Raw genomic sequence first — 66,397 nt, forward strand, 5'->3', positions numbered from 1 at the left:
TTTTTCAGTTCCATCTTCACGTTCCATCTTCACGTCTTCCTCTTCCTGTTGCCTTCAGACCCCTTCTTACTTGTTTATGTGTCAGTCTTCCCTCATGTCTGACGCTAAATCCTCCCCTCGGTGCCTATCAGCTCCTGCGCTGAAATGATGATAACTGCCTCCATTCAGAAAAAACACGCATAATTCCTGTCAGACTAAAATCCTTGCATTAAAGAGATTTCTATTACACAACATGTTACGCATGAGTCACACAACCTGCGCCACACAACCATGCTCATGTGTTACCGAGCATGCACGTAATTGATGCAGTCAAAATGTGTTTGGCGTGTGTTGTGAACGTGCATCCTTTAGTTCCAGTCAGCGAGTCCTGCTGTCCACTACATATGTTTGCGATGTTTCTCTGCCTCCATTACATGAATGTGCAAACCAGCTTTCATACAATGACAACCATCTGTCAATAGGCACACAAACACTCACAGGCACGCACGCCCGAAACGCTCTGAGCTCCACCTCCTAACAATATTCCAAGCTGTCTATAAAGTCAGCAGAAAAATCAATGGAGTTCTGACAGAGACAAAGGGCCTGGGAGGAGGAGCAGCTGAACTTTTTTTTTTTCTGTTTTGTTTCCACACTTTCCTCTCCGGCAGATGTCACAGTAAAAGTTGATGAGCTCCTCGTCCCACGCGTCTGTCGAGATGAGATAGGTGGGGCGCCGGCTGAGGTTAAAGCGATGTGAAACCACACCTGAGACTTGAGGACTCCACTGTCGATTTCGTTCAGTGGCTCCCCTCGCGTTGTCGTGCTGCGCGAGATTACGCTTTGATTCGGAAAGGCTTGACAGTTCAAAAGCCCTGGCAGATAACGACCGGGTGATGGCTTCCGCTGAGTCCTCGTACAGAAAACAGCTCCCTGTACTGTAGAGAGTGTGGTTGTAAACAAGTGCTGCAGACAGACAGTGGAGGATGTTTGCCCACAGCGGGGACAGACCTCAGAGCAGACTCACCCCACACTAAAATAAAGGAACAGATGTTATCAATTATCAAGGGCCTTGGAGTCATTCACTGCGCTCATCACTCGTTCTCTTTGTTTAATTACAATCCTGTCCAGTCTGCATCATCCAGTTAAGGGAATAGATCAGTGTCATACCTGCGAACACACGAGTCTCAATCAAACGGGTCATTCTCAGATTCCGTGTGGGACATGCGTCGTGGTAAATGACCTCCCAACCCAGAGGCGGAGGTGAGTTTGCACAAACAACCCTGCCTGACGTGCCTCCCTCGTCACTGTATACGGCAATAATAATACGGCAGCTTAGTGAGTGATCTTAAACTTCAAACTATGACGCTCTACCCAGCCCTCATGTGTCAGTTTTGCAGGGGAAGAGATCCGCGGTCAAGTCAGCAATAATACATTATATGCAATGCCCTGCCAGACTTTCAAAATGAGTATGACATACAACAGTCTGGTAAAGACAAGGCCCCAAAACCTTGGGTTTTGGAAAAGTTCATACTTTGGGTTAGAATAACTACATTCAGGCTTATGTAACAAAAGTTACATAAGTAACAAAAGTTACATAAGTGATGTAATTTACGTACATTAGGTTACTTATGTTGTAAAAAAAAAAAAAAAAGCTGAGCTCTTGGTCACAAAGAGGACATGAACTCTGGTTTCTGACATGAAAGTCCTGTGAGCAACCCACCAAAACCCAAAAGTGGATTAAGCTTGTACGACTTAAATTTGACAGTGTACTTCACTCGGTAATTCTGAGGTTATTGGTTTCTTGACTTTTTTAAAGTAAAGTCAACTTTTGAAATTTCCAGTGTAGGGTTGGGTTTGTTAAGGGGAGACCAGAACTAATATAAGGAAAACTTCCCTCGATTTTTACACCCTTATGTTAGCAGGTGTGCATTAGTAAGAGTTAGATGAGAAGATGTACATAACATGACATTACTGCCAGCAGACAATCAGCCTAGCTGTGTCCAAAGATAACAAAATATGCCTTCAGCATCTCTGAAGTTCACTGATTAATACGTTATATATCCTTTGTTCAATTCATACAAAAACCAAAGTGAAAATGATAAGTTGATGTCTTACTGCGGGTGATGTGTGGGACTCCTTCCTGGATGCGGTGCTGTGACTCCCTGCAGAACTGTCCAATACGCTGCCATTCTAGTTCCCTTGTTCTTTTGGCTGGAGCATCAATGGTGCAGGTATGTAGATTGTTTAACTTCAGAGAGGGCCTGGCTAGCTGGCCAGTCTGTATGCTAAGCTAAGAAGTTGCTGGGGGATAGCCTCACATTTAATGTACAAACGTGAGATCTTCCTCTCATACTCCTCGCATAAAGTGCATTTAAAAAAAAAAATTGTTCAACTATTCCTTTAGCAATTTGTCTGACTATGTTTTTATGCCTTCCGTTGTCATTGGCTTGTTTGTGCCCCGCAGCATCTCCGTCTGTTTCTCTTTTCTGCCTGCCTGTGCTTGTTCCCCTGACATGAGCAACCAGATTCAATGATAAATGTGTCAAGGTTTATTCTGTCTGTCTGTTCCCTCCTTTTTCATTTTCTGCTCTGCAGCAGAGGAGACTGGCAGTTATGTAAAAAGATCAGCTATATAAAGAGTCCTCGAGCAAGATAGTGACTCCTTGTTCAGCTCCAGACAGCACTGCTGTACTGGAGCACTCTAGCTGACCCCTGACCTTTGGCCTTTTCTGCAAGGAATGACTTCTCTACAGAAATCAAAGCTTTGGTCGGACTTGTTTGGCCAGCGGTGTTTGTCGGAGGAGGAGGAACAGACGGATCATGAGAGGCAACAATGTCTAATGACACAACAGAAACGAGATGTGATAATAATAATGATAATGGACTGATGACGCAGCTGATAATGACACCCCTGGGAAACAGCCTCACATCAGTGTGATTCTCAAATCGTCATCAGGTTGGAGTTGTGAACGTGACGCAAATCGCGGCTGACACACTGAATAATGGAGAGAGAAGGCTGAAGGGAAGAGAGTGAGTGACGGCGGCGGTGCGGGATGAGATGGATAAACAGGGATGCAGACAAAGATGGACGGATGGATGAAGGGGCTGGAGGATGGAGGGATGGAGGAAGTTGATATTGGAGGAGAGGGCTGTCACTGAGACTCTGTTAATGATGTACAGATGGCCTCTGAGTCTCCCCTCCCCACACCAGTAATCTAATGAGGAGACGTGGATTACCGTTAACTCAGATTAATTTTTAACATGGTGGAGGAGACGGTGATGACAGCCATGATTATTATCATTACCATAATCATTCCCACTTTGTCTGCCACTCTGCGTGCCTGCGCGCGTGTGTGTGTGTGCGGCTTATTTGGGTGCATGTGCGTCGTCACGTGGCTCTGAAAATACTGTAAACACGCTCACGAGAGGTTTATTAAGAACCTTGTTCATTTGCATGGAGTCTAGACATGACATCACGTCATCAGCCTTTTGTTTTTCATAAACAATATGTATTGACCCTCAGTCAGGCCGGGGCCACAATCCGACATGTAAGACCAGCAGAAAACGCCACGAAACATAAAAGGCCTTTTGTCTTAGGATGAGCGAACGAGGAGGGGAAGCAGGAATCAGAAAATGAATTCCTCTCAAAAGGATGTAATGAAGAGTTTCATGAAGTTAAGAGTGCATGGATAATGGGACGAGGGGAGGGAGGGAGGAAACCGGAAAGAGCCGAATGTGAGGATGAAATGAAAAAATTAGGTGAAGGTTTGGGTAAACTCATTTTTAGGTGAGAATAATACTGATTTGTTTATGGGATTTTTTTTTTTAGGCGATTTTAATTACAGCAGTTTTGGTGATCTTTCATCGGCAGGTTGTGCATTCATGATGCAGAAGCATTATTATATCATATTATTGGGAGATTTATTCTTTATCTGATACCTGTTTGCAGGTCAGGCAGCAGCAAACTGATTTGTTCATATTACAGCAGCATTTGAGGGAGAAAAATGTAAGTGTGGGGGTTGGGAAAAGTTTGCGTGGGTGTGTGTGTGTGTGTGTGTGTGTGTGTGTGTGTGTGCTTGTAGTTGGGGGTTAGGCAGAGTCAGACAGTGTCTAATCCTCACATCCCTCTCTCTTACAACAACAATAACACAGGATGAGACAAGATAAAACAATCTCAGTCATTGTTGCCTCAGACAATGAATTAAACTGTTGGGTTTTTTTTTTTTTTCAATCAAGCTCAGATCACACTGAGCATGCTCAGTGGCAGCCCATTTACTGGCAGTAAGATACATATTTACTGTAATATGATTCAAAGGATAAATTCACCCAGAATTTAAAATCAGTCATTATCTGCGCACTGTTGATGGAAAGTCAGATGATTTGTCGTAGTTCAAAAAACATTTCTGGAGCCTCACATCAAAACAGTGTTGCAGCATTCCCCTAAACATCTGACGGAGTGTGGGAGTTGTTTTAAAACATAAAAATTTAATAATAATAATAATAATAATAATAATAATAATAATAATAATAAATGAAAAAAAAAAAACTTGCATAAAGCTCATCTAGCATTATCACCTCCTGAGGCCCAGATATCTGAAAAGTTTTGAAAAGCTGTTATTTATGCGTTTTTTGTTTTTTTTTAAAGATAGAATCTTCACTGTAGATGCTAAAATAAAAGCGTTAGCAACGCACCCGATCTGAAGTGGGTGCACAGGCCCGAGCACATGTCAGTGGGGGAGGGGGGCAAATAACGTGTTTTCAAACTCACTTGGGATCTCTGGGCTTCTGGAGACAGGACGAGCTGTTTAGAGCCATTTTATGTCATTTTATTTTAGGAGAATGCAACACTGTTTGGCTGTGGAGCTGTTTTGTGGGCTATGAAGCTTCACCCGACTTTCCTTCAACATTAGGATGAGAACATAATGACTTTTCATTAATGAGTTTTCATTTCAGAGGGGAGCTGTTAAAATACATGTGATGAAAGATCAGCCTTACCTTCTGTTTCTGAAAGAATATCTGGTGTTAGCTATTTTTTATTATTCACTTTTAAATGTCCAAGTTTGCGAAAAAGGTCCACGACTCGGCATTCACCGTCACCACCACACCTTTTCATCCGTCTTCATCTCCAGGCATAGGCACAGTATCATTGACACATTTAAGTGTTGTTAAACATTGTTAGTGTTACTGACATGTCATCGTTATGGACACACACACACATTCATGATCATATACTGCTTCCCCGCCTGCTGATTCGGGGTCTTGGGAATCGGGGGAAGGCATTGGGTGGTGAGATGCAGAGCTGTCACTTTACTTGTCTGTCTGCCCGTGCTGAGGCGAGGGCGTGTGTGAGTGAGTGATTGTGAGGGGTTTCTCTTAATAAGCAGGTCCCTAAAAGCGCGCCGATTACCCCAATTAAACTGTGTTCCCATCACCGTCTCTGGGACCCGGGGCCCCGAGAGCCTGTGAGCCTGTCTGAAAGAGTCAACTAAAGGCCGGGCTGACACACCCTGTCAACTACACGGCACACACCCACACTCAGTCACACACATAGACGCACAAGTATACACACCCTGGAGAAAATCTCTACCTTAATAGATTTCACACAAAGTTACACACTACCATCCAACTGTACAATAACACCACTAAACACGACAGCTTTATTCCGAAATAATTTCACTTCATTCTTGAGACTTCCTGCATGAAAAGTGGACATATGAAGTGGCTTCGGACTTTTACGCCTAAAATCATGTTACATCCTTACACTGATAATAAAAATAGAGCACTGTCTTGGTAATATAAATGTTTGCAGATGCGTAAAATTATTATTATGTATTTTTTTTAGTTACACTCTAAAGTGCACTTTTTAGTTTTAGAGAGGAACTTTCAATCAGAAGAGACAGATCTTCACTGACTGATTTTTTTATGCTTAAACAAACTAAATAAACAAACTCTCTTTGTTTTCTTTTGTATGAATAGACAGAATAAACAAACTGAACTTAAAGGACAACACAACTTCATGTGTGTTTTACGTTATTTACATTTGGCGGACCCTGCCACCTTTCTAGCTTCAAACAGTGTTCCGAGGACTTTCTTTTCCTCTGAGAACAGCTCGTCTGTTTAGGTGTGGAAGAAATAAATATTTCTGAGTTCAAATTTCTTTCTTAGGTTTCTTCCAAAACTACACAGCGCCCCTTTAAAGCATGCAGCTGAGGCTGTTCTGTTACATCTCAATGTACTGCAAACAAACATTTGGAAAGACTCAGCCCGGCAAGCATATATAAGATCCCCTGTAAAAGTTCAATGATGAAATGACAACTTTGAGATGTGATTTGGAATCAGAAAAATAATTCTAAATAACTTTGAAAAGTGTTTTAAGAAGATGGGAGGAGGAGGGAGGACAGGTAAATATGGTTTCTAAGACACTTGATACAATATGTGATAAAGACCAAGGACCCCTCAGCTGATAGAGACACGGCACAGGGAGCCCTTACTATACACGGATTGTATATGTATTATACTCTGTCTGCATATTAAACTGCAGGGCGGCCCATAATGCCATCTATAAACAAGTCATCAGCAGTTGTGGCATGGCTAATATCTAGTTTGGTTGCCTCACCCTCTGCAGTTTCTCCAGTGCTCTCTGGGGCGGAGGGTGTGTCAGAGTCTCTGCTCAGTAAGTTACACGATGATCCACTGTGGCTCAGAATAATGTCTGTTCACTTAATATAATAATACTGATAACTGACCTATATGTGTCAATAATACATTAGTAGCTGACGGTGGGTAGACTTTCATCAATGTTGGTTAATAAATGAAAACATTTATGAATTAATCTTTACTATTAATGTTGGCTAAATGATTTCTGATGTTGTGTCTTTTTGGAAACCACTTGATTTTCTTTCTTGTTTTTTTAATCGAACAATAATTTGGCACCCCCCACAACAAAAAAACAAACAAAAAACGCATAATCTCTTTCACACTTTTGTTTCCCTTGCTCTCTTTTAGTCATGAAATCTTGTCTTTTTTTGCACTGGTTTTTGTTGCATCTAAGTAGAGAATAAGCCCCGCCAGCTGTGAATCTTATCATCTTAACATCTATTAACATTAATTCAAACTCTGGTTTGAGTTTGGTTAAATGTGGGCTATATTTGGATAGAAACCCGACTGCTGTGTGTGAGTTACATCACAGCCGTCACCTGAACGCAGCCCATCCACAACAACGCTGCATCACAGCTCGTGTTTGGCATCAGATGGAAATCTAAAATGAAAACTACAAAGTTTATCTGACACTACTGCCGGCAACACTTGCAGACATTTTGACTGCTTGTCTTGTTGTTAGACTTTCTCCCTCTTCTTCTTCACACAGATGCACATATTGCTCTCTTTCACACACACACACACACACACACACACACACATGCACGCACACAGAGGCAGCAGTGGTGTCATCTCTGAGTGCTGTGGTCCCATGCTGTCGTCTGGCTGTCACAACCCCAGTGCTGGCCCTGCTGCTCCGGAGGAAAGCCTACATTGGGCAGATCCTATTTGGACAGATTAAAAAATCCATGTCCAGCTGTCTACATCAGTCAACACACTGCCCCTCCGATGGTCCCACCTCTCACATCCACCAGGGCCTCTCTCTTTTCTCTCTCTCTCTCTCTCTCTTTCTCTCTCCCACATCCATCTCTTTTTATCTGGATGCATTACCTCCTCTGTCTCCGCTCTGCTTATTCTCCCTCTCATCTTTATTTTTGCTGCTGTTCCCCTGTTAAGACTATGATTTAGTGCTTGAAGCACAGGAGCTGCTGTCACAGGGGTTTTAGCAGTTGAATTAGATTAAGCGGAGCACAACAAATGCTGGTGGGGATGAGTTGGCTTTTCTCGGCAGCGTGGAACTGTAAGCCTTTTTTCCCTCAAAGACTGCGGAGATGCACAAGCGGTGTGGCTTTCAAGGTACAGGGTGAGATAGAGGGGCTAAACTGTTCCCCTTTTGTCTCACACATGACACATCAACACTTACATGAATGATTTGACAAGATTAGCTTAACCGTGAAGCAAGAGGAAAATGAGATGTATAGCACTGTGCTGTACATTCGAATGCAACGAAACAAAACAATATGTACAGTACGGCTTTGCGCCGACATGAAGATGCAGTTGGAGGTAGCAACAGGAAGTATAGATTCAGCTTTTTTGGTATTTTAAACTCTAGGTGGAAACCTTATCGGATTGGGCATGGCGGCTCAGCTGTCTGCGTGCATAGTTTCTGCACATGTGTATTCACATGTTGTACAGCTCTGAGCGCTGAAGCGTGCATGATTTCATATCTGTACATGTAGTGTGCATTTTGAATGTGATTTGTGTGTGTGTGTGTGTGTTAGTGAGAGATAGAGAGAGAGAGAGAGAGAGAGACCCCCATTAGTCGCTCTGGCCCGAGGCTGAATCCCTGATGATGTCAAACAGTGTAGTAATGGTCCTGTATCTCCCCCTCTGTCCTCTGGTCCGCTCATCCTCTCCTCCCTTCCTCCATGGATCTCCACCCTTCCTCTCCTCTTCGCTCCATCACCTCGTCACTTCGTGTTTTCTCCACATCAACACACCCATTGTATATGCACACACACTCATTTTTGGAAACTGCCAGGTAATTGGGAATTGTGAGATTGTCTCATATTCCCATAAAAAAACTAAGCCTGCACTCTTATTTCATCATTTAAACAACAGTGTTGTGAGACCACACAGGCTTTTAGCATGTAATTGAAGTACATGGCCAGATTTTGAAAGGTGGCTCTGAAAACACAGGAGGCAGCATATCACAGGAGTAACCAACAACTTCTGCTCTTTGAAAACTATACTTGGCTGTAGCTAGCTGCCGTTAGCTCATGGCTTGATTGACCCAGGAGCCCGTGGTCCTGGATTTTGTTTGGAGAGCTGGAATATTTTGACAGCTTACTTGGTGAAGTCAGGAGTTATTTTGACCAAACCAGAGATGATTGAGAAAAGACAAAACCTGAGACTGTTTTGGAGAGTTTTATTTCATTTAAATCGAGTTTGAACAATGAGTCCAGGAGGCAGTTACACTTGTCTTAGTTCGGTAGAAGAGAGGAATTGAGTTGAGTTCAGAGGGTGTATGGTTATATTTTTTTGTTTACTAAGTAAATAGAAGTAAGTTTGTTTTATTTCTTGACATTTTGTGAGTTTATTTTGTTTCATTCATTACGCTAATAGCTGGCATTTATATGTCAAGTGAAACAACGGGGGCTTTGGAGATATCGCCTCTTGTGGTACAGAGTGGTATTTCGACACAGGAAGGCTAGCTGTTTAGCATGCTAACTTCAGTAGACATCTCTGCAACACAGCAGTCAGATGTCTTTCACATAATATCATTGCTGTTGTTTTGTTTCTTCACTCTCTCTTAAATATGTTAGGCTAAAATTGTGGACATAACTTACAAATTGCTCCTTTGACCCAAAAATGTAATATTTACTGAAATGTTTTTAGCCCAAGTCCAACCTGAAGTTGCATATTTATAATTGCTAACCCGACCACAGAGACCTTCTAGGGCAGAACTGACACTACAGGCGTAAGAATAGTGTCAAAGATTGTGGCTTAGTGTCACTGACCAATCTGTAATTTTCTAGTCATTTACAAATAAATGTCATGAAAGAAACTATGTATTTGGTGCTAATTTTAATGAAATAATTTATTGGAATGGTTCACTTCCAATTGAAGAATTCCACTCTGGACCTGAGACAAAAATTTGAAAATTGCTCATAATTTCTCTTATAACTATTTCTGTCTTTTCATAATGCTGTGCTTGGGCTATGGTTAGGATTAGACACAGAAACCACTTGGTCAGGGTTAGGACACCACAAACACCGTTGGAAGTATCCCGAGGTCTCCTATGAAACGCCTGCTTCTGTCGCCACAAACACGACTGGAGATGGCTCAACTTCCAATCCATATATCTGGTTTTAGTTACCATATACATGGCTGGAAAGGTCCCCAGCTCTCCCTAAAATATCCAGTGTATCAGGCTTACAAATTCTGTAACACAGACTTGGACTGCGGTTGCCTGTTTGATAGTCTCCTTGTTTGTAACTCAGTAACTTCTTTTATGTGACTTTTATGTAATCATTTCAAATATTTTTCTCAGATTGCATAGCTTTTTTTCCTGCGAAACTTCCTTTTATTGTCAGGAAATTATCCATTACATCAAACAGAGGTCAGCACTCTTCTGCAACGACACTGTACGGCAGTACGAATGAACACTGTACGCTGACTTACAGCTCCTCGTCTCAGTCCATTGTCACACAGGATCTCAGAAACTTTTGTTAGTGATACCAGCATGACAAATTTGACATTTCCCATTAATTCAAAGCCTCAGTTTCATACCACAGATAGTCTGATACAGGATTAAGAGAAATATGAGTCTGTCTTGTGTGACTGCACTCTAAGAAACAATGGAGTTTGTCCTCTGCCAAAGTTTGCGAAAGAATGATTTTCCCAAGAGATACTGAACACAATATAGGCCTGGAATGTGATAGGATCCAGTCTGCCAACAAGAACTCCTCAGTGGATGGTTAAAAACAGTTTTTTTTCCTTTTTACTTGTTATTACTGAGCAAAGAAATGGATGATCCTAGATGGATTGATTGACGGACGGAGGGACGGAGGGTTGTAGGGACGGATGGACGGATAAAATGACCTAAAAAGGCTCCATCACCAGGAGGCATGGAGTCAGCCAGCCAGAGGACAGCCATATAGAGCCAGAACCCTTTAAACACCATCACAATGCGCTGTTAACTCCCCCGTCAACAACTAGTCCCGACGGGTTGTCCGCATGTGAGGGCAGTGAGATGGACGAGTGGAGGGAAGGCGTCGGAAAATAGATGACAGAAAACGAAAGAGAAGAAGTGGGGTGTGTGCGCAAGAACGAGGCTTCTCCTGTCTTGGCCCTAATGGTCCAAATGAGGCTGGGGTAGAGGAAGGGTGAGGATGGGGGTGTGTGGTGGGACTGGCAGTGAGGGGGATAGAGTGGGGATAGGCTGAAGGGGTCTAAGCCTGGAGACTGAGGCAGAGCAGAGCTAAGTGACTCAGGCTCAACACCATATGAGCTGGCAGCTTGTCACATCCCAGCCCATCACTGGGGGACTGGATAGCAGAGACTGTTTCACCGCAGAGCAGCTCCCATCACTGCAAATGCTTCTCCACACATGTGTTTAAGATCATTTCAATGTTTGTTTGTTTGTTTTATGTAGAAATGTATAGGGTTAAAGTGTAACATGTGAATTTGCTCCAAGTCATCTTAACAGTGTTGACCTTGAGGGGAACGGAGAGCTAGAGAGTCCAACATGGTGGAATCCACTGTAGCTTATTAGCTGTGGTGCACCATCCGTGTTGGATATTAAAGTGCAGTGCACTCGTGGTGTGAATAAATTGTAAAATTACTGCACCCTAATTGACCCAGCTAATGTGTCTGCCAGATTTCAATTAGCAACCTAGCTAGCATTCAATTTCCTCAGTAACTCTTAATCAAATGAAAATGACGTCAGTTACCATTCTTGACCAAAATACATGTAGTAGCAACCTATTGTGACTTGACAAGTGTCAGCATGTTCCCAGCTTGCTAGCACCAGGCCTCTAGCAGCATTTATGCTAACACTGTCCCCATTTTTAGAATATTCTATTCCACCATATAGGAGCCAAGCTGACACCGTTTTTGAGGAACCTTTCCTTACAGCTTATGGTCACTGTTGCAGGCTACCCGACACTGAAAAGCAGCTGCAGTTGATTTTAATCGTATTTACCCACATGTGTTGATCTAACCCAAGACAACTAATGAGGACATCTAATCGTGATTTTAAAATATGTTTTATAAAGAAGTGAAATGCATACCTTAAGTGCCCCGATGCAATCCTAAATGATAGCTTTTCCATAAAGTAACACGTCTTTTGCAACACACACACACAGACACTTGCCCACCTACACCTCTCAATTACCCACCACCTAAAAATTGCATAGAGTGCAATATCAGATTTTATTATACTGTTACAACTGTCTCGATCTTCGTATCGCATTAGATTTTTCTATTAGTGTGCTACTGAGAAAAGCTACATCAGCCTCTGAGTGGTAATTAGAAATATAATATATGAGTGTCAACAGCATGGATTTCTCTGATCTCCGTGGTGGACGGGATGAAAAACAAAGTCAAGCGTTGTCAAGGATAAAGGCGCAAGAAGGGGGAAAAAAAAACTGCTGTAATTGTTGGATGCGGATGAATGATTTTAATTCTTTATGAATATAAAAAGCAGCAAATTAATGACCCATGATGCCCAAACAAGAGGAAAATAGGCTGGCTATTAGATGATATACTAATTGATTACTTAAGTTGTGGTCTTAAAATAACCCTGTGAATGTGAGCGCCAGGAAAATGACCTTGTGTTTTCAACTGTCAAAAAAAAAAAGTCTTTATACATCCAGATACTGCAGACTCACAGATTCCGTCCCAAAAGTACAGTGCGGTGATAAAGATTTCCTCTCAGCGCGTCTCACATCTCATTTAAGATCCTGCATGGGAAATTCTGTGTCTCTCTTTGCCTCCTTCTCTCGTTTTCTAAGTGAATCACACACTGTTTACGCCGCCGTCTTCAACACGCACTTCTTTGTCTCTCATTGGAATATTCATGCCAATTAAAAGCCTGCGCCTAAAAATAGACAACTATGATTATGTTGGCAGGGAGCAGAGATCCTGTATGAAAATTAGTTGTGTATTATTAATGAAATGAGTACAGAACATACAATTTATTCTTACGTTAAGTTATTCAGCGGGGTCGGGCTTGTGGTTATTGCTCAGAAGCTGTTTAGGCGAACTCATGGCATCTCAGTGGAAACTAATTGAAAATTCTACCCAGGCTCTCATCAAAATGGGAAAAATGACTGTTTCTAAATTAAGTGCAGGGGATTATGTGCTTGATTTTTTTTTTTTCTTTTTTAAATTAACTGTATTCAAATACCGGTAATTCCCCAAAAGAAAATTCTCCAAAACATGATTATGAGACAGCCTGAAATAACAGCGCAGATAAATGGTCATGTGCTGGATGTATTTAGCAGATTCAGTGTGTTTGTCAGAAATGTTTTAACTTTTAAAACACGATGCAGGCAAATAAAGAGCCTTCAAGGAGCATTTGTGACATGAAACACATCTAACTCAAGATAAAACAAGACAAACGTCAGCCCACACACCCAGATATAATGTTAGCAGCTAATGTTCCTGCAAAACACAGAAACGTGGTTGACATTTGTACCAAACGTGGCATGTCTTCCTCACAGTATATGCTTTTTAGCTGACTGTCATATTCGGCGGCGGAGGGAAGACGGTGTCGTTATTACAAGCCCCACGCTGCCAATCGAGCGACCGCAGTTCAAGCCTGTGAGGACATCTAAAGCCGTATTTGTGGCGATCAAAGTCGCTATTGGTCACAGGAAGATGGACCACCTCCAGCCGTTAATGTGCTGACAATCATTTTAGAGGCAACCAAGTGCAGCTATTTTTTACAGAAGGTCGGATCATCTCCAGCTTTTGTTGCGGCAACCAGAGTAGGTTTTTATTTCACAGGGAGTCAGGGCATCTCCAGCCATTTTTATGGGCACAAAACCAGGTGTTTTTTTTAAGGAGACCTGGCGATATTTGCAGATGTTTTTGTGACAACCAAACCGTCTTCTTTCATAGGAAGTGGGACAATCTTCAGCCTTTTGGTGGTGACCAAAGCCAATCATGAAAAGTTGGACCAAAGCAGGTATCCTTTGCCAAAACAGTATTAATGCTTTGAGATAAATACCTAAAAAATTGTCTAGCTACATCATGAAAGAATTTTGAGAATCTGTGGTTTTGCAGAAGTATAAATAGTTGACATTTATTCTGGCGATTGGGTTGACGAATGCACAGAAACAAAACACAGTGAATAAACTTTAATGATTCAGCTCAGTTGGTTTCCTGCCAACTTTACCTCCCCGACTTCTTCCACTTAGATCTTTAAATCTGCAAACAGGATGACTGGGTACACCTCACTGCCAGTTCCCACAGTGGCCATCAGGTCATGTGATCTACACACAGGTGTGTGTTGTCACCAGGTAAAGATATCTGCCGGCCTGCAATGGAAGAAAATACACCAGCGCTCGCCTCTCCTGGGGCTAGAGTTACAGCCCGGTCGTTGTGTCTTAGCTAACAGCAAACTGAACCCTCACTGCTCCTCTGTCCGTCCTGCATTAAGGCTGCCTCTCTTTCCTGTACGTCCTCCTTAGATCCTGGTCAGCCATGTCTCTGGTTTCTTTCCCTGCTGCAGTCACAAACTTTTACTTGAGTAAGGTTTTGAAAGCAACTGTTCCACAGATTTTTCACATGTAAGTTTCATCAGCCAAATGTACTCAAAGTTTGAAAAGTTGAAGTTTTGCAGAAAAATGTTTGCTGATGTTTTTGGGGTAATGATACTTCTGTATTTCGCTGCTGTAGATTTCGGGACATACGACCGTTATCATTCTTCTTTTCAGATTGTGTGGCCCATCTGTACCACCCACTGCACATTTGAAGAACACACCTTGATAAACCCTGTAAATTCTCATCTGGTCTATTCATCTGACATATGTGCTGGTGAGTGTATCTGTAGCTGACTTAATAATGACGTTTTGCAGCATCATGAGAAATGACCCGCTGCTGGTTCTCTAAAATCACTGGACATCTCACTGCAATTACCTTCTCTTTGTCCGGCCTTTCTATTTTTGCTTGTGTGTTTGAATGTCAGTAGGCTTATTATCAATATGCTTTGACCACTATGATGCTGTTTATACTGTAGTTATATGACCAGAATACCACAATCATGGATCCATGGTTGTTTCAGTGTTGTACCACGATGCAGTATTTTCCATAAAGAACATATTTTATAAATAAAGTCTGGCCACATGTGTGGTGTTAAAATGCTGATGTTAGAGATATATATCTGTAAAAAATAAAAGCTCTTAACAACTTAGCAACTTCAAGGAGCCATTATCACTGTCACTCATACTCAGGACATTGATTTAAGATTGTTTTGTCAAAGATCTTTACAGTTTGGTTTCCTTTCAACATCACAAAAATATCTAAAGTTCGGTAAGCTTGAGGTAAGAAAAACTTACATGAGAAGGTAGTTTACTTTGGTGTAATGTATTGCTATAGGTGTGGAATAATTAGCCAGAATGAAGCAGTTGTGGAGGATGAATTTTGAAGCTGCTTGTGTTTATTATTCTTGATATGAGGCTGATTGAAGATTAAAGCTTGCATTTTGGCTATTGAAGCATATTTATGTTGGATTAAAACATTCAATAAATGAACTAAAATTATCGACAGAATTGAGGAAATTAGGATGTTATATTAAATACGTCTATGTGCAATCCTGTTGAAAGAAAAGTTTGGAGGCTGTGTAAAACATGAAAAAAACAGAACGCGATAATCTGTTTCCTTTTTCTTTTTTGTACATATACGCAATTAGAAGTTATATTTAACGTTTTATCTCATCAACGTCAATTTATTTATTTATTTTTTTAAACATATGCGTCTTCTGAATTTGATGACGGCAACTTGTTTCAAACGAGTTGGACAGGAGCAACAACAAAATGTGGGAAGGTTGTGGGAAGCTCCAAAAAACACCTGTTTGGAACATTCCACAGAAAAACAGGTTCAATGGTAACAGGCGATAGCATCGTGACTGAACATGAAGAAGCATCCTCAAAAGGCTTAGTCGTTCACAAGCATGGCAAGCGTTCTACCCACCTTTTTTTTTAAATCAAGGTTGTGTTCTGTTGCAGAATAGCTAGCTTTGGGCTGTCCTGTCGCTTAATAGCACTTTGTACCTCAAGAGGTGATAGTGAGTCCCTGTAGTGTCCATGTACCCTGAGTCCAACTTGAACGAATGAAAAAGTAGTGCTGCCCTGAGGATGCATCAAGGACGGCCCGTTAAAACCTGGATATAGTGGAAGCGGAGCCCTGTTCATTCCTAGGACAGCTGCTCAGTGGCGCATGAAGCCAAAAAAAAAGCTCGACCTCATGGCTATAGAACTACCCAGAACTTCTGTGTTGTGGGGCACATGGAATGAAAAATGTATCTTGCGTTTTATAGCTGCTTCTTTCACAATGTTAGCTTAAGGGAAGGAGTCTTTTTGGGCCCCAGTGCATCACGTGATGTTGTGATCACACGGTTCGGCCCCTGTGAAAGTTGGCTTCAAGACTGGCGCTCTTCCGGAGGGATTGGGTTTTATTGATGCTGAACTGCATTGTTTCTTCAAGACTGGCTATGTATAAAGGTAGCTAATTGTACAAAGTTACTGACAGTTATAATATGTTTGCTATGTTAGCTGTGCACTAAACACTTTCTGGTGATCTGGTCTATGCTGCTCCCGATTAGTTTGGAGTGTAGAGTTCTTACATACAGCACCTTTAATAGGTTTGTACATGAGTTGTCGGGTATCAGGAAATAATCATTTTACTCTCAAAATTAGCTTCAATTCTGAATTGTTCAGGTTGTTATATATCATCCTTTCTTTCTTTTTTTTCACATCAGATAGCAGAACATTTTCTTGGATACAGTTTTCACTCAAAGACAAATGACAACGAAATTTAAAATCTTTGTGTTTTTTTTCCCAATAAAAAGTGTCCTGCAGCATGATCACAAGCAAGAACAGCCTGTGATGAAGTTAGTTTAGAAAACAGGGGAAGGAAAACAAAGACAGAGGACAAAGCGGTGGGAAGAACGAGAAGAGAAGAGCTTAGGTGAGAGAAGGAGGGAGAGAGAGAGAGAGAGAGGTGTCCATGTCTCTCATTCTGCAAATAAACAAAAAGTAAACACCGGTGGAGGAAACACCGTGTCACCCGATGCTGCTCACCGCTCCTCCACCTGCCCACTCAGGTTTCCCAGAAGGCCATTCTGCCAGCCACAGGACAAAAGCGGCGCAAAAAGCCAACACCTCTTTCCTCCCGGGGCACTCGGAGACAATAGAGGGAAAAAAGCGATACAACACCTTTGTTTGCTGAGATTAAAACATGTTGCATTCCCTCCCTCTCTCTCTCCCCAGAGGTAACTCTACCGGCCGAGAGATGCAACTGTGAGTGAACTCTCTCTCTCCTTTCTTATAGCTCATAAACTCTGCCTTATTATTTCCGTGTTTCCTATTGTTTGGGTGGCATTGTTGCGCATCTGGTGACGTTGTGATTAGCAGATCAGCCTTGGCACACGGTGAATGAGCGAGCCGATCCTTTAGTGGGGCCTCCTGTCTGATACGGGTATAAAGTTGGTGGTGTGACTAGACTTGCTCTCCGGCCTGATTGTTAATGAAACTGAATAGCTGTTGAAATAAAAGATTACCTATCCTTAGCCTTCTATGTGGGGAATCTGACTCTGATGATAACATCTCAGGAATTCACGCGTGAACATGACATGTGCACTGATATTACTTTAATTATATTAAAGTAATCACTGAATAATTGCCTGATCCCTGTGCTGTGATAACAACACTTTTATTTTTATGCCTCACATGCCCGGAAGAGCGAGACAGCTCCTCTCGGGCTTGGCAACAAGTCTTATGCAATCCCCGTGACTGTTATTACTCCACAAAGTCAATCGCCGACATGTAAGGCAACATCAAATCCACCAATCTATCACTACTGTGGCGGCAGGGAGGTCGGCCCCCGAGACACGCACTCTCTCCACGGGGGGTTTCTGCCAATCTGGCAACCGCAGTGGGAGGTCTCACTCTCATCAGCGCTGTAGGATCCAGACCAGTCATCTACCTTTCCTCAACCCCCCGTCTGCACACAGGTTTTAAAACAGAGTTAGCAAATAATGCTCCTGCAGTTTAAAACATTTCTCCTTTGGTTTTGGGTTTTATTAGAATTACCTTTCTAAAAACAAACAGTCCCAGTTTGTGAAAAATTCTGTTGTTGTTGATTTTCTGAAATTCAATTACCCTCAATTGTTTAGGTGTGATGTCGAGATGCAGAGAACTTCTTCTTTTTTTTTTTTTTTAATGGACACTCTTCATTTTGAGTTGAAAATGAGAGTTCATTTTTAACCTTGTACTGTAAATACTGTTAAGTTCAGTTTTTTCTATTTTATACATTACTTGAGTATTTCCAATTTATGCATATTTAACAGACTGCCTAACAAGGAAGTAAAACCTGAAAGATGAAAACTGAACTGAGCTGATCAGGTGCCGTATTTGAATGAGATGTGGAGATGTTCTGTTGGTTGCATTCTTCAATGTCACTGCTAAATGTCACTGAATCCCAAACACTGGATCTTTAAAATGCTCAGAAAAAGGAAATACGAGTATCAGCTTCTAATGGACGAACTCCATCTGCAGATGAAGACCATGTGATTCAGTCTAAAGCTCCTGACAGCCACTAAATGGCCCTTGTGGTTCCCCTTTCTCTATAGCTTACTGCTGTCTTGTATTCAGTCAACATCCCGACCCAACACTAACAAATAAAGCAAAGTTATTTTGTCTCCAGCATGTAAGCAAGAACCTCAGAGCATTGTCCACATATTTCAGATTCAGGTGGCGTCTAGACAAATTCAGCTCTATTAAGCTGGTGAACTGTGTGCTTGCACAATCTAATGTAACTCTGCACAAAGTAGCTGAGGGTGTCTCTCCTTGATGGTTTACAGGATCTCAGACTGTTGAGAAAAACAACCCTCCTCGCTCACATAAAGCGCTCATTCGTTTACATTGGCTTGTGGTTTCATGTGACTCTTAAAAAGACATCAAACCACACAGGCCTATGGCTCTCAACGCTCGCTCTTCTCTGACAATGGCGAGAGGATAAAACATAAGCCCCTCTCCTCGAACCTTCCCACTCTCTCCTGCTACACAAACAGTACGCCCATATAATGAGGCCGGGTGAGAAAGTGTAAAGTGGAGGTGTATTGAGGGGCCGTGTAAGCCGGTCTAATCCTCCTTCACGGCATTTGTTGTGTCATTAGGGCTCTATGGGTTGTGGATCCTGTGACACGGGCCCTATTCACTCCTGTAGCCCTCAGCCAGTTTGCTGCAGAGAGCTACTGTTGTGTTCGGAGCAGCGGTGGATTTTCAAAGGTGGGAGCGCACTCAAAGGGCTCACAGGAGCTCCCCCGGGGGTCCAACATGTGTTCAAGTCTGGTCACACACAACAAAAACACAAAACTCGAACATTCACTCAGCAGCTTTATTTTTTTGTGCAAATCTCATGACAGAGGATCTGGCTACATGGATGAACCAGTGATGATGTCGTATGGCATCCCTTTATTTATTATGTGGGTGACGGCAATTGACTCAGCTTTTTAGTTTGGCCGAGGTTAATGCCATTACGTCATTGGATCCATCCTCTTCTCCTTCTGACACAATTAAGACTTAATTTCTATTAATACATTCTCCTACCGAGTCTGATGAAAAGAAAAGAACATTCTACCTTGCTGCTTCATTCATGTTTTAAGCTTGGAGAAAATTGTTTGAAATAGTATACAGTACCATGGAGAGTTACGGTATGTTTTTATAGTACATATATGTGATGTTTAAACAAGTAAAGTGAAACAATGGTAGCAGCCATTGCCAGTGGTATAGCCCATATTCACACGGCGGCCATTTTCTTCAAACGTCATGCTCAGGTGGGAAGCGGGTATAAACTTATTCGGTTTGACCTTGGATTCAACAATTAAAATCTGGTTACACTATTGGAGCCAGAGCCGCGTTCAGTCCTGTGAAAGCTGCCCAGTGGCGCATGAAGCCAAAAGAGTTTGTAAACTTGAAGAGTTTTGAGCTGTAAAATCACCTGGATGATTGATGCACAACCGAAAAGATGTCAGTGAAAATTTGGAGGGACACTGGGACATATTTGATAACCCATCAGCCAACGTTAGCATTTAACCTCTTCCTAGCTAACATTACTGTGTGTTTCACAGCCAAGCTCAAATGAATGTGCCCAAGATGTGCCTTGATATTTTAAATTAGTTATGCCTTTCCTATTGACTTGTGTAACACTATCAAATGTTAATGTTAGCTAGGAAGTGGCTGAGTGCGAACGTTAATAGAAGCTAATAAGTTACTTTGAAATGTGGCAAACTGTCCCTCCAGATTTGCACTTTCCATTGTCTTTACAGTTGTTCTCCGATCAGCAGGTAGTCTTGCTGTGGGAGTCGGTGTTACACGTTGTTCGGGCTTACACCGATTACACTACTTACCCACCACCCCGCCACTGTTTTGCTTTTTCACCATTGTTTTTGTTTCTCCTCAGTACAGTGGCAGCGCCAGCAGCGGAGTTGCAGCACAGAGTAGCAGGAGTCACATTTCACCTTTGACGCAACAAGAGTAAGAGGAGTTGATCGACAAGACAATGGCGGAGATCTTGGTGTTCAGGCAAAATGCAAAAGTGCCTATTTGACAATATTTTGGATTTATATCCAATTCTAATAAGGAACCTGGTAATTTAGTTTATGACAATGTTGTATATACTACAGTACTACAACTATACTGCAAGTGCTGCTGGAGCTTTTTGACCTTTATAGACTTTATTCCTTCTCCACACACCTTGGAAGTGGGTGAAGTAGAAACTACCACTCTGCTGCCAAACTCAGTGAACACATTGCATCCCCTGTGACTAGACCACATCATATAAAAGTCAACCTCTATTACGCCAGTTAAATGTTTTTAATGTGCAGCAGGAAATGTAATGTTTTAATCAAACTAACACAGATCCTGGGTGTATTTTTTTTGTAAGACGCCTAGTGTACCTGGTTTTACCGCTGTCATCAGGAGCTTATTAGTTGGTGGGACAATTGCATCACCACGGCAACCTTATCAGAGCAGCAGTGAAATGATAGTAATTTGTCAGATTCCCTACATTTATAGGACAATCTGCAACACAGCAGTATGACATTTGAGCTTCCCACCCTGAGTGTTACATCAGAGGAAAATGGCCACCATGTGAATATTATCTATTGGTCTTTCAAGTCTTATAAAGTTATTTTCAGAGTTTATTGACAGGTCTGAATCTTTGACTGAAAAACTGAGACAAGATGGCACCATGCAGTGTGTAAGGCTCAGGTTTCCTACAAGAAGTAAGCTGTCAGGGTATCCTGTTCCCAACAGGTAAGGGAATTTTACTCTGAAAATCTGTGGTTAATTCATCAGAACAAACGCTCTTCATTCAACAGCTCAAGTGTATTTTTTATTACCTTTTCTAAAATGAAATTTGTGCAGTAACTACAAACCTACTTTGGCTAACTGTGGCTTAGATAACATAGACAATGTGTGTTGCAATGAATGTATCTTCTACTTTGTGCAGCTCCTGTACATTCACCTCCTGTGTATCGTACCATACAGAGCTGATACGAGGTAGTAGAGATTAATTGTAAACCATAGAACTCAGGAGAATGACAAACATATTCTTATACAGTACCATATGATAGAACAAGCATCACAAAGAAGCGATATTGCTTTTGGCTACAGCTCTTATTGCTGGCTCATTAAAACATTAAAATGGCTCAGATGATACAAACAGCTTGGATTATATTTCCCAAACTCAATACAACAATACTCATCCTTACCGTTATCAGCATATGCAAACAGTCCTCACACTACTGTAAATACTATGACTTTTCCAGACATTTCCAATGCAAAATAAATAAAACGTAAGGCCAGTTTTGCCAGTGAAATGACAAAAAACACACACTGTATTATAGTGCTTAACTGCATGGCTGATTTCTCCTTAAAAATGGCAGAACAAGAAACTTATTCAAAAACCTCTTTACTGAAAAGATATGCTAAAGTCATTAGTGTTAACATTTAGCGATCCAAGGACAGTCTGAATACTGATGGTTTCACTCATTTTCAGCACCTGCAGACGCCGCGGGTCAGGACTGTTCACCCTGATCCTGATCTCACTTAGGCTGTTCTTTGAGCTGGTGTTCCCTGAGAGCACCAGTGAAGGTAGCCGTCCACACATGCAGGGCCGTCCCAGCAGAGAGCGTGAGGAAGAAGAGGAAGGCAACTTGGAAACCGAACCAATCCACTACGCCTCCGGCCAGAGCGCTGAACGTCAGCTTGCCCAGCACCTCCAGAGTCGCCAGGAAACTGTAGTGAGTCGCCTGATGGTGAGAGGAAGGAGTGGAGAGGTGGAATGAGGGGAGAAGGGTGGAGGAATGATGGGAAAAGAGAGTGTGATGAGGAAGTTAAGGAGAGGGAATCGAGAAACAGGATAAGCAGGAAGGAGAGGGTTTGGAAAATAAAGGGACATTGTAAGTGAAAGGAGGGAGCAGCACACGGATAAGTAGAGAGGTGAGGGTAGCGCTACTTATCGTCTCATGCTTTTGAACCTGTAATACAAAATAATCAGTATCAACAGATAAAAAATAAATAAGAATAAAAAGGTTTTTTTCTTTTTAAGAATAAAATCTAAAGTGCAAAAGGGAGCGATGGAAGAGGGTTAGATGAGACTGGAACTCTGAAAGAGAAAGCGTGAGATCATGGCCTGAGACGATGGATGGAGGCCAAACGAAGAAGAGTATCTGATCCCAGCCTTAAGGCTTTCAAGACGGGATAAGAGAGAGAAAGAGAGGGACAGAGATTACCTAATCTCCCCCAGCCTCCTCCTCCCTCTGTCTGAGAGCACAGCATCAGGTGAGACAGGTAACTCCAACACAACAGACGGACTCGAGTGACGCCTAGACCATCGACCAAACAATTTCATTCGTTGGGCTCGGGGTTCTTTACTTCATTGTAAAAAACACATTGAATCTTTCCATAATTTATAGACTCAGTATAGACTCAAAGCCTGCATTGACAAATAAATTATTCTGAAACATTTTCATGCACAAAATAAATACATTTCTAAGATTATTTTTACTCTGAGTGTCAAACAATGACACGGCAGCAAATAAACAAGGGTGTTGTTATCTTCCACAAATGTATATCCACAAATTACAACGTAAGCTTCTTCTACAGGATTATAAATGTTTGTTTTGCATAATGTCTTTACTATTTGTCATTTCAGAACAAAAGCTGCTATACTAGAAATAATCTAGCAAATTTGAGGTCTGAACCAGTGATGCTCTGGTGTGGGAAGGCAGTGCAGGTTGGCCTCGAGAGGGTATTTACAATAAATAATTGGTAACTGATTTGATTTTGTTTAGATGACATGATTACCATAAAATATTTATGATAGAATATTCACAGTTACAAAACAAATCAGATCTGATAAATCAAGTAAGTTAAATGACATCTTATATCGTATCAGTGATTGGGCATTGTTACTGCATGTGTTGAAAGATACGCACTTTTATAAAGTGTTATGGATGGATCATTAATTCACACTGCATTGACATAGGCCCACGTTCACTTAAAATTATTCTGTTACAGTTCCTGTAATGAAGATCTTCATCTGGCTAACATGTGCATTTGTTTTAAAAGCAAGTGCATTAGTTCTATTTATCTTTTTGAACACAGCTAATTTCAGGATGCATGGGCATGAAGTGATATATCTATTTGTGACTATGTGAGATTATTAACTGTTATATAATGATGGTGAAACATAGTATCTTTTAGGTGCCATAGGCTCCCATGTTGGAGTGCCGTTCATACTCTTAGGTTACATGTAAGCCTATAGCTATCAGATTTGGTTGCTCAGTAATTGGAATTTTGAGCGATAGCATTAGCTATCTACATTCCCCGGTAATGCTATGTCTTAATTTTAATAAAGCAAGATCAAGATAGTCCGGCAATACAGATTTATGGGCTGCTGGAACACCAGACTACAGAGCGGCTTCTTTCCTCAGGTTGTGAGACTCTTCAATTCATCCTCAGCACTTCTTAAAAAAACATTTTATCCTCAGAATTCAACCGGGCGACAGGCATTAAGTTTGTTCGCTTATGTATGTCATTACGAGTTAAAAAACTACTTGCAGTAAGTTTCATTAAAAAGAAAAAAGAAAAAGATTTACAGATTAATCGATAATGAGTTGCAGCCCTAAATCCTTCAATCATATACTTACAGTATGGACTGGATTTGTGGTTTCTAATTTAATAGAGGCAAAACCATGCTGACCAGTAATTCTTATCCATGAACGCTACCATAAGCTTCTACGACAAGACTATTTCTTTAGGACCACAATCACGTCAGTTTGTACCGAATACTTCTTCTCTCTAGTAAACAAATCCTTTCAATAAAATGAGATGAATTCGATGAGAGTTGAAGAAGTGGTGGTGAGTCTCTCAGCTGAGTCTGTGGTCTGTACGCCGAGGTAGAGAGCTCTGAGAGCCTGTGTGACCACAGCTAAGTGGAGTGCCTTTATTCTGAGCAACTTGTTTAACAGATTCGGTTTCTTTCTCCTGGGGATCGTTAACAAGCACTCACACTATCAGCTTTCTGTCACTGGATAGCACTACCTTCAATAACACACACATATACACACACAACGAGTACAGGCGAGCTAATGCTCCTGTGTGCCCATACACACACACACACACACTGATTCACACACCAACACACTAAAAAGCAAACGGTAAATGTGTCATGAGAACCTCTCAAATTAACTGTGTTTCTCATCATCACATGTTGTGATTGATTCTTCTCTGTTATTTATTTTATTACTACCCAGATATCTGTGCTACAGCCTGTGATCCCCCCCCTTTCTTCTCCACTTCATGAGTGACAGCAATTTAAATGATAATTTGTCACCTTCAGAGACTGACTGAGTGACGTCTGAATGGCTGTGTGAACAGCGATCACCTCCAGGCAACGATGGCCCAGTTACGACAGGGACAAAAGGAGTAATGTCGAAGAGGAGAAAACGAGAGAGGAGCGGAAAAAGTCAGGAGCGTTTATAGGACTACAGAATGACAAAGAGTTGGAGTGAGGGGGTAGGAGGGACAATATCAGCGAGGGGGCAAAATACAGGAAAGAGAGGTGGGGGGACAAGAAGAAAAGAAGCAATGAATAGAGACTTGGTCTGACACTCTCCAGGTAGAAACAGCTGATGAGAACTGACAGGCTCAGGTGACGATAGGTGTGGTACTGTATGCTGAAGAAATCCCTCTCAGGCCCCCCTTTGAGAACTAACGGAAATGACCTAAAATTATATAATAGCACCTTAAACCAAAACAGAGGATACGACAGAATGGAGGGAGGGAGGAAGAAAAGAAAACAAAGATTGCGCTGTGTGTTTGTTAGGCCACAGGAGATGACCTAACGCCAAATAATGAGACAGTTAAGACAAAAAAAAAATGACAACGAGAGTCAAATCGTTAAATAACAGCAGTCTGGGTCTTGGCAGGTATGAATAAAGTCTGTTTTACCTGAATGCTTTCCTCAGCCCTTTGAGTGCAATGCATCATGGTAGTGAAGGTGAGCGTGGTGATGAGACCGCCCAAGAAGTGTTGAACACTCATGCTCAAGACGGCCATACCTGAGGGAGTGAACACACATGAGAATCATCAAGCAAGAACACGTCTGAGCGCAGCATAAGTTTTCCTGAAAGAGGCAGAAAAGTATAAATTTCCCACTGTTGTCTGCACTACTACACTTCTCACTACATTGTTCTGCGTTGAGACAAAGCAGCGGGAAATGGTAAGCTGCTGAAGTGTCTTCTCTCCCTTCTCCCAGCACCACCACCACCCCCCCCCCCCTCGTCCCCAAAACACATGTAGTGTATCCTCTGAGGGGAAGTGGCAGAGCGGTGTTAGTGGAGAAACACAGAGGAACCACAGAGCCTATCTGTCTCTGCTCCCGCTAACACTGAATTATTCACTCAAGCCGCCAGAGTTTTTCCTGAATACGATTCTTCAGTCAGCGACACAAGACTGTTGGAGTCACACAGTTGCACCGACTGATCAGACTGGAGGAGTGGGAAGCGGAGGGTTATCATGTAATATTGAAAAATCTGAAACTGAATGTTTTTTTTCTTGGTTGAGTTTTCCTGAAATCTTTGTTCTGGGTTTAAAGCAAAGGAGGGGGAGAGGCCTCAACTTTCAGACTGAGAGGCTTGATAGAGGAACAGACAACTCTGACAGAGATGAAAGGTGCAGATCTGAATCCCAACAGCTTTGCGACTGGCTGTGTAACACAATCAGATGTGTCATTCAGACATTAATAACTCAATGGCTCTCTGGAGACACAGAGAGCACCTGTCTATCAGTGTCCTTTGCGTTATCCACTCGTATTCTCTCTAAATACTCAACATCTGGTTCAAAAGCTTACAGGCCAGTGGTTCCCAATTTTTCTTTGGATTGTGACGCTCAATTTCCGACAATTTCTGACACTCCAACATCCACATTGACTACAGAGGTTAAAAGTAAGCAAGATCTAAACTCTGCTTCATTCTTCTCTGTAACTTTTGGTGCGTACAAATAAGAGTAAGGCTATCAATGCCACTGAGGAGAGACAATCTGAAAGTGTTCGATGTTATCTCCACATTTAAACAAATACAGCGTCTTCCTCCTCAACATGGTTGACAGGTTGAGCAAGCTTGTTCACTCCAAAGACTAGAATGACCGCCCTGTGGTTGTATGCCTCCGTTCAAAAGTCAAGATAAAATGTATATCCATTTATGTCCAGACTAACATGATATAGTTAGTACTTTTAATTTATCAAAGATATTAAATGGAGTTGTTGGTGAAATGGAAACGATCACTATATTGACATGTATGATTCCACATGTATGCTGTCTTGTTAGGTCACAATCTCCCCTTCTGTTCTTGGGATATGTTGTTGAATTAAGGCCAGAAAAGTGTTTTTGCAGAACATGATGATGTCACAGGGAAGTTGACCATTGATCTTTTGGTTATGAAATGTCATCACTTCGTCAATTTACTGCAGAAGCCCTGAGGGCAAGTGAAGACATTTTTTGTGTTCCATTTTCTAAGTCTGATCTAAGTTGTTTTATCTCTTGTGATTATGAGTTGAGAACTGGTGGGGGAAAAAAGTTTTGCCAAGGTTAAAAAAAAAATTATTTGTAAGGTTACATTTTCTCTACTCACACAGTTCTTTTTTCACTTGGTTTCACAAATGAAAAAAGAAAGAAAAACATTATCCTGGCAAAACGTGTTTTTTACACCAGTACTCAAGTCATAATCACAGGAGAGAAAACTATTTAGATCAGACATACAACGTGGCTTACCATAAAAAATTCCTCTCTTGGCCCCCGGATTTCGTTATTTATCCCATCATACATTGGTGTGAAATCTCATCATAATAATAGCATGAATCACTCGGTTATGGCCAAAAAAATATTTTTATTCTTGTCAGTGACCACACTGACCTTTCACCTTCAACCTTTGAAAACAAAGTCTGATCTGTTCATCCTTAAGTCGAAGTTGATGTCTGTTCCAAATTTTAATACATTCTCTCAAGGTGTTCCTGAGATATCATGTTCACCTGTATGATGTTACTTTGCGATCCCATGAGGTTTGGAAACCACTGCTGTAGGCAACTTATGAATGGACAAGCAGTTTTGGGTCAACTGTTTGTTGGACCAGCAGACTCCAGGTCACCTGACCAAAGACCAGTCAAGTACAGGCGACAGTTATTCTACCGAAGGATTTACTGTGAAGGTAAGTGTCTATTGTAAATCCTGTTATACACATGTTACCTAACTTTTAATATCAAATTACATACCTGCCAGCCAGACTCCTTCCTTTAGAAGAATGAACACACACACATTATGTCACCACAACACAATAGTAGATGAGTGAATGTCATAATGTTTTGTAGAGATTTTCACAAGTGTTGTTTCAACTCAAAACTATCTAAGTCAAAGTTGTGAAAGTGTCTTTGTGATGATTGGTCCTCTTTTATGATGCAGTTCTGCTGTGTTTAGCGTATGGCAATATGATATTCATTGCCTTTTTTTTCACTGTGTTACAATTTTTCATTGTTTATGACAGATTAAGGAGCAAATTCAAACAGTGACTCCTAATGGCTGTTCCACTGGTGATCGAGTGGATGTGTGGATGATGAACAAAGAGGATAGAAAGCACTGCTGTTATCCTGATAGGGACACACAAAATGTATGTAGATACTATTATTATCATACTTTGAGTATTATTTATATTCATATCTCAATTAGTAAAGCTGTTATGAGCTGTTACTGGAGTGGCTTCTGTATATATGAATATACATGAACATATATATGAATATGGATCTACCATGTGAATATCACTTATACCATCAGTGTAGATTTTGGCGATTTTGTCTGAATAAGTAATGAGCAGAATTCAAATACGATGTAGTGTACGTGTACACTATTCATATAGAAGAATGAAAGACTAACAGGCTCAATATTCTTGTCCTTCCATCATCTGCTGGCATCATATCCGAACTGCACAGGATCATGGTTATTGGTAAAATGTGTTAAATTGGTGTGACTGCTTTTAAGACTGTCTCTCACCTTTCATGAGTGGTGATGGTTCTAGTACAGTGAGTAGAGAGCTCTGGAAGACCATGCTGATGGTTCGCAACACGAACACACGTCGCATCAGAGCCCCGATGCTGCAGGGAGACCAAGAAACAAGAACAGATATCAGACAGATTTTCACAAACTTTCTGGCACAAGCATTATTGATGAGCAGAGAGATGTGTGGTGACAGTGACTTAAGGGTAGAATCATTCAATTTGGAGACATTCTGCAGCATCTCCATGTCACACACAATTACACGCACACACATGCACGCGGACACAGAGTAACATGCGTGCACGTGCGTAAGTAAACAAGTCCCCAGACACTAATTGATTCCCTGTTAGTGCAAGAAAATCATCCCCCTGTGGGTTTGGTTCGTGACGTAATCAATAACCTAAGGAGATCCCCAGCATGAGGAAGATAATTAATCACCGTTAACACACACACACACACACCTACAGACACACGCTCAGACTGTTGTGTGACATCGGGGATTAACAATGCCAATCACTCAGAGGATGCCTGCCACTCAAAGGACTGCGTGTGTGTTTGTTTATGTTTTTTTAGCATGTAATTATTTATGTGTAAAAAAGGCTGTGAGGAAGAAGGGCCTGTCACAAAGCAGGATATCTGATTCACTTGGATAAGTGCACTGAGTAAAACAATCAACGGTTTCGGTTCATGATGAGATTTAAAGTTTCATGTCAAGTTTCATTTCATTCTCCTGTTCATGAGACAAACAGCCGATCCAACTCACTCCTTCTGATGAAACCTGGTTGACTCTGCCAGCTGTTTACATGTTCACTTCCTGATTCACTGTTGACTTATTTTAAGGCTCTTTTAAGCATTATTGCAGGTTATGTAAACCCTGTTCCTTTATGTCGAAGCGGACAGTAGTAATGTGACCGGAAATAAGGGGAGACAGAAGATGGTTGACAGGCACAAAAGGTTTCTGACCGCACTTAAACTGGATCTGATTGCTGGTCAAGGGCTGCAACCAATGAGTATCAAAATACATCCCAAAATGCATTTTCAGGAGTTTCCTGTCATTCAGTGTATTACATTGTTTCTAGTGGATTGAAAAGGTTTTGAAAGTTAAAAAGCCAAATGCGCAAATGGGAATTCCTCTCTCCCACAGAAAACACCACTCCTGAAGTGCCTGAAAAGCCTCATCAGTACTTTTATTACTTGACTTCTTTACATCACATAATTTATGCCTATATTTATGGTAGAAGTAAAGTTAAATGGAATTTCAAAAACATGAGAGCTGACTGGAGAAGCAGTGCTGAATCAGACGTGTGTGAGTCACAGCAGACTTGGTATCTGAATGGGGGCCAGAGCGTCTCACACAGAGGGTGACTACAGGGCTGCTGTAAGGAGGAAAACTGATGCATTTTTTAGCATTTGAGTATGTAAACCTACTCTATACGTACCTCAAAATAAAATTTTGAAACTGAAAATTAGTATATTATGTCTCCTTTAATTAAATAACTACCAAAAGTCAATTGTCTCGTTTTGTACGACCAACAGTCCAACAAACCAACATATGGTCAAACATATCATTTGACCATCTTTAATGACAAATACAGAATAAATGCTCCAGCAACTACAAATGAAAAAGAGGTTTATTTCAACATACATCTCCTTGTCTTTTGCAAAACTCCATGATGAAATAGACTCAACTGTGTGTGATTAAAGGAAAACTTCGGTCGATTTCAACATGCAGCTTTATCGCTCAAGCTACCCTTGACTAGCCAGTACCGAGAACGCGAACACTTTTGGTCCACCTCTTACAGAGCTCCTTGAACGGAGAGTTAGCAGTGACAGTTACTCCCTCACTGGCAGCGACGGAAACTTGAATTTTGCAGACAGAAACGGACTCTCTGCTCTGCTCTCTGCAAGAACCATTAGCATGAGCAAACAAGCTAGCTCTCGGTGCAGAGCGAATAGACTCATAACAGGCTATTGTAAGGCTCATGGCTCATGACAGGCTGTAACATGAACATGTACGTTATGAACAGAAAAACGAAAATGCTGGAATACGTTTCTGTCTGCAAAATTCAAGTTTCCGTCGCTGCCAGTGAGGGAGTAAGCGCACGCTCGACGGATCGACTAGTTTGGTCTACGACATGGATGTCAACAAACGGTATGTGGCTGCTTGCACAAACACACTGTTTTAACCACTTTTTTATTCATTGTGAGTCATAAACGCTACAGTGCTGTGTTCTTAGGTGTCTGCTGATGTTGCATACCTTTTGGGGTGAGATTTGGAGCATGTTAAGACGCTTAAAACACAGTGTAAAGTTCTGACCCCATGCTGTTAGCTGTCACTGCTAACTCTCCGTTCAAGGAGCTCTGTAAGAGGTGCACCAAAAGTGTTCGCGTTTTCGGTACTGGCTAGTCAAGGGTAGCTTGAGCGATAAAGCTGCATGTTGAAATCGACCGAAGTTCTCCTTTAAGAGTTCACAAATTATTAGAGTATGACAAAACTATTTTCAAAGGAATGCTGAAGACCTTTGGTAATGGAAACTTTCTTTGACTGATTCATCAGTGATTCTGAGATAAAACATTATGACATCCCTACAAATATCCAGTAGTACGGGCATTAAACTGATTTCTACTTATTTAACGTTTTTTTTTTTTCTATCTCTCCCCCTTCCTCCCCCTTTACTCTGTATCTTCTCCTCTCACCATCTCCCCCCTCTCTCCTCCAAGTCTTTCCTTAACCTCTCTACTGGAAAACCAATCCCTTATCATTCACATGCTAAAGACATTCTTCTCTCTGCTGCTCCTTTACCTCCCGTCTCAATGACAGCCTTTCATATCACGCACTCTCAAGAGATGCTGAGGCATGTGTGTGTGTCTGTGCGTGTGCGTGTGTGTGAGAAAGAGAACCTGCCTGGCTGCCACCTCACACGGGCCAGGCCCAGATAAGAATAGCCGTGTTCTCGGGTTGCCAGTTGCGGTTGTAAAGGGGGTCATTCACTGACCACTCAGCCGTTTCTGATGGTGGGGAGGATAAACCTTCCAACGGAGCTTTTAGAGGTGGGACCACAGCCTAGTGGACAGCACTTTCTCTGTGTGTGAGTGTGTGACAGGAGCAGGTAAGGAAGAAAAAGTGTTAATCTGACTCTGGATGGGTCCATTTTGAACAGAATCTAATGAGTAAGTTGGATTTTAACGAGGGTTGTGGAAATTATAAAATTAGTTTTCCCCCACTCTGTTTCATCAGCTGTGATTCAGGGGCGGTCCACACGGGCGAAACCGATCTTTTTTTCTCCGTCATCCTCAGCATCGTTTTAAGAATATTTGCGTCCACACGGATCCACTGAAAACAACCGAAAACGCTGTAGTTCATGAAGAGACGGAGCATGCGCATTAAGCTTGCGCGCTGTAAATAAACAGACAGTAGACGGAGAAACCGAACACAACAAGAAGAAGATGAAAATGGCTAGTGCAAGGAAACCAGAATCGTTTGTGTGGACCGTTAATGAGGTCGAACTGCTGCTGCGACACACACTCAACTACAAGGCGAGTAAGTTGCAAGAAAGGCTCAATATCTTCTGCGGCACGAACACGAGCATGTAGTCCGCCATTGTTGTTGTTGTTGTTATGGGACGTCACGGGGTGGGGCGATGGCGTCATCGTTTTGGAAAGTATGCAGATTCGCCGTTCACATGAGAACGGGAGGGCTGCGTTTTCGGATTTCTCCACCCGGAGACCCGTTTTCAAAAAAGTGCGTTTTCAGGCGCTGCGTTTTCAGGATCCGTATGGACGGTCGGCCAAAACGATGCAATACGTGTGCGTTTTCGCAAAAGAGCGTTGTCGTCTGGACGGGCCTTAGAAACACTGCTTCAATAACAGGTCAAACAAGGTGACTTATAATTTATCTGTTCTTTTCACTTATAATTCATCTGTTCTGTTGATTACAGCATAATTTGTGGTTTCAAATAGTTGACTGTTGCCTTTTATTAAATGGGTCTTAATTGGGAGAGAGTAGTTCTCAGACATTTCCCATAAGGCCTGCCATGATAACAGCTTTTGTTGGTTAATACAGCATTGTCATTTCAAGACCACTTTATGCTAATGATGTAATATTATAACAATATCATACTAGCGTAATAATCCAGGTACATCCTCTCAAAGGGCAATGACCTTTTAATTCTTAATAAAATTCAGCCATTGGAACTGGAATGTTAAAAAACCTAAATGAATAACATAAACACAACATAAACTAAATAAAAATAAAAGCCACAACAACAACAACAGAACAACAAATAAAATTGGCTCTCAGGCTTTATTACAAAAGCTGCCCTTAAATAAATATTTAAATCTGAGTCAAAAATGTGTTTTTCTCATTGTTTCTACAGCTGAGGGTTTGAGACCAGAACAGACTAGAAGGCTGCTTTTACATTCAATACTGAAAGTGCAAATTTTCTCTGTGCTCATCTGAAAACTTGATTCTTTTAAGAGGTGGACATAAAAGTAGGATTTGTGACTTCACAAATAGTTTGGAAGCCAATCCTGGTCCAATTTTCAGCATAGATAAGTGTGATGTGGAAACTGAAGGCTACACGGCACAAATACTGAAAGTGGACTTCTGCCGGCAGAAACGAATAAGATAATTTTTTGTCTGCCTGAATACATGTATGGAGGGGATTGTTAACGGCTTGTCATTTGGCACAGAGACACAGAGACTCATTAATTCCTTAACAGGAAATCTAAACCAGTTTTTTTGTCACAGAAGTTGTGGAGTGCAGTATTGAAAGCAATTCCATTCTTATTCATTCTATTACATTTTCCGTGTGGAAATATGCGGTTGTCAGGGAAAAACACCTTTTAGCCTTGGGGAGCAGAGTATTTTAATGTCACCTGGCTCAATGTCGCCGTGAGTGTGTGCATGTGTGTATGTGGAGGAGCTGCCTGAGTCCCGCCCTTGGTGAAACTACAACACAGGGAACAGAGTCGAGAGAGAGGCGTACATTGAATTCAAAAATCATAGTAAAGTGAAAGTAAAGATATTGTATTAAAATATTATTGGTAATAGTGGAAGAACAAATAGTACTTGAGTTGAAGTCTTAAAGTAGGTGATTAATTAAAGTTAAGTATGAAAGGTATAAGTAAATTATAAATGTATTTACATGTTTGTGCAGTATATACTGTTGACTATGGGTCAGATCTGACTGTCACTGTAAGAAGTACTGAGTAATAGTTTAGCGGAGTAGAAGTACAAAGTGGGAGAAAATTGAAGGTACAAGTACATCAAAATTGTACAAAGGTACAGTACTTTACTAGTAAATGTACTTATTACATTGGATTGCAACACTGCTAAGTCTGATGAGACTAAATGCTTCATTGCATGTGACTCCCAGAGAATTTCGATCTACACCAGAACAAATCACTTGGAAGATGTTTTCTGTCTTTGTTAGTGTGTGAACATTTCACTGCCTTTGCAAGAGTCCTTTACAAGACAGATAGAGGAGAAAGAGAGACGGATCAAAAGCCACAGCATGACAATGACATCTTTTGAAAGCGCAACAAAAATGTTGCCTTTGGAGGTTTGCTCTGTGTTTACTAGTGTCACTTTACAAGAAGAGAAAACCTGGGAGCCAGCTGAAAACACAACACCGGGACAAAAAGACTGACAAGAGGCAGCGCAACTGATACGTGTCAACAAATGGAAAGGCACACAGAAACATACAGCCCAAACACAGAAGCAAACACGTGAGCAAAATGCACAGCTTCAGCTTTATTGCCCCTTTTACCTGACACACCGTATCCTTAATCATCCTGGTCCTTGAAGTAAGTTGGCTAAAAAGCAGAGCTAGGAAGTAGCGAAGTACAAATGCTTAGTTAAATACATACTTAGTAAGGTTTTTGTACTTCGCTTGGGTATTTACTTTAACTCCTTAGATTTTAAAACAAATATCTGTACTTTTTACTCCATACATTTTCAAAACAGGCTTGTTACTTGAATTCTAATGCAGGGGGAATTACGATTATTTTCATTTTGCATCGTTGCTCACCACCTTCCCAACATCACAAGACTGATTTCAATCTATCAGTGCATGTCATGCTTTGCAGAAATGATATTAAAGACATAACAGGATGGAAACAGACAGAGAGGGAGACTCAAATGTGAAGAAATGGTGTGTTAGTGTCTTGTGCCTACAAAGACACTGCAGCCCTCTTCCTAGATTTTCATATTTTTTCTGTTTGTTGCTGCTCAGGACGCTTTACCAACCCAATCTGACATCCTGAGAATGAGACTCAACAATCAACTATCTTTGTGGTGTGTTTATGAGCAACTCATTTTTCACTGGATTGGGGTGAAATAGTCCTAAACATCCAAAAGAAAGGAAAAGTTCTGGAATTTGCAATGGCCCACCTTTAAGCTAAATAGTCTCTGAATTACATTGATATGACGTGGGGTTCAGTGAGCTTAGCACAGAAAAGGCAGGAGAATTGTCCTTCAGGAAGACTTTTATACTTATCTTAATAATTTCAGAGCCTGTAATCCCTTACTTTTATTTGAGCCTGTTCCTCTACTTCAGCAAAGAATGCGTGTAATTTTGCCAGCTCTGCTAAAAAGCTTAACATTTTCTAGATATGGAAGGATATTTTGTTGAGAGTAAGCTGCAGGAAACAAACATACTATCCTCCGTGAAGGCATTGTTGTTATTTATAGTTCCCATTACATCACACTGGCCATAGGCGTGGTGGTGCTATGATGTGATCTTAGTATAGGCAGACATACAACCTTATGCAACGTTCGTCAGTCACACACAAATGGCACAGTGTCAATGTGCTGAAGGGGAGAACATCTGAAAGGTTACATACTGTACAATCCAATTTGTAAGACAGATACTGTGTATGCTTACTATAGAAATGCATTATTGTCAGAATTACAATCCTGCGTCAATTAGAACTCTAAAACTGTATATATACCTGTACAAAAACATCATATTTAAGGAGAAGTTCGAACAGGTCATTGTATCTAATCATTTTAATAAATCTCATTCAATATGCAGCAATGGAGCCACTTTTATATATTTATCAGGAAGTCTAACAACTTAGTATCTGTCTGTAAATCTGAGAATTAAATTCAACTAGAGCTGAATGTTGTCTATGCGATCAAACCCTGAGGGGTATGTGTGTGTGTGTGTGTGAGTGTGTGCTTGAGTGTGTGAGAGTGTGCGTGAGAGTGTGTATGTGTGATGGATTTGCTGCTCATGCTGTTCTCACACCACACACCAGACGCAGGGGGTCCCTGAGCTCTCAAACAAGGCTATGTTTACTTAAATTACTGTACACACACAGTCAGACAGGCAGAAACACACACACACACACACACACACAGACACACGGGAGCACAAGCGGGCACAGAGTGAGGAGGAAGAGGTAAAGGAGAAGGAAGAAAGCTGCAGGAAAGAAGAAGTCAGTGTTCACATAATGCTGAAGGAGGAAGAGGAGCAGGAAGAGGATGGGTGTGAGGCAGAAAGACACACGTTCATGTCAATCCGCATTTCTTTCCCACTGCTAGAACTTCACGACTAATTTTAAAGAAGACCATTGGTTTGATTATTCTTTGACATTTTCCGCTCTTGTTTCTTACATGCCACTTTAACTGTATTTTTCTGTTGGTAACGTGGTGCCAACATCTTTCTTCTGCTTCAGACTGCTTTATTTCTGACCAAAAATGTTCAGTTGAGAGAGCCAACAGGTCATGTGACCACAGGGGTCAGTCAATGGTCACATTTATGTGTGATTATTAGAGCTGAAACAATTCTTTGATGAACTGATTAGTCCATCTGCAGAAACACAAGTCAAACAAAATAAAGGGTATATTCACACAAAAATAAAAATTCAGCCATTTTTTACTCACCTTTGTACTGATAGAAAGCCAGGCGAAGTTTCATAGTCCACAAAACATTTGTTAAAGCATTCTCCTAAACAACTAATGAGACTGAGCTGAGGACTTAAATCTTAACTTGCGGTTGCGCACACCCGGGCTGAGGATAAGATGTTCAAGTTCAACAAGTTCTACTGCACGTCTTTTCAAATAAATATTCAAATCAAAGCCAAGGGCCTCTGTAGACTTGGATTACACCAAATTAGCTGAGTTAGATTTTTTCATGAAAAAAACCCTCAACCCTTCAGTTTTGTAGGGGAATTCTATAATGGCCTATTACTGTGAAGACCCAGAAATGTTTTGTAGACTACAAAAGTTCCCCTGACTTTCCATTGGCATTAACCTGAGTAGATATCGACTGAAGTTTCCTTTTCAGCTGAACTGCTCCTTTAAGCAATTTCTTTTGAAAAAATTGCTGAAAATAATCAGTCTCCAGCTTCTCAATTGTGAATATTTGTTTGGTTTTGTAATCTTCCATGACGGCACCCTGAATATCTTTGGGTTTGTAACTGTTGGTCGGCCAAAACAAGGTATTATTGGAAATGTTGGCGTTTTTCAGTATTTTTTTACATTTCTATAAACAGAATTGATTAATTCAGGAAATAAACAGCAAATTAATCCATAATTAAGTTGCAGCCTTGAGAGTACTGTACCACTCAGTGGAAGAATGTGGATTTGGTGACATGCAAAAACTGTGTACTTTCACAGTGAGCAGTCTTTGACTTTCACAGGCATTTTATACATTTTTCAGGGCATCTTCCCTTGAGTGGCAATTAATTTTGAAACACTGAAAAATGCCTTCAGAGTCACAAAATACTGCTGCAATACAAATAAAAGTCACTGTGAAGCTAGTGATAACCAAAATGATGATTTCGCTGATGTGTACCTGAACTGAGCGAGCAGCAGGCCTCCGAGGGACGACCCGCAGATGGAGAAGCCCATGGCGATAACGCCGTTCCAGAAGCCGAGCTCCCTGGCGGTCATGTGATGATCCAATAGGAAAAGAGGAAACATGGTAACTGCACCCTGCTCACCTGTAGGAGAGAGAGGCGGACGAGGAGGAAAGAGACGGTTAAAAAGGATGATGGGAGAAAGAAGAAGAAGAAAAAGAAACAACAGGGGAAGGAATAGAAAAATATACATAAAAAAAACCTGTACATCTGTGACTAAGCATTGCTGTTTTTATATGTACAGTAAATACGTGAGATGCCTCCTGAATACACGCGCCTCTTCCAATCACAGTCAGATACGATGAGGATGTTGTACCAAACTGTTTAGCCTGCAAGACTGAACAACATGGTTTTCCTGAGATAACAACTGCAGAATCGAATACAGCGCACCAACACACCGCGTACCTAGGCCTATTCCTGGAGAGTGTCAATAATAGATGCCTGACAAGAAAAAGAATACCCTCAGTCACTTTATCAAACGGGGGCCTAGCACTTTTCCTAAAGCACAAAAAGGAAAACACAACAAAAACACAAAAACTTCCACAGATGAAACAGACCTCACAAAGACCTTTCAGTCAAAATAAAAAGTTTCTGTCACACAGTAAGACTTTCTCTGTGTGGCGTTGAGTGTGGGGGTAATGTTCTGCTGAACATTACAGTAAAATATTCAGTGGCGCCGACTACACGCCATTATTATATTAATGGAGACTGACTTCAGAAAGACAGTGGGACCAAGGAGCTGCGTGAGTGACAGCTTGGCTCCCAGACTGCTGTCAAAGACGACGCAACACAACCGACGACTCACTCACTCAGTCAGCCAAGAGACAAACAAAAATAGAGAAAGAGGAAAAAAGACAGATGAAACGGACTGAAATAAAAAAAAATAATAATAATAAGAGAAAGCTGAGAGGCTCCCAGTGATAGGGAGCGCAGCAGCAGAACGAGAGTGTCACCGCTGTAACGTCGGTGTGACAAAAAACCTTGGAGAAACGTGGGGAAAGAAAATGTGCATTCTCTGTGTAGGAAATACTTGTCTCTCACTTCTGTCACCTAGTTTCACTGTTGGGGTTGATACAGATTGGGATGATTGATTGTAGAGCTGTGACCATTAATCGCTTGGTTGTCTATAAGTCCACTTTTAAAGTGGATTCATCGGTTCAAGTTTTTTTTTTCAAAAATGTGAATATTTTCTGGCTTCTTTACTCCTCTGTGACAGTATGGATAGAAGTGGATATCTTCGGACTGTGGACCAAACAAGACATTGAGGACATCATCTTGGGTTTGAGGAAACACTATTGATCAATTAATAATTGATCAATTAATCAGAGGTCAATAATCGACAGATTAATCAACAATGAAAATAATTGTTAGTTCCCGCCATAGCAGATTGTATAAATTAAATGAGACAAAAAGATGAGGGAGAACAGGTAGTGTGAGTTAGCTGGTTTCTGGTGTTTGTTTTTCTAATAATGGTATGTATTTCCAAATGGGCTGAACAATAAACTGAATGTTTACCACAAAAAGAAGTAACATGACAGCTTCAGGGGCAACACAATTAATGGAAATCAGTATTTGTTTCAGTGTTAATTGCAGAAGCTTACAATTTTTTTTAAGCTAAAATGTGTCACAGAAACCACTATAAACTAGAATGGCACTCAGTAGAATGCATACTTTCACCAAGGCCCAACAGTCCTCTTTTTTAAATATCAACCACCAATATGTGTATGTTATTCATCAAGATCCATGGATCAGTCCCTGAGAAATTAACAAAAATGTCAAAAAAGCTTAACCTTGTAATGCTAAAAAAAAGTGAGAAAAAATCTCCAGAAACCACCTCTTCATCTGGATCGCAGCAACAGGTTCTACCTCAATCTATTTGTTTCTGTGTAATCCTGCTGACAAACCAACCAACAGACAGCCGGACACAGGAGAAAACCTAACCTTCTTAGAGGAGGTAATGAGCACTTTTTTTTTTACAAAAAAATGAAAAAAAACCCCATCAAAAATCAATGATGCCACGATCAAAAATCAAAATATAAAATTTTATATATTTTTTCCAGTAAAATTTGAATAAAAAATGTATGTCATGCACTAAAATTGTGACTCCTATCTGCAAAGGTAATCGCAGGCAAGTTACACATCCATTTTACTCCTAAAACCAGCAGTTGGTCAAACACAAGATAACAGATCATTATGGTATATCACATGACATTACTACCCTTCTACACACCCAGCAGGAGCTGCACCAACACACTCACTCTGTGCATTATTCACATTTTAATCGCTGTCACCTTCAACTGTTTTGAGCTGCATCAACTGTGTGGTAAGCATATTAGTCATAATAAAGTAAACATTGGCAGCAGCGGTACCCATGATGCCTGGGTTGTTTACCCATGGTTCTGTGCTCCCGATCCTGTCTGCCTGTTGTTTAGCTCAAAGCTCAGAGCTTTCACAGTCCTGCCTTCAACTAATTATTTCTTTAAAGTGGGGGGGGGGGGGGGTGGGGGGGGGGCATGCAGACAAACACAACCAGGCTGATTATTCCTTTCTATAAATATTCTCAAAGCAACAATTGTCCATTTCAGCAGGGATTTCATTAGACATCCGCAAAGATTAAACAAGCAGAGTGAAGGGGGAAGGAGAAAAAGGGTGGAACAAGAGCGAAGGGGGGAGAAGATAAGAGAGAAGGGGAATGGATTGGGGAGGAAAGTGGAGGACTAAGAGAAAGTCAGTGATAACCAGAAAAAGGACAAGTAAAACATGAAAGAAAGAAGTGAGAGAAACAAAAGACGGTGAAGAAGGGCAAGAGACATTGAGCATAGTGCATTTATTTAAAAAAAAAAAAAAAAATGATGATGGGACTAAAACATGACTGGAGAGAAAGGAGAGCAGCCAGGGATGGGGAGAGACAGAGGAGGAAGAGAAGGGGGGGACAGATGAACAGAGGCATTGTTAGGAGGTTAGTGAAGAGGAAAAAGATCAGGGATGGCAGGCTCATAAGAAACTCTATATTTATGTTTACGTTAGAGACAGACCAAACAATTTAACACAGAGAGGCAAAGTGACAGAAAAGAGCGGGTGCAGCGTTTTATTCATCCTCGTCATTTAAAGCTTCTTCATGACGACTACAATCACATACTAGACTTGTAGGCAAGCAGAATCCAAGAAGTGTGGGAAAAGACTATTTAATGCTAAAGGCCCTGAAACAAATTTTTATAAATCAGTTTTCTGCTATGAACAATGGCGTTCTATGAGAATACACAATTATATACAGTCTTGGTTATTTCACATCAGGTCTTTGTGTTTTTGTTCTGGTCTTCTTACTGGTTTCCAAGTCGGCACTGCTCATTTAGAAAAAAGTCTAATAAAAAAAGTCTAGTCTTTCCAGTGTTTTGGGCCATAAAACAATAATGGCAATTATCTCAATATAATCTTCCTCACGAGAAATATAACAAATGTTCGATAAATGTTTAATTCAACCACCCAACCACTGGGAGAAGGGGTATTAAGGCCTTCCTTCATTTGGTTTACTCTGTGAGCTAAATAAACCATTCAAGAACTGAGGTCTGTTAAAAATCGACTGTTTTCGTAGCTCATGAAAAGTTGAGATTTGGAGATAACTGGTTTTCGTAGGTTAATGACGTCCAGATGAGGCAGATGTTTCTTTCCATAGCAGGTTTTTTTTTTTTTGTCAACTTCAACATTCTCCGTTTGCTTAATGTTTATTTGCTCATGAATATTTCATATTATGGTTCACTACTGAAATAAGAAACCACATTTCCACAAGCTTTAGTAGGGAAAGTGACAGAGAAGGAGGCAGGGTAGCAGTTTTATTCATTCTAGCAGTTAAAGATTGGTAACTTTGAGGCAACATCCTGATTTTGTTGTTGTTCAGATTTGTTCAGATCAAGCTTTACTACACACTTGCAGGCATTCAAAATACAGATGTTTTTTAAAGCCGATACTGATATCTGTTAATTACCCATTTATTTCATGGCCCATACTAGTAAGATAATAGATAATTTTCACATTTCTGATTACAAAAATAAAACATTTATAACTGCTTCCCCCCTCCTCTCTGATCCATCTTGGTAAAAATTTTTGCAAATGGAAACTGTGTTGTCTTCCTCTGAAACTGGAAAAAACCCTCACACAGGCAAAATGTTGAGCTTTCTGGTCTAAGCTGAGTGACTCTAACCAGGTGCAACAGTTTCATAACATGAGTACAACAACAGCGTGCTGCACTTGTTCTCCTCCCTTTAATGACACAAAAAAAGAAAGAAGTTTCTGTTCTTGCAGTACAAACATAGCAGCCTGTTGCTCAGTAAATCAAACACTGATTAAAAAACAGTTTGACCATGTTTGACATTGTCAGCAAAGCAAAAGACAAAAGCAGCGTCTCATCACAATTAGTTTTAAACACTAACTTTAACAAACACATTAAAACCTTCATCCATATTGATTGGATGAGAGAGATGGCCCGTTTGTATGAGTGAATATACGGCATGTGTGGTAGAAGGGGGTGGGAAGTAGCGTAGAAAGGAATCAGAGTAGGATAAGGGTGAGATGACGGTGAGAGGTGGATGAGGACAGAGGGGTCAAATCCCGAGGACCCTGCTGCAGCTCACACAAAAGAGCTGGCAGAGCAGGAGAGATCACTGAGGACACTTAGTCCCCCCGCGGAACAACATTATCACTCCCTGCAGAGAGCATGGTAAACAGACAGCTTCATACATACTACATGTTTGTGCACACAATCACACAAATGTCCTAGTGCACACATGTGCGCACACATGCACACGCACACACACACATACACACACACACACACACACCTATCAGCAGCTCAGGTGCCCTGCTGACAAAACAGTAAACAGATCTCTGTCTATACACGCTTTCACAACATCCTATGCATATTATTACGCATTTGACACGGGGGAAAAAACACTCTATAACTAAGTAGACAACCATCATCTCTATGGCTCAACAATTAGAATTGGTCCAGGGCAACTAAAATGCCACATTAAGCTAGTATATATAGTGACTCACTTTGTGGGGAAAAAAAATATTCAACACATCATTTTTTCCTGTGCTGATGATGTGAGTATATAAGGAATGAGTCAATGTCACTTCCTTATCACCTCTGTTGAGTTTGGGCGCTCGTGAGAAAATGCTGGCGGGTGTAGACACGTGTCAATGAAGTCATGTTCAATAGCATTCTCTGTTGCTACTTCACAACCGCTTACAAAATGATTTGTATAGTAGAAAGTAAAAATGATCATTGGGCAAGTAGAGCTTGACACGAGCAGTGAAAAAAGTGACAAACATTTAACAAGAACCATGACCTCTCCTCATAACAAACCTGTCGATTTTCTGGGTTGCTTGTGTTTGTTACTGTTGTTTGTTTTTGAAGAGATTATGTAGTATTAATGTTAAGAAAAAGACCTGCTATCGGTCTGGCCAACACTCAGCATTTCCCTGATTATCGGTATGTGTATTTTTTTTGTCAGATTGACAATAACATACATTGAGTTAAAAATACAATGCTTTGACTCATTGTTTCTCTGTCTGCAGTCAACACTCTGTGGTCTCACTCACAGCAGTATCTGAATCTGAATAATCTGAATCTGCATAGTAACCAGTAAATAAAATTATCAAATAAATGGGGTGGAGTGGAAGTATACAGTAGCAGAAAATGGAAATACTTGAGATAAGAACCTCAAAAATTGTACTTTAGTAGAGTAACTGAGTACTAGAATAAACTGTCATTACTTACATCACTGGTTATTCTAATAATTGTTTGGTATCGGCCTTGAAAAAAACATACTGGTTGATCATTAATTATTATCCATTCACTGTCTTACAGCAGATACAGTGCCCATTCATTTTCAAAACCTTAAGGATTGAACTCGCATTATGATATAGGCTACAGTATAAACTGATTGGCACTCCTATAATACATATAAAATCATACACTAGTATTAGTTAGTTGGTTTGTTAGTCAGTCTCTTTTCCTGAACATCAAGGTTCAGTATCTTATATATATGTGGGTTGTGACATCAATGTGCAGGTCTACAGTTGTCATGCAACCAAAATGAAAGGATTCTTAAGTCTGAAAGTGACATAGATGCTGTTAAAACCCACAAAACTCTTCACAATAATTAAAAAAGTTAACGTTTTCTGATGCTGATGCTTGTTCACATCAGTAATTTGTGTAAATTCACAAACAAAGCGTCTTAATAATATCAATTATTATCTATTCAAGAAAGCACAATATGTTGATTTTTGATTATGAAGACAGAAACTCAACTTTGGATTTAGATTTAGCATTTTATTTCAGATTTAGTTGATAAAAAAAAATATGATCTGACTTTTAAACATCTAGACAGATCAGATCTGCCTCTGCATGGATAAATGTGCGTTTTATTTCTATTGCCATTTTGCTCGTTTCCTCTCTCAGGGCACCATGTGGTGGTTGATCATTAATTCATCCCCTCCTTCAGCCTCCCTCCCTGCAGTCCTTCTTCTCCCCTCTGGAAAATACATTCCCCCCCAATCCTTCCCTGAGTTTCTCTCATTCCCATTCTTCCAAATCCCTTCATCTTTGCGGTAGCCCACTATCATCCACTTATGCATCTATGTCTCTGAAACTGTCCTGTGGGCTAGACTGCAGGTTTCATGTCAATACAGTTGTTTTTAATTGATTAATGACAGGCTATATTTTACTGTTTTTGTACCCTCAGTGTAGTTCTACAAAAAGTCTTTTCAAATCCTTCATTTTACCCTCTCGACCTCAACCCTCCACCTTAAGGCTGTTGCGCAAAGCTCAAAAAATGGTATAAAGTAGAGGGCAACAGTGTGTCATTGAACCTGATGCAACCACTATTAAACGTAGCATAAAGAACAAGAAAAGACCCTTGTCAATGGCTTTTTTGTGGTGGTTTAAGTGGTTTTTACTGTTCTCTTGGACATGTGTACTGTCCATGAGCCTCCAACTCAGCATTCACTAATGACGTCTTATACAACAGCTCTGAAGGTTATTACAGTTTTTGCTGAAACCGATTTTGAGAGGTATCCTTTTATATCAACGAGTTATGTATCTCATAAACTAGCAGCTGAGTGTATGTCACTATAAACCCATGTAGCTGTCCCTTTAGAAGAAATGTTAAAGGGGAGTGTTCTAGAACAAAGCTTTTTTTGTGTGTGTGTGTGTGTTCATCCATCCATTCCTCCATCCACCTGGTCAATTCCCAGAGAAAGCCACCATCAGGGTCCACCTCTTTTCACGATCATTCACATCTCTTGTCAAACAGCCAAGGCCACTGAATCCCAGTTTTGGTGTGTGCAAGACTGTAGCATTACTTACACAATTACCATAAACATAACATAAAATTAACATTGTTAATTGTGTAGAGAACTATCAATACTAAGCATTTTCATTCAAACCATTTAAACAGCGTAGGTAACTTCTGACACTAGGGGTCTCTTAACAAAGGTTGTTTTTAGAAATGTTATTGCAGAAATCCTATATATTATACTGTTATGGTGATAATAAAGATTATTCTAGTATCTGACGGTAAGGCCATGTTGGTATTAAAGGGAATTAAAGAAGGTCTATAGTAGGATTGTGAAGGTGGCCAGTATGATAGTGGGAGCAAAGTTCAGTAGTTCAAACATATTCAATAAGTTTGTTCTTTCACTCAGAATGTTTGGCTCAGGATCAACATCATGTAAGGGGTCAATTCACTTTAAGTTTAAAAATGTTCTTCATTAATTTAAACTAAGTACATCAATCAGTGAATTACAGATAATTGATGCTCTATCATACGAAAGTATCCTACAGTGTCTTTCACATTTCAAATTGGTTTAATTGTAAGTGACTTCAACCAATGGTGCAACACGCGCTTAGCACAGTGTGCTACTATCATGTAAACCTAGAAGTGAGCAAAACATTCTTAAGAGAAAATCATTGGTTTTGATGGGTTTCATTCCAAAACGCAAACATTTATTTAGGAATAAAAGTCAGCTGATGTTTATATTTTGTATTGTATCCACAAAGACATTCTGTTCTGTAAAAAAATGACTTAAGCTAGCCAATAACTGCCAGTGATTTTCCATTGTGAGTTTTATATTCAATCAAGGAATCATTTCTGTCACACAAAGAAAGGTGCCGGTTTTCCCCCATAGTAGGTATCTCTTTTTGAACAAAACTGTTCATGTTTTAATGTCGCCAGTTTATGGACTTGCAGTATACTTCAATTAATTTGGCAGCAACAGTGTTTTGCACTTAGCTGCTGGGGCTGTGTATTTATATTGCAAAGCACAATACAGTTATTCATTTTAAAGGAAAGGTTTCATTGTGTGTGTGTTTTTTTCATATTGCATTGCAATAGCCCATTTAAAGTTGTCATATACCAAACACCTAATCAGTGCTGATAATACTCTATGCTAATAGATAAAGGAGTGATGATAATACAGTACATGCTTTGAATTTCTTAGATATAACTATGCAGTGTTCTAAGCAGACCAGATGGCATGCAGCAGATGATAGAAGGCTCATTACAACCATAAGAGACTTTTGACTTGACTTGGACTCTAGCTCAAACACTTGAGACTTGTCTTGGACTTCCAAAAATTGACTTGTGAGCATCTCTGTTCAGAGCACACGCTCTCATCATATGGCTTACGTTTTGTGCCACCATTTCTACAAAAAAAAGGGACAAGACTCTCTTAATTCCTGTTTCCATTCAATCGTTGAACGCTGGTGGCAGAAGGAGGTAACTGCTGCTTAGCGATGGATGACGCAGCTGATGATTCAATGGCAGTGGAAAAAAAAACTGTTAATAAATTGCATGATAATTCAATGTCTTAACCTTACTAAGACATTGATCTTGATTTACATCTGGTAGCAGCAAAAAGCAGAATTAACTGTAAGTATTAACTGTAAGTAACTGTAAGTAAGTTAATCTCGGTAAATGTGTTTGTAAATGCTTTCTTACAACAATTGTGCTTATAAATGTTTTATAATCGATCAATTAATTGTTTATTTAGTCTGTTTATCAACTAAATGCTTTGAAACATGGAAAATGTAAAGCAGAGAGTCTTTGTGTGAACATCTTGTTTTAGGAACAATTATTGTAATTCATATTGTGCTAACATGGTGTGTAATTCCAAGTTATAGTTAATCAAATCACCACAACTAACATACATTTTTTCAGCACAGGAGTAGTCTGTATGGATTTGACAGGAATTCTGAGGTTACAGGGTTCACATACAGATAGAAGACCCTGCATAAGCTGACTGTTTTATTTCATTTGATTTATCTATTTATTTGTTTTAGTTTCATGCATTATTTCAGAAATTTGTGTCATAATAATAGTGTCAGGTGAAAGAGGTTGGTGGCAGCTGTTATCCTCCTTCGTTGCTCCTCCTGTTGCAGTGGGTCCTCATCTTGGCAGAGGACCTCCTTCTGAGGTAAATGCTTTAGCCCTTCGATTTCCAGAAGTTCTCCCTCTCAGAGCTTTATAGTGGTGATCTTCTCTTGGTTTGTCAGCTGAAGGGCCCCTTGATCTCCCCCTGACAGATGTACGGAGGTCAGTTGTTTCAACAGGCCGGTTGGTGCTCAGTCAGCAGCTCTTTTCCTTGCTTGTCTTCTCAAACGCAGTGACAACCTCCTCCTGTTGCAGCAGGGGGGGTCCTAGTCTTGGCAGACCTCCTCCTATGCCCTTCATGTCTCTTTTGGAGAGTCTCAATAATGTCAGTGGCTTCCAGCATGTAGTCATCTGCCTAGATCCTCAAAACCATTTCTTCATCCAGCATCTTAGCGAGGTCCACAATCTCTCCAACAAGAGTTCCATGTGTCTTTTCTTCATCCTCCAGCTCGTCAGCTAGCATCCGGCTTTCAGCTGACAACTTCTCAGTGGGGGTTCAGGCCTCCTCCAATGTTTAGAAAAGTGCCTCCACCATTTCAGCGACTTGCTTCTCTCTGCCTCCGTCCTAGTTTCTGCTCTTCTTGCAGCTGTTGGTCAAAATCTTCAATGAGGCCCTCTCCATCTCAAAATTCTTGAGGTTTCAAGTTTAACTGCCTGGCTCCTCAAGTCCTGCCCGTTCTGGAGCATTTGCTGCAGCTCCAGTCATGATGACACTGATCTTGTTTGCTTTTCTCAACTTGGAGCTGAGCATAAAGCAGCCGGATACCAGCAGAATGCTCCTCTGCAGGTCTTTGAGTGTTTGGAGGACAGTCTCTGCGATCTCGATAGCCTCCACTTTAACATTTTTGTTGCAAACAAAAATCAAAAGTATCAGAAATAAAAGTACTCATTACGCTGCAGAATGGCCAGTCATCGTAATCCTATCATGTCATATAAAACATTATTTGATTATTTTTACTGTAACATTACAATTAATGTTGCAGCTGGTTGGGGTGGATCACTTTGGATAACTTACTGTTTGGTAATTTGATCCTTAAAGGTCCAGTATGTAGGATTTACAGGCATCTAGCAGTGTGATTACAGATTGTAACCAACTGACCACCCCTCTCTAGAGAGTGAGTGAGTCCAATGTGAGCTACGTAACATAGTGGAATAAGTAGATTAAAAAAAATTTAATGTCAAAGGCTACTAAAAAAATACTGAAAGATTTCAACAAAACATGGAAGGAGGATGGGCTCTGCCCAGATAAATTTGGTGCAGATCTGTAAAAAGGGTGCCGGATACAAACCTTTTCTTCACAATTTCTTTACCATTGCAAAATAAGGCATTTTTAAAATGTTCATGAATTTCTCAGGAAATACTGCATGATCTCATCTATATGAGACATTCACATCTAGGATAAAACACGGGTTACTTTGGTCTGTTGGTGCAAATTTAGCAGGCTTCTATTTGAAGATGTAGATTAAACCTTCACACTTACAAATGATTTGCCATGATTTGGACTCACATAGTTTCAAGTGAGAAATGTGAAAAATGACGATAAGCCCCTCGGAAAAAAGGTGAATAAACATAAGATGGAAAACTTTAAAACATTACCTCGTCCATGAACATTTCTACCTGAGTTACGTCAGATGAATTTTCATCAGCAATGGAGGGAAATTTTTACAATGGAGACAACAACTCCCATGATCCCATCGCTACTTCCGTCTTTGTTTTGTTTGACTGAGAAACACCAAGCTGCAGAAATTACATACTGTACTGTGTATTTAAAGCCTGTTTCAAAGGGGCTTACACAACTCGGGACAATTCTTAACCGTGAATAGGTGTAAACCACCCTGAGCATGTGTTTGTGTCAACTGCTGTATGTTTCTATGTTATATGGTATGTTTTTATGCTTTCTGCATGTTTTTTTATGCTTACTGAGGCACAAACTGTCCACTTGGAGCAAATAATAAAACCGACTTGACCACTTGAAATGACAAGTGCAATAAAATTATTATATTCCTCAAACTCTCCAATTATTGTAACAAGTACGTTTACAATAATAAAAATGATGATAAGAATAGGACATTTTTATTATTACTGTATTACTGTATGAGCGCTTGTTATAACTGCATTTGTAAACTGTCCTAGTTTGTGTCTTTCCTGTCCTTTTGCCTTCATATTTTCACTTAAAAGTGCCTACATTCCTCCCCCTCCTGCCCTCCATCCGTCCCTGCGAGTCTACCCAGACATTTCTCCCATCAAGCCTGTAGCCTCAGATGGCACAAGGGTCACAGTTCAGACACGAGGCTCCTCATGATTGGCCACTGTGTTGGCACAAACTCAGAGTTCATTAGGGATAGATGAGGGAACGGGGTCTGTGCTTGTATATGTGTGTGTTGGTGTCACGCGGGGGGGGGGTTCAGACAGGCAGATCACCAGTCTCACACAAACATACCCACACACCCCTTGAACAAAAACAATACTGTCTAAATAGGCAATTATGGTGGCACATCCAGGCCTAATCTAAAACATTACACAATCCTGTTTTTTTTTCCTGTAAAGGTGGGAAATATTTAGTATATTGAGTACTACGACAGGAAATACTAAGAAGTGACAAGACGGAGCTCAATCTCAGCGCTCAAAACACTTTGACTGATTCTCGCTGTAATCACGATCATCAGCCGATAGTGAGTGTGTGTGCACAACAGAGAGAGTGTTTGGGGGGGGCAGGGGGGTTCTCGCTAGACAGATTAAGGGGTCCAGCCAGCCTTCATATTTTGTCTAGTTGTGTCGTCTGCTGGGGCTCATCCGATTACCGAGCCACCCTTAACACTCGCTCAAAAACACACACACACACACACACACACACACACATTTGCACACACACAATTTAAAACAAAGGAATAGGTTTACTAGCACATACACAAGTAAAGACTTGTATGCAAATGTGTGGAGACAATTATATTCCCACCACCCACATACACACGCACATATAAACACGCACACATCAGCATGATGCGCCGTCTTCCATTTCAGTTTCTGAACGCAACAGACACAAAGACACTCTAATCCTTACATAATCCCCTTCTGCTACCAAACACCAAACTCTGGTCATATCAACTCTCTCTCCCACACACATCAGCTCGACTGATCCAAAACTACTTTCAAATTTTAGTTTTGGATTGGAACTAACTGGTTCACACGCAAAACTGACTGCAAGGGCTCAACATGCACTCAAACTAATACTGTCTTCTCATTCAACTGCCTTAGGTTTATACTTCTGTAACTGTGGCATTAAAAATGACTGCTTTATCTCAGCAGGGCCCGTATTTTTACATGCACACACAGGACCTGTGAGACACAATAAACTATCTGGCAATGATAACTTCCCAACTTCCTCTGTACACTGAGTCAGTCCTCATGGATACATCAACAGAGCCATCTAGTGGCAAGTTGTGGGACCTCCTTGAAGGAACAAATACAGCTAAGACAAAGTTCTCTGTGGGATAATTTCAGGGAATGTAGCTAACTTTTTATTCCTTTGGGGATGCATTTTTTGTCTAATAACCTGAAAAATTGGGCTGGGAGGGCTCTGATTACCATTTTTTTCTGTGCCTTTACTAGTGTAAATTAGTAGATCAAACCACTGGGACTGAAATTCTATTAAACATTATCGTTGGTTAATCTGTCAATCATTTTCCTGAAAAATCGGTTAATTGTTTAGTCTATAAAATGGCCGGGCATACATCACCAAATGTGTTGTTCTGTCCACACCTGAAAAATTTTCTGTTTATTGTCATAGGGGAGGAAAGAAGAAACCTGAAAATATTCACATTTAAGAAGCTACAATAAAATAATTTTGACTTTAATAAATCATCAAATAGATTATCAAAGTAGTTTGTAATTAAATGAATAGTTTACAAATCATTGAGTATTGGTGCCATTAGAGGTGTCACCCCCTCCAATGTGATGATCTGATGCTTGTTTCTCTATGTAATTGTAAGCTGAGAATTGTAGTGTTTCACTCCTGTTGACATTTAAATGCGTCACCTTGAGAAATGCTCTGGCCTGTTTTTGTCATGTTTTATAGTTTACAAGGCCTAGGCCTATAGGATATAGTAAAAAAAAAATCATATTGCAGTTATTTTTGACAGATTCATAATTAGTGGAATGATTATTTTTGCACCAGAATTTTCATTTTCACTGAGAACCCTATAGAAATCATGATGATGTGACATTTTTTGAGGTCAGTCTGTATCAAACATGTTTCCTTACAACTGAAGAAAAAGAGCAGAGCATATCTGCAGGACAACAGTACTTCCTTATGCTGTTTTGTCACAATTTTGTTTCTTGCGATTTGGTTATATTGTGATTCATTGTGCAACCCTAGATCAAACACTTAAAAAAGAATATCATTGACAAATCAATGACGAAAACGATCATTAGATATGACCCTAGTTTTGTTAGGAAAGATTCAGACATACTAGTTTCAGTCAGTATCAATAAAGATACAAAACTAAAAATGAACTGGGGCTTATTTACTTACTTATATTACTTATATTATTTATAAGTTTATTTATTTCAGTACAAACAAGTTCTTTTTAGTAAGTACAAACTCACCTAGTTTGTATGTCAGCACATACAGAACAGTCCAAGGGGTGCCGGGCACTGCCAGCATCTTTCTCCACACCCTCCATGGCCTCATGGCGTCTGCTCCCTGCCCTACTCTCCTGCTGCCATCAGCCTGCTGGCCCCTCACAGTCTCGTCGTCCAGCACAGGGGCCCCCCACACAAACAAGGCCACGCCTGCATACACAAACGTAAGCAACATGAACATCCAGCTCCATCCAGCCACGTCGATCACGGCCAGCAGCCCACCTCCGGCAAACACCGATCCAGCTTTATAGCCAACGACTTGGGCTGTGTTGCCCAGTCCCAGCTCCCCGCGACCTTTCAACAATCCCACTGCAGCCCCGTCGACTGCAATATCCTGTACTGAGGCCAAACTGTTCATGGCTAACAGGGTCCCTGCTACTCCCCAGATATGTGCTTCTGGGGCCAGGGCAGCACTGGAGAGGCATGTCAGAGCCAGACCAGAGACTGTCGCCACCAGCCAGCGACGCTTGGTGCCCATCCGGTCCACCAAAGGGGCCCAGAGCACTTTGAGGACCCATGGGAAGTAGAGGATCTTAGTGAATCCAATACGGGTGAGGGAATGACCAGCTCCACGCAGGTAGACGGGAAGCAGGGAAGATTGGAGACCATAGGGAATGCCCTGGACAAAGTAAAGCAGGCCCAAGAAGACTAGTTTGTCATTCATGATCTATGCAGAAAGGGATCCTTTGGTTTCTGAGCTGACACTGTTGTGGTCCATTGGTCAGGTCATTGTCTTTAATTCTGGTTGTTGGGGATGACTTCTAAGAGGAGAGGCTGACCTACTTGAACCCACTGACCTGAAAGGAAAAGAGAAAAGAGGGTGTGAGGTTCAGTTTTATTTGTGTTAGAGCTATGATAACGCTGAGATGACTTAAGACAGTCAGCGCTCCTGCAGGCAGCCTTAAAAGGATGTGTCTCTGCTGCTGTTTAACTGCTTCTCTGCCCAGCTCAGTTATCAGTTACGTTACCTGGCTGTGGTTAGCTCCTCAAAGTCAAATCACTTACATGTGCATACACATGTTGTATATACACGTGTTTTATCATTGAATTTAAATAAAAACACAAATGTGACTTTAAGCCGCTGACATTTCGCTGACAGCTGTAACAGTTAACACTTAGCCAAGTTTGCTGTCAAACTGACTGACTAGCTACCGTTAGCCAGCTAGCATGCTGTCATGTTAAGCTAAGTGAACAAACAGCTTTAAAACACATTCATGCAACATGTTAGAATTACTTAGGGGTTTGATTCAATGAGAAATATAGCTCTGTATCTGTAATGAGATAAATCTTGAGGCATACTGGGAAAGAACGTTGGTTAGCCTAGCGTTAGCACACCGGAGAAGCTGCACCGCTTGTTTATAGTTGTGGTCTGCATGAGCTAAGAGGTTGCCAGATTTCGGGGCAGCGATCCCCCTTTTGCGGATGAGAAACACAGAAGGGGTCGTGCTTGTTTTATATTTGTAATGTATAACCCGAACACCTGCTTTCTGTCTATCTATGATCTGTATACACTATATAGTTCTTTATATGTAATACATAACAATTCGGGGGAATTATTTCATTACCCAACCTGGCAACCCTATAACCCAGCACATTAAAATATACAATTGCTGTACTAGTATGAAGTATGTAGGCCTATATCCTTTACTTAAGTGAGAGTACAGATACAATAGTTTAAAAAAAATACTCTATTTAAAAGTTCTACATGAAGTATGTAAGTATAAGAGCATTAAAAAGTAGGCAGTAAAAGTATTACTTGGTTATTATTACTCATGCATTAATGTAAAAGCAGGACTTTACATGTATAATTGGTTGAGGTGGGGCTAATTTTGAAGTATTTTGTATAGAACTGCAGCTAATGATTATTTTCTTAATTTAATAATCAGATTGACTCACTGATAATTGCTGTGTAAATATTCAAAAACTACGGAGAAATGCCATCAAAATGTCCCAGAGCCCAGAGTGGACACTTTAATGATGTTGGTTTTGTCCAACCAACAGTTCAAATATCAAAAGTATCAAAAGAAATGGAGAAATGACAATAATATAAACGTTAAGCAATAAATACTCACATCTGTAAATGTTTTTTTACGTGAGAATTTAATTCAAAGTAGCTATATCAGCTGTAATTGTATATTGTTGGATAGTTTGATCTTTAACAAAGAAGCATCACATTTTATATGCACTTTGTGTGTTTTATATGCAAACATCTTCATTTCTCAAATAACTGGGAACTACAGCTGCCAGATAAATCAAGTGGGGTAAAGTGAAGTACAACATTTTTACTCTGAAATGTAGTGAAGTAGAAGTAAAAAGTAGCATGTGAAGAAAATACTCAAGTGAAGTACAAGTACCTCATATTTGTACTCATATACCATACATGAGTAGTTGCATTCCACCACTGTTGATCATCCATTCTGTGTGATTCATTGCTCATTTATTCATCCTTTGTTGGTGTTTGCATTTGTGTATGTTATTTGTGTTACATTATGACTTCTAGATGATGGATTTGCAGTTGGTTTTGAGACAAAATATGCAGTTGCCTGTGACTCATGATGTTTTTTTTTTTCAAATGTGTTTTTTGTATTTAATTGTCAGTATAAACATCATTAATTGCTTAAATATTTGAGAACATATCTCACAACCAGTTAGTTTGTGTCTGTCTGATGTGTGTAAGTGCAAAGAAACCAAGACAACTCATAGAAGACTTCATATAAAAAGCTTTTATTTGCAAGACGTCCGAGCTCCTTCAATGGTAGGCCTTCTGTTGCCACTAAATATAATTTGTCACATGTTGACCTGTATACATCTGTTAGCAGCTGCACTGTGATCAATGACATCAGCCTCTCTTCGAGCACCAGATACAAGAATCTAATAAGGGTGAAGCGTAATGGACCGCTGGAATACTGCTGTCAGATCTATGCCGGAATACGAGTGCTGGAATGAAAAGGAATAACTTTCATCTATCTGTAGAGGCAGTGCTTGCGTATTTTTTGCTAATTGCTCAAAATTTTTTCCTAAACTCGATGACAGTCACAGAGACAGTCTCGTCACTTCTCCAACGAAAGCATAGGGCACAATATGTGTCAATAGATAATTGTTGATTTTCCACAGCTGGACTTGCTGCTGGATCTTCAGTTATACAAGCCTTGATCCCATTGATTGGCTCTTAGTTTTCCCCACAGAGAGCGAGCAGAATCTTCTCATAGTCTCCTTTAGTGTCATCCTGAAGGAAATAATAGACATAATATTAACACCACAAAGAACGGAGCAATTCTGAATGTGGGATGGGGTTTTTTGCCATTGTCAGTGGTCAGACGTTTGCTCACCAGAATTTCCTGGTGGAGTGTTTTGCCGTGGGTTTTCTTGTACTCATCCCTGATCCGTTTCATGTCGATCTCAGAGCGGGACACCATGATGCGGGTCAGGACATTTTTGCGGGGACTTTTACCCTGATGGGCGGAAAAGAGTCAGTCACGGAATGCGTTGGGAAGCAGACACAGTAGCCTGCATTTACATTTTGATATTTTGTGAGTAGTGGACTAGATATACTATACCTTCATGGACAAGTAGAGCCTCTCAGCGAAGTACGCAGGCCTGCTTCCAGCACACTTCACTGTGGTTTTTAAAAAAAAGGTTCAAGTTTAAATCTGTGAATAAATCAATGAATGAAGGCTGGGGTGATAAAAGTTAGAGTCAAAGTTTGTGCCTTTACCTACTGCTGTGAGGAGGTTCTCAATATCTCCCTTCATCTCCAGGTCGATCGCTTTGGCCACGTCCACTTTGCTGTACTTTGAGTACCTCTCAAATACTAAAGGAGGAGAAGTAGAATGTCAGCGCTGACAGGAACAAAAAAAATGATTCATTTAAATTAAATTAACAGATTTTACTGAACGAGCCAGCGAGCCATGTTACCTTTCCGGAGATGAATGGCGCTCCTGGTGCTGAGGATCTCGATGAAGACAGAGCAGTCTTTGCCCTTCCTGCCCTCGCCGGCCTCGTACAGAGCCCTGGCATCGCTGTCAATCAGCTGCTCGCAAACTCCCTCAGTCCTGCCGGCCTGTAAGGAAGAGAACATTAAATAATCCACAGTGCTGAAATAGAGATGAACATCGAATGATGCTAAGAGTTTCAAGATTAAGATCTTTTTCATTTCGTTTTAGAGCAGTCCTCATTTATATTTCTGCACCATAAATTATATGGTATGATGTGTATATTATGTAAGAATTATTGGTATTTTATCAGTCTTAGATAATTTTCACATAGTTTTTTAAACTACAAAAGTGGTAAAAGTTACAGAAACATATGTTAAATGTTGCTTAATAAAATAATCATTTATTTCATAGATGATGGACTGTTTAATACATTGTACAATCTGATAAATCTTTAACAAGATCGAGTTAACCAATTACCTCTAAATCACTAAATAAAGTAGACTAATCATTCTAAGTTGTTAAAACTTTTCAGCTTGTGCAACTTAATTTTATAGGCTGCTTTACTTGGTAATTCTGAGGTAATAGTTTGGTAAAGTAGTGAAGTAAAGTCAACTTTTAAAATGTACAGTGTACATTGATTAATCAACATTGGCATTTCACACCTTTATTATCAAAATGCAGCTTTTGCCTTAATTCAAACATATAACAAGAAACATTTAAAAGTAGATGATGATGTTTCTATATGACCTACATAAGCAAATGAAACCATATGCGAGAGAATTGGCTATTTCTGAATTCTAATTATGGTTATTCTTAATGCCTGTAGCTACATGCTCCTTGTAGCAGCTTTAAAATGTAAAGGGATGTTCAGCATGTTGAGTTTGTACTGTACATTTGCCCTGGTACATGCCCAAATATGAAGACATAAAAGGCCATATTGTTAACGCTATATGTTACCATGTGTGTGCGGAGGGAGTGAGTGTGTTTAGTTTTTATAAACCACTGTCACTGTCGCAGCCACAGCGGGGAGTGTCATGTTGTCCCAGAACTTAATACATCCTGGTGTTGTGACTGAATGAGTGTCTGAGCCACTCTTCATAGAATCCTGTCAGTGAGTACAGCATGAAACGCTCGCTATGAGACAAAAAGTGAGCGTGGACACACACGTACCTTGCAGAGTTCAAGGAGGGCGGACCTGAAATCTCCACTAGTGTCACTCTTGATGTCATCTTCCAGGTCCTTCTTGTATTCTTAGAAAGGAAATCACAACTTTAACATCAAGGATATCACATTATATTTGAAATGTGAAAATCTGGTTTAAACAAGTACTCTCTTATATCCCAGAGGATGTCATTTTCCACTGTCCCATGTTGTATCACTTCGGTTTCCACACACTGAAAATAATTGCTTAAAGCTTGTTGGCACGCACCTTCCTTGTAGACTTTCTTAATTTCCACTATCTCTCTGTTGTTTCTGGAGGCCATGACCTCAATCAGGGTGTCCTCGTCTGTGCCGAGTCCCTGAAAAGGAGGATGTATGGATTTAAGATAGACTGATACAGAGAAAGATCTCTTATTCTTCACAGGCCCAACACAAACAAAACGCACCTTACCTCTCCTTTAATAGAAAAACAGCATGTGAACATGAGGAAATGGGCGGATATCATTACAATCCAGAAATAACAGATGACGATGAGATGAAGAATTTGTCTCGACTGCACGCGCATGTGTGTGTGTGTGTGTGTGTGTGTGTGTGTGTGTGTGTGTGTGTGTGTGTGTACCTTCATAGCCTGTTTGAGCAGCTGGGCATCGTACTGGGCCGGTGTTTTCAGCAGAGCCAGCACCACATCCTCCAGGTCTCCCTTCAGAGCGCTCTTCAGTGCTGATTCCAGAGACTACGATGACAAAATATAGTGTTAATGCGAGAATGTGATCATGTGTGTGCACTTTGGAACAAAAATGTAAAACATGTCCACCTTATCGCCGTGAACATTCTTTTTACCTTGCCACTGGCCTGCTGGTAAGCCGCTTTGATCTGCTGTCTCTGCTCGTTGCTCCTTTTCACCAGAATTTCAATGATGGTGTTCTCGTCCACGCCTGTACGAAGGACATGTTGTTAAGCTAAATCATATTATATATCATCTTGTATCTGTATGACAGAGACTTATATATGATGCAGTGCAGATTTAAGCTCTTAAGTGTGTTCGAAATGCAGTGTTTCAGTGTGAGGGCCCAAACAAAAGGATCATTCCATGCCAACTCATGAGGACCTCCCACTTCATGTCACCAATTTCCTTGAAAATCACGTAAAAACTCCTTTAAATTCACAAAACAATATCCTGCAGCTGTTTTCCATATTTTTGAAGTTCAGCTTCCTGAGCTTAATGTCATCATTTTGATAAATCTTTGTAAGTGTATTCCAACCCTCACCAACTGTTATTTTTCACTGGATTGGGTTCAAATTATCCTTAGAGTTCCTTAGAGGACACATTTCACTGCAATGCAGTAAATAATAACAGATTGGTGAGGCTGAGAATAGTGTAGAATACAAGGAATCACCAAAATGATTCAATTGAGTTCAGGTCATAAAGCATATCTAAAAAGTGTTTGGAGTAGAGCCACAGGATTTTACAAGTTTTTACATATTTTTTTCCAGAGAAAATTGATGAGCTTGGAAAAGCTCGAAATTGATTTGGATTGGAATGACCCAAAAAGGGAATAGGACTTTGTTCCACAGACACCGTGTTGGCAGTAGTGGTGCTCGATGTCCAGCAGAGGGTGTTGACACTCCTCCAGCAAACGCCTGCATGTCACACGTCTTAAAAAGACACACATTGCAAAACCAAGACTTGTTCTCACACGCTCCAAAGCTTCCCTGTGTGCATCTATACCTCACCTTTCGTCTTGATGGCCTTGTCCAAGACCGCTGCATCTCCACTGGGGCTGAAATTGGGTGCTGCGGTCACCGTGCCCTCGTTCTTAAGGACCTGGGAGACACAACACGGATTATTGCGTGTTTGGTAAATAGTTGAGAGTTACAGCCTCTTCTTTTCGTACACATTGCCTGCATCTATTCTCTTGCTTATAAAATACTTTTTAGACTTCATTTTCTCCTGTTTCCGTCTGTTGGTGCTGTCCTGGAGGCACTCCGTGCCCCCAACAATCATGACAGTGCTCTTTAAAATGCCTATACACGCCCCTGTTGGACTGAACTCAAAGATAACAGGAGTCGGAGAGAGCAGACTGAGATCATGCAGGATAACCTTGTGCAACTTTCCCTCTGTTCACTTTAAGAAACAGGGGAAAGCAGAAGTGGCATTTTGTTCTGTTTGCAGAGTTTATAAAGGGAGGGGCTCAGATTCCTGCCTCTATGAGTCACCACACGCTCATAAGACTTAGCGTGGTCATCCCTCTCCTCGCATATAATCGTTACAGTACAAGCTCCCTCGCTCTTTAAAAACACTTATCATCTTATCTGTCTGCTCGGCTGCACTCCTTTTTCCCTGCCCACTCATTCATTCCTTTGCCCCACTCTCATCTACGCTTCTCTCTCAGCCTCGTTGTAAACTCTGATGAAATTTTTCCACCCGAACATACTGTACCACAGGAAGAGAGAGAGAGAAAAAAAAGAGAAAAAAAACAGGGTTGTTGGCCCTAGCAACTGGAACAGAACCACAGAGTTACGTACTGAGTCATCGGGCAAGCCCAGATAGACCGTCTGCTGCATGAAGGCCTGGATGAAAGACATGGTGGGACGCTGGAGTCTGTCTGTGGAGAAGAGAGGAAATGTTGTGAGCACGGATGTGATCCAAACATGAGTGTAACCAGGGTGGAAAAGTAGTGTGCAAGTCTAGTGTGAGAAAGAGTGGAGGATCATGGGATACAATAAAACAAACTCCACTGAAGACATTTTATTCAAACAAGATGTGATCACTCGTTACTGAGTCTTTTGCTCTGAGAGAGATCTTATCCATTTAATCTGTTGGCAAAGTAGAGAAAGATGTTTGTTTTTCCTTCACCCACTCCTCGCCAACTTCTGCATATTTACTGTTAAGTGGTTTTCCACAGTGGGAAGCAATGTGGAGACTCCCTGGCCACACCCACGCTCAACTCTAACAAGGATTTACACATGCGTAAACTATCATTTAGATACTTGAAAGTTTCATTCGCATCTAAACAAATGCCACACTTTACACGCGTCGGATGTTTAATTTATTAAAAATCCATATATCATCCGCTGTCTTTCCAACCACACCCTTAGAGACTGCATCAATGCGTTGAGAGGGAGCGCACGTAAAGCTGGCACATCTCGCGCCAAACTTCCCTAAACTCCCACAACTAAAAAGCCGGAGAACAGATTTAAGAAGGACATGTAAGAAACACTTACCGAGTGGCTTTTGGAAGGAAGAAGTTTGTCTCAGTGAGTTTCCAGGGGCGTTGTAGCAGCAGAGAGAGTTATTTATACACATGATAAACCCCACCTAGTAACCGGTCCAGCCCCATCCTCCTCTCCGCAGCTGCCATTGGACTGAAGCGCTGCCTGGCTGCCGCACACACCCGTACAGTGCGTAACGGAGCTGCGTCCAAAGCCGTGCGTAAAACATGGAGGAAGAGCTTCTCCTCCAGCTGATTGAAAACAGGCACGCTGCTTATACTTGAAAACATATGTTGTTCAAGTTTCAGGTCGTGATTTTTCATTAAAGGGGGGATCTCAATGGAAAGTCACTATAACCAAGGATACATCTGGCAGTCAGGGCGAAGTTTATAATCCCTCACCTTATTGTCCTTTTATGGCTTTGTGCTCATAATGGGGTTCAATGCACATTCACACTGCAGAGGACTTTATATTTATGGTAATACTGGTTGCCTTTTGATCATTATTTTCTATTCTATTATTTTCCCAAACTTGAACACAAAGAAATTTTGATAAATAATAAATGTCGAGTGTTAATAGTTGATGGTTTTACAAACTGAAAGCTTTTTGTTTGGTGTTAAAGGACAAGTTCACCCAAAAATGAACTCTCTGTCATTACGGATTGAATGTCCGGGGATGTTTCTCTGTCCTCGAAACATTTCTGGAGCATCGCAGCAAAACTGCGATAGTTGGAGACTTGTTTTTAAGCGTAAAATATTTTTTGAAAAGATAAAGAAAATGGCTTCATACAGGTTCTCAGCCGTTATCTGAATCTCTAGAAGCTGAGAGATCCCAAACTGAATTGAAAAAGACTTTATTTTCACCCTTGATTAGGCCTAAATCTTTATTGTAGCTGCTAAGCTAAAAGCGTTAGCATGCACTCTGAAGTGGATGCACAAGCTCGACCGTGCATCAAGCGTGTAAATAATGTCTTTTCAAATCAACTTGGGTGAGTAGATAATGACTGATTACAATTATTGATTCATTTGTTTCTATGGATGTGTTTGGTGTAAGCTAAGGTAAGTGTTACATGTCTTAGTAACAAACACAGATTTTTTCCACAGGTGATATATTCGCTGAGGTGGTCCAGCATAAGGAATACTTTGATGTTTTCTCTGCTGTTATCTCTCCTCTTGCAAAAAATTTTATCATGAGGTTGATAGAAACAACAAATGAATCCATGACCCCACTGTGAATCAATCATTGGAAAGAGTATGTACTGAGTGTCACAATACCTGTAGGAAAGACTGAGCAAAGACCACCTCAACATACCTCATAAGACTCTGATGAGGTCATGAGTGTCTTTAAGGTGTGCCATGTTGTCATGACAGCACAGCCAGAGCCTGACGCTGCCTGCAGCCTACGTGCCTCAACAGAGGCTGCTGCTTTCACACAGCTGAGCTTAATGGCCGGGAGGATAATGACACATCTGACTGATGACTTCATGTACGAGCCCAGTCATACTGTTTCATCACACTGTGGGTAATAGACAAAGCATCAAGACTTCACAGGCTCTTAATGACGTCCATAAAAACGTTTGTCATATATGTGTGCGCTGAAAGACAATACTTTTTTTTTTTTTTTGGTGATGAGTTTATATGTGTGTTAAAAAGGGATGCACTTTTCTTTTTTTTCAGTTCCAATCCAATCCGGATGTCTGAATCTGAACGTCCACTAATCCTGAGCTGAGCACCAATCCACTGTATTTAAGATGCATACATATGTCAAATCTTACCATAGTGACAGTGTATTACAAACGACACGCAAATAGCATACTTATACATCTTAAGTACACTTATTTACAATTACTATTATAAGTATTTGCAAATGTGTATACTTTTAAAAAGAACATTAAAGTGCACTGTTCGTTAGTCTACTAAAATAAACCTATAATGAAGTGAAATGAAAGTACACTTCAAGACAGCATTGTTCAAAGGACATGAAAATAATATACTTTTATTAGTACACTAAATGTAAAAGTACACTCAAATACAACTTTAAGTATTGTTGAATAATGACATCTATTTTGAAGTACACTTTTTCAAAGGAAGGTTAGAACAAACTTAATTTACATTACGCACTAAGTAAATGTATACCATTAATAAGTAATTACCACCACTACTACTAGTACTACTACTTTTTACGGGAAACCTTCAAATACAGATTGGTCAGATTTAAGATTCCAGCTTTTAAAAAAATACCACAGTGAAACTAGGGCATACTAGGTTGATAAATTAAACCACAGTTCACACAAATAGCATCAGAATCGGAATCAGAAATGCTTTATTGATCTCCGAGGGGAAATTGCTTGCATTGCAGCTGCTCCCATTCAAGAGTCTTAGAAAATATGCAGAAAAATTTAAAACTATATACAAGCAAGAAGAATTAAAAAAAGAATACAAATAAAAATATAAGAAAGGTACATTCTACTAGAAACATAGCTATGTATGTAGTGTAATAAATAATGCTACACTTGAAATATGGGTCAATGCACATTATTTGTTGTAATTAATGCACATTATTTGGTTTGTCAACTATATATAAATAAGTGACTTGGTAAGTAAAAAGCATTAAAATAAACAGGAATCACAAAGTTTTGCTCGATGAGGCTTTTAAACTTAGAATTGAATAGATTGGATTGACTCAGTACTGGACTATTATCTGATATCAGTTTCAGACCGGTATGTCCCTCTGTTTAACAACGCTATTTTTTATCGGTTTGAAGTTGTCATATTTGATAAAGTGACACTGTATTCATCCACAAAGGAATATCATAGGGGTAGGATTTGGATTCTGATAAAGGAAGGAGGGCGCAAAGCGGAATTTTCATTAAAGTGGCATCATGGGAGGATTTACCTCTAAGTAAGGTGTGTTAAACAGATGCTCAAGCTGTGGTCCAAATGTTCCAAATGAGTCTCAAAAGAAAGGAAATCCTCACAGAAGGGTTAGGCCAAGAACAACAGGGCAGGAAGAGTGCAACATCGTTAATCGTCAGCAGCAACGACCATGAAATTGATTTCAGGAGGTATACGGACGGATACTGTAGCAAATATGTTTCATCATCACAACAACCCTGCTTAAAGATAACTTCCTGATACTCCTTCAGTGCAGTTCACCTGGGTGACCCAGTCTGGGGGTGTGTCAGGGTCTCCAGCAAAACAAACAAACAAGAAAGACTGACTGAAGCGAGTGTGTGTATGAATGTGTGAGAGAGCATCTAGTTACAATCTCTATCTTACACACGGGAAACCTGAGGACTGTTTGGGGCTTCTTTTTACCAGCAGGCTCTGTGGGGTTTAGGCCAGTACCTGCATGGTGAAACTCCATCTCTGCAGGTTTAATATTTAAAGACTGTTGAGAGTTTGGTTCCCCTTAGAGATCAGGACCAACGCGTCCTGGTCAGCATAGCAGCACACAAACTGCACTGAATCACACTGAGGGGATCGCATCTGTTCGTGGACCAGGTAGTCATTCTATCACCAAGTCTTCCTTTTCGTTTTCTCATTAAGTCATATGTGTATTTCTGTGTGTAAAGATCAGCTTCGTGTCAGTGTAGCTTATTATGCAGTTCGCGAATTTCAGTTTTCAGCAGTATTTCAAAAAGTACCTCAAACTCACTCTTGAGTAATAGTTAAGATATTGTTCTAAAATATTTTGGTAAAGGTGGAAGTTACTCTTATGAACAGTACTTGAGTAAAATTCTTAAAGTATTTGATATTCTATGGATTTAAGTGTCAAAATTGATAGTACAAAGTTAATTACACATATTTAGATTTATATGTGTGCACATATATACTCAGAATTCTCTGTGTCGACTGATATTGGATTCGACATTCAGCTATTTTTGATCTGATAAAATACATCTATATTAATTTGCCCCTTATACGGTGGCCCTGAGGGTCAAAAAACAACGACATTTCAGAAAACACAACAACATTTTAGAAACACAACATTGCAGAAAATAAACTTTGCCGTTTTGCTTACCAGAAATGTGTTTTCGAGAGTTGTGTTTTGACCCTCGGGGCCACCGTATAATGGGCTCTGATGCAGCATACAAGCTGTACAGTTATTAAGTAAGTAAAAAATACAATATTTGCCTCCAAAATGTAGTGAGATGGAGGTATAAAGCCACAGAAAATGGAAATACTAAGTAAAAGTATCTCTCAAATCGAATGACTCTATTTAGTGAAACAACTAGCAATGTGCCAATCCCTATCAAGTAGAAGATTTGTCCTTATATAGCACCGTGAAATCAGAGAATTTACAAAACAAAAAATAGACACACAGTCAAATTTGGGGATTTTCAGTTTTTCCTGTGGAGAAGCTGGTAGCTTAGGGAGTCTTGGAGAGGCTGACAAGAGGATTACACTCCCAGGGTGAATCTGCTGTGTGCACTTTTTGACATCTGCAGATAGTTTGAGAGATGAACCTGAGTTCTTCGTATAGATTAAAAATATTTGGGGATTTTCAGTTGCATATAAACTAAAATAGTTCATCTTTTTGGGATCTTTGTGGCTTTGAAATAATTTGAACCTTTTTTTTTTCCACACAGATTTTGATCCAAACCCGAGAACAGTAGTGACAGTCCACACACAGTTATTTGCAAAATGTATATGAACCCTTCTGGAGCTGAGAATGGATCTTATGCACTGACCTTCCTGGGAAAGAAAGTGGGGAGACATCACGCTGTGGCCCCCGCAGGCAAGCAGCGTAGGTGTAAAACACACAAACAACTTAGTATCACATGCACAGTTGCAATGACTTATATTCATCTGCACCCTTGTGTTGCCTTCTGTATCTGATGTCAGATTTTCTGTTGTAGAAGAGGCTGCTCTGAGTGATGAACGGGCGACAAGGTTTAAATATTTCAGCTGCTTGGCTGCCTCCGTTGTGAATCAGTGGAGCAGTCAGTGCAGAACAAACATAGCACATTGTTCCTGGCAGGTCAGGATGGAGACCTGGTTGTGAACGCCAGACGAGTGAACTAGAACCTGACTTGCAAGCACACATGCTAAAAGACCGCTATGTGCGGACTTAAAGCATCTTTACTTTCAGTAGAAAAACAGCTGGTGTCACGATAACTGTTGCAGTAATGCTTGACGTCTGTGCATGTAAATCCACATGGCATGCATGCAGAGGACTGGGAGTTCTTATGAGATATATAAAGACTGGCTTCATGCCTTGGTTATGTCACTGTTAGCTCCACCATCTTCTCTCCAGATGTTTTTATTACCTTGAAGCTATCTGTTCTCCTGCCGCAGCCTCATTTAGCACTATATCTAAAACAGTGACTTTAAAGGAACATTTTCTACCTTAAAATAGCAGCTCCAAAATCATTTTGATGGCAGAGTATCCGAATGTGATTTTGTCATCATGCATGTAACATTTTTCTCAGGCGCCTGGGAGACAACCAACAGGTCGACTTGCATCGAAGACCCCGCGGTGTCATTGCGGCCTGGACGGGTCCCGGTGCCAGCCCAGGTTCTGGATTTACCGGGCAGTGTACCCGAGCTGACAGATGAAAGGCCGTGTCCAATAATTCACACCACACAGTATGAGGACAGCACAGCAGGTCAGACCAGTAAAGCCCCCTCCCCGCCACACACATGCAATTACAGAGTTGTGAACTTTCACAGTTCCTTGCAGAAAGCAAATCATATCAAGCCTTTTGGATTCGTCCCCTGACAGCAGATAACCTGAGCGTTTGATTTCAAAGCACTTTGTCTGATAAATTCCTGACATAATTTCTGTTTCTCCACTGAAAGGTGTTTCTGGGAGGAAAGTAGCAGCATGACGACACGCCCACATTCCTGTTTGAGGAAAAAAAGAGGGGGAGAGGGTGGGATGGGAATGTGCGAGGCAGAGGGGAGGCTTTTTATGCACTGTGTCAATATTCTAGATAAGCCTGGCTGCACTGATATACTCACTTAAAAATGAAAATAAACAGGGTCTAACTTCTGTGATAAAACGCGTGCAACTAGTGAAATGATTCATGTTTTGAGTGTCACATTCGGAAATGTAAATAGACAATAAACTGCATGATAATCGCTCTTCATAAAGATGTAAATCGTGTTTTAAATCCAAGAAATAAAATATAAATGATTCCACTGAGATTTTTGTGTTTTATTCTAAGACTGCGCCCATGCAGGTGCAATGAGAATGATAAATGCATTATAAACAAACACACAAGACAAAGAAAAACTGGTGACAGAAGATGTTGAATGAGTTCATCTTGACTTTATCCAGCTGTTTTATGATTGGTGTGGTCGGTTTGTTCACTTTTGAGAGCGATCGGTTAAATCCAGAGCTTATTAAAGCTGGAGGGGGCGGTTTTTGAGCTCCACCACTCCAATACGACCATTAATTCAGTCTGACAATCACTTGTACACTAATATGATAACAAAGGTGGATATTTTCCGGTCTCCCCAGTTAAATGACCGCAATATAATTCTTTGGATTGCTGGATTTTTGAGGGGATTTTCTTTTTCTAACAAAGAATGCATGAAATATTATCATCATATCTTATATATATATATATATTCGTGAAATGATATGAACTATGAAGAGAGCTGAACTATCACAGTGTGCTGGACAGGGAACATTTCTCACATCACAAAATTACTAATCAGTAAAATAAGTCCGCGAATCCAAATATTCTGATGATTTAAGTTGCAGCTGGTTATTATTAATAG

The 66,397-nt window shown here is 40.5% G+C and overlaps 2 protein-coding genes across 3 annotated transcripts; both read right to left on the reverse strand.

The window, feature by feature from the left end:
• Window positions 1–19,185: 19,185 nt before the first annotated feature.
• mfsd3 (major facilitator superfamily domain containing 3) lies at window positions 19,186–52,770 on the reverse strand. 2 transcript variants are annotated; one of them, XM_030417947.1, is made up of 6 exons: window positions 52,657–52,760; window positions 51,322–52,154; window positions 37,222–37,369; window positions 28,415–28,515; window positions 25,326–25,435; window positions 19,186–22,120 (listed from the first exon to the last, which is right to left on the reverse strand). In XM_030417947.1, exons 2-6 carry the CDS (start codon window positions 52,019–52,021, stop codon window positions 21,914–21,916), a joined length of 1,266 nt encoding a protein of 421 aa, XP_030273807.1. In that variant the 5' UTR covers window positions 52,022–52,154; window positions 52,657–52,760; the 3' UTR covers window positions 19,186–21,913. The 2 variants fall into 2 exon arrangements, with proteins under 2 accessions (XP_030273807.1, XP_030273808.1); XM_030417948.1 differs by having other exon boundaries at window positions 21,914–22,120; window positions 52,693–52,770.
• A 1,295-nt stretch (window positions 52,771–54,065) lies between these two features.
• Window positions 54,066–59,789, reverse strand: anxa1a (annexin A1a). The gene is made up of 12 exons (XM_030418326.1): window positions 59,679–59,789; window positions 58,980–59,059; window positions 58,188–58,278; window positions 57,294–57,388; window positions 57,073–57,186; window positions 56,722–56,812; window positions 56,463–56,542; window positions 55,273–55,417; window positions 55,073–55,168; window positions 54,915–54,973; window positions 54,687–54,809; window positions 54,066–54,583 (listed from the first exon to the last, which is right to left on the reverse strand). Exons 1-12 carry the CDS (start codon window positions 59,758–59,760, stop codon window positions 54,527–54,529), a joined length of 1,113 nt encoding a protein of 370 aa, XP_030274186.1. The 5' UTR covers window positions 59,761–59,789; the 3' UTR covers window positions 54,066–54,526.
• Window positions 59,790–66,397: the final 6,608 nt, after the last annotated feature.

Source organism: Sparus aurata, chromosome 5 (assembly GCF_900880675.1).
Source record: "Sparus aurata chromosome 5, fSpaAur1.1, whole genome shotgun sequence".
NCBI lineage: Eukaryota > Metazoa > Chordata > Actinopteri > Spariformes > Sparidae > Sparus > Sparus aurata.

Bases quoted from the DNA above. Each gene is read 5' to 3' on its own strand.
- mfsd3 (XM_030417947.1), bottom strand. From the start codon at position 52,021: ATGAATGACAAACTAGTCTTCTTGGGCCTGCTTTACTTTGTCCAGGGC. The intron at 37,370-51,321 runs GTGAGTTTGTAC...TCTCTCCTACAG, and splicing joins TGTGCTGACATACAAACTAG to GTGAGCAGGGTGCAGTTACC. The intron at 25,436-28,414 runs GTGAGAGACAGT...TCACTCCCTCAG, and splicing joins ACCATCACCACTCATGAAAG to GTATGGCCGTCTTGAGCATG.
- anxa1a (XM_030418326.1), bottom strand. From the start codon at position 59,760: ATGTGTATAAATAACTCTCTCTGCTGCTACAACGCCCCTGGAAACTCA. The intron at 55,418-56,462 runs GTACGTGTGTGT...TCTTCCTTACAG, and splicing joins CCCTCCTTGAACTCTGCAAG to GCCGGCAGGACTGAGGGAGT. The intron at 54,584-54,686 runs GTGAGCAAACGT...TATTTCCTTCAG, and splicing joins CACTCCACCAGGAAATTCTG to GATGACACTAAAGGAGACTA.